Source organism: Pan troglodytes, chromosome 9, assembly GCF_028858775.2.
Source record: "Pan troglodytes isolate AG18354 chromosome 9, NHGRI_mPanTro3-v2.0_pri, whole genome shotgun sequence".
In the NCBI taxonomy this organism is placed as follows: domain Eukaryota; kingdom Metazoa; phylum Chordata; class Mammalia; order Primates; family Hominidae; genus Pan; species Pan troglodytes.
In genome coordinates this window covers 57,645,729-57,717,817 of record NC_072407.2, presented here as the reverse complement: position 1 = coordinate 57,717,817, position 72,089 = coordinate 57,645,729, and the positions used below count along the sequence as shown (strand labels likewise).

The following is a 72,089-nucleotide window of genomic DNA, read 5'->3' as shown; positions in this document are numbered from 1 at the left end:
AACCTAAATAAATAAACAGAGGCACTTTTCATGTTGCCAGATAGAATGATTCAATGCATTCAGATGTCAATTATTTTTCAAATTAATTATATATTTATATATTGTCAGTCAAAAGCCTCATAGGTTTCTGCAATGTTGTAAAATTATTCAAATATTAATGTTAAAATGTTGCTTAATAAAAATATTCAGTGACAGGCCTATTATCAAATATAAAAATCTATTTACATGAACTAAAATAGTGGGGTACTGGCTTAGGAATAATAAGTTAATCAAAAGAGATACTTTAGACATAGATATATAAATATTTAGACATTAAGTATGACAAGCAGATCATACTAGATTAGAGAAGTTTGGACTTTTTAGCACATGTGTTTTAAAAATTGGTTTTAGGGCAAGAGAAAACCATTTGAAAAATAGTTTTAAATCTTTATACATATGTACACATACAAAAACACACATTATCTTTTTCCTAAAATCTCCCCACACACATAAATATATGTACAGTCCAAATTTTCAATATTAAAAAATTAAGTGAACTAGAAGAAAATATTTATGAATTGTTAAGTAATCTTGAATTACAAAAACTCTAATAAAATAAGATTGACAAATATCATTGATATAAAAAGTATAACCCTTTGAAACTATAAAAACTAGAAAAAAAATTTGTGTTTAATTTCCAAATTTTTCTCAATAGAAAGATTTTGAACATGCCAATGAAATTAAAGTATATGAAAATTAAATTTATAAAAGGAGTATCAATGGTAAATCAATTAACAAAATGAATGTAAATTCTTAATTTAAAGTGATACCAGTTTGCTTACATAATGCAGCTCACAAATATTAGTAAAATCTATGTTCAGTAAGGCTGTTGCAAGGAGCAACAAAAAGAACTTTTATAAAATTTTTCAAAATTTAAGACCGTTAAAAAAGACTGATCTGAATACAAACTTGTATTTATAAGTAGAAAGGTTCAATATTACAAAGATGTCATTTCTTCCCAGATTTATTGATAGCATCAATGCAATTTCAAGAAAAATCCCAACAGCTATTTTTTAACATGACAAGCTGTATATAATATGAACCAGATGTATATGGAGAAACAAAGGACCAAGAAACCTAAATCACTTAATGTTTTAAAAAAGACAAATGTTATGAGTTGCCCTCTCAGACTCAAACAGTTATTATACTGTTATAGCAATAAACAAGGTTAGAAATAAATGAATTAGTTGACCAGGATAAACTAGAACTAGACTCAGACATATATGAAAACTTGTTATGTGAAAGGATTGACAAATAAATGATGCTTAGACAGCAAAGTATCTACATTAAGAGAATAATAAAACTGAACATGTACTTCACAGTGTACACAAAAAATATTCTGTGAATTAAAATTGAAAATTAAAAATTGCACAATTTTACAATCTTTAGAAAACAATATAAAATGGTATTTTCCTGGCCATATGACAGAGAAGAACTTCTTAAGTAAGATATAGAAGTGCTAACTATACATATAAAGACCGAGAAATTTTACTACATTAAGAAGTTTCTATTCTCAAAATATGCTATAAAGGTATAGTAATCAAAACAGCAAGTTTCCATAGACCAGTGGAACAAAGCAGAGAGCCCAGAAATAAATCAGCCATATAGTCAATTGGTTTTTGATAAAGGTGCCAAGAACACAAAATAGAAAAAAGACAGTGCCTTTAATAACTGGCATTGGGACACCTAGTTAGCCACACGCAGAAGAATGAAATTAGACCCTTATCTCATATCATGTACAAAAGTCAAGTCAAAATGTAATAAAGACAATAAAGACTTAACTGTAAGACCAGAAACTATAAAACTATTAGAAGAAAATAGGGGGGAATCTCCATGACACTGCTGAGGACAATGATTTTTTGGATATGAACCTAAAAGCACAGGCAACCAAAAGCAATGAATAGATAAATGGGATTACATTGAACTGAAAACCTTCTGTAAAGAAAGGGAACAATCAACAGTGTGAAAAGACAACCTACAGAATAGAAGAAAAATATTTGCAAACCATATATCCGAAAAAAGCTTAATATCCAAAATATATAAGGATCTCAAACAAATCAGTAGAAAGAAAAATAACACAAATAAAAAATAGGCAAAGGATCTTGTATTTGTTGTCATGCTGCTGATAAAGACATACCTGAGACTGGGCAATTTAAAAAAGAAAAGGGTTTAATGGACTTACAGTTCCACATGGCTGTGGAGGCATCATGATCATGGTGGAAGACAGGGAGGAGCAAGTCATGTCTTACATGAATGGCAGCATGCAAAGAGAGAGCTTGTGCAGGGGAACTCCTATGTATAAGGCCATCAGGTCTCGTGAGACTTATTCACTCTCATGAGAACACCACAGGAGAGACTTGCCACCATGATTCAATTACCTCCCACTGGGTCCTTCCCACAATACATGGTAATTCAAGATGAGATTTGAATGGAGACACATCTAAACCATATCATTCCACCCAAGGCCCATCCCAAATCTCATGTCCTCACATTTCAAAATCAATCATGCCTTCCCAAAAGTCTCCCAAAGTCTTAACTCATTTCAGCATCAACTCAAAGTTCACAGTCCAAATTTCATCTGAGACAAGGCAAGTCCCTTCCACCCATGAGCCTGTAAAATCAAAAGCAAATTAGTTACTTCTGAGATACAGTGGGGGTACAGGCCTTGGGTAAATACATCCATTCCAAACAGAAGAAATTGGCCAAAACAAAGGGGCTACAAGCCCCATGCAAGTCCGAAATCCAGAAAAGCAGTGAACTCTTAAGTCTCCAAAATGATCACCTTTGAATCCTTGTTTCATATCTACATCATGCTGATGCAAGAGGTGGGTTCCCATGGTCTTGGGCAGCTCTGCCCCTGTGGCTTTGCAGGGTACAGCCTCCCTCCTGGCTGTCTTTACTAGCTGGTGTTGAGAGTCTGCAGGTTTTCCAGGCACATGGTGCAAGCTGTCAGTGGATCTACCATTCTGGGGTCTGGAGGACAGTGGCCCTCTTTCTCACATTTCCGCAGCTCCCCCAAGTGGCGACTCTGAGTCAAGGCTCCAACCCCATACTTTCCTTCTACCCTGCTCTAACAGAGGTAGTCCATGAGCCGCCCTGCCCTGCAACAAACTTCTGCCTGGACATTTAGGCATTTCCGTACATTCTCTGAAATCTAGGCAGAGGTTCCCAAACCCAATTTCTTGACTTCTGCGCACCTGCAGGCTCAAAACCATGGGGAAGCTGCCAAGGCTTGGGGCTTGCACCCTCTGAAAACATGGCCCAAGCTGTACCTTGGCCCCTTTTAGTCATGGCTGGAGCAGTTGAGACACAGGGCACCAAGTCCCTAGATTGCACACAGCAGAAGGACCCTGCGCCAGACCCATGAAACCTTTTTTTTTTTTTTTTTTTTTTTTTTTTTTTTTTTTTTTTATTTCTAGGCCTCCAGGCTTATGTTAGGAGCGGCTGCTGCAAAGGTCTCTGAGATGTCCAGGAGACATTTTCCACATTGGCTTGGGGATTAACATTCTGCTTCTCATTATTTATGCAAATTTCAGCAGCCGGTTTAAATTTCTCCTCAGAAAATGGGATTTTCTTTTCTGTCACATTGTAAGTCTGAAAATTTTCCAAACCTTTATGCTCTGTTTCCCTTATAAAACTAATGCCTTTAACAGCATCCAAGTCACCCCTTGAATGTTTTGCTGCTTAAAAATTTCCTCTGCCAGATACCCTAAATCATTTCTCCCAAGTTCAAAGTTCAGCAAATCTCTAGGGCAGGGGCAAAATGCCACCAGTGTCTTTGCTAAAACATAACAAGAGTCCCCTTTGCTCCAGTTCCCAACAAATTCCTCATCTCCATCTGAGACCACCACAGCCTGGATTTCACTGTCTATACCACCATTATCAGCATTTTGGTCTAAGCCATCCAACAAATCTCTAGGGAGTTTCAACCTTTCCCATGTTTTTCTGTCTTCTGAGCCCTCCAAACTGTTCCAACCTCTGCCAGTTACTCAGTTCCAAAGTCACTTCCACATTTTTGGGTATCTATTCAGCAGGGCCCCACTCCTGGTACCAATTTACTCTATTAGTCTGTTTTTACACTGCTGATAAAGATATACCCAAGACTGGGTAATTTACAAAAGAAAGAGGTTTAATGGACTTACAGTTCCATATAGCTGTGGAAGCATCACAATCATGGTGGAAGGCAAGGAGGAACAAGTCACATCTTACATAAATGGCAGCAAACAAGGTTTCTGAGAGCTTGTGCAGGGAAATTCCTCTTTATAAAACCATCAGATCTGATGAGACTTATTCACTATCCTGAGAACAGCAGGAGAAAGACTTGTCCCCATGATTCAATTAACTTCCACCAGGTCCATCCCACATCATGTGTGAATTCAAGATGAGACTTGAGTAGGGACATAGCCAAACCATATCAGATCTGAGTAAGCATTTCTCTAAACAAGACATAAAAATGACCAATATGTATATTTAAAAATCTCAAAATCATTAATCGTCAGAGGAATGTAAATTAAAACCACAATTAAATATTATCTCACACCTGTTAGACTGGCTATTATCAAAAAGACAAAAGACAATAAGTGTTGGTGAGGATGTGGAGAACAGGGAACCCTTGCACACTGTTGCTAGTAATGCAGATTAGTACAGCTATTATGGAAAACAGTATGAAGGGTTCTCAAAAATTAAAACTATCATATGACCCAGCAATCCCATTACTAGGTATATATTTTTTAGAAAGAAAATCAGTATGTCAGGTACAGTGGCTCACACCTGTAATCCCAGCACTTTGGGAGGGCATGGCAGGTGGATCACTTGAGGTCAGGTGTTCAGGATGAACCTGGCAACTTGGCAAAACCCCATCTTCAATAAAAATACAAAAAAAAAAAATTAGCTGGGCATACTGGTGCATGCCTGTAATCCCAGCTACTTTGGAGGCTATAGCAGGATAATTGCTTGAACCCAGGAGGCGGAGGCTGCAGTGAGCTGAGATCATGCCATTGCACTCCAGCCTGGGTGACAAGAGTATAAGTTTTAAAAAAAAAAAAAAAACAAGAAAAAACATCAGTATGTCAAAGAGATATCTGCACAACTACATTCGTTGCAGCATTATTCACAATAGCCAAGATACAGAATCAACTTAAGTGTCCATCAGTGCATAAATGGATAAAGAAAATGTGGTGTATATATACTCAATGAATACTCTTTAGCCTTTAAAAGGAAGGAAATCCTGTCATTTGTGACAATGTGGATGAACCTGGAGGACGTTGTGTTAAGCGAAATAATCCAGGCATGGAAAGACAAATACCACACACTCTCACTTATATATGAAATCCAAAAAAGTTGAACTCATAATGGTAGGAAGTAGAATAATGGTTACCAGGGGGTTTGGGGAGATTTTGGTCAAAGAATACAACATTTCAATTGTATCGGTGGAATAAATTCAAGAGATTTATTGTACAACATGGTGACTATAGTTAGTAACAATGTATTGTATTCTTGGAAATTGCTAAGAGAGCAGATTTTAAGTGTTTTCATCACAAAAAATGCTAACTAGATAAGGTAATGCATATGTTAAATAGCTCAATTTAGCCATCCCCTAATGTATACTTTTTTTTTTTTTTTTTTTGAGACAGAGTCTTGCTCTGTCACCCAGGCTGGGGTGCAGTGGTGCGATCCTGGCTCACTGCAACCTCTGCCTCTTGGGTTCAAGTGATTCTCCAGTTTTAATAAATGAAAGGAATATGAAAATCTAAACAATACCTTTTAGGGAAAAGTACATATGTAGTTAAACTATTTTAACTATGATTAACAAAAAGTTTAGTGTTGAGTTTATCTCTGGGGAGAAGCAAAGGAATGGCATCAGGGTGCTATACACAGGTAGTTTCAATTACATTGACAATATTCTGAATTTCACATACAATTTGGTATGCATACAAATTATAAAATTTTAAAGTAATAAATGTTGTAAAATATTTTTTCACTTAGGTAAATTCTTGTACATTATATCTCTAGACTTGTTCATCCTTCATTTCTGCTTCTGTTACTTTATATCCTCCGGCTAATGTACAACGTGAGGACTATAGATAATAAAATTGTACTCTATCGGTATTCATGCTAAATGAATAGATGTTATTTGCTTTTCCACAAAAAGTGAGTATTTTAGTTGATGCATATATTAATTTGCTTCACAATAGTAACCATTCTATTCTCTACATGTATCCCATAACATCATCTTCTGTATTTCCGACATACATAATAAAATTTATTTCAAAAAATTAACTTTTGCAAAGCATAGACAATGTTCTATATCTCAGTGAAAGCAATTCAATCTTCTTCTTGTTTTCTGATGTCCTTAGGTGGCTGCACCTTGAGAAAAACTTGTTTTTTAACATGAAATTGAAAACCTAACTTTTGCTTATACCACAACAAATCATGTTTAAGTAGTATCTTTACAATCTTGGCTCACTGCAACCTCCACCTCCCGGGTTCAAGCAATTCTTTGCCTCAGCCTCCCAAGTAGCTGGGATTACAGGCACCCACCACCATGCTTAGCTAATTTTTGTATTTTTAGTAGAGTCGGGGTTTTACCATCTTGGCCAGGCTGGTCTTGAACTCCTGACCTCGTGATCCACCTGTGTAGGCCTCTCAAAGTGCTGGGATACAGGCGTGAGCCACCGCACCTAGCCAATAGTGTAATTAAAGACAATATCATCTGTCATCCAAATACCCTGAACTGGAAATGCATAGACATGACCTGAGGAATGGAAGTAATCTTAAAACAAAAATAATAATACAGAAAGCTGCTTTTCGGATAGAATAATAAACAATAAGATTTAAAAACCACCCTCTTGGCCCCAGAAATTTGTTCTAAGTATTAACCAAATTGCTTTCTCATGAATTTGGGTAAAAATATATCTACAGAGGTGACTTGTGTTTTCTCTTTTGAAAATAATACATCAGTTTCTTCTAAGTCCTATTTCAGTATAAACTGCGAAAAATAAAGTTACAAGATGAGCTTGGTTTTATTTTTACTTATACCAAGACAAGTACCTGTGACTTATTCATTCCCCAGAATTTCTCTATAGATTGATTCTAGTCTCAGAGGATAATTTATTCTACTTTTCTGATGGCTTTATGTAGATAGAGAGAAGCAGCCCTACAGAATCTGTTGAATTGACTGCATTATCCAGATAGAATTTACTGCCTATTTGTTGCCTTAGAACTAGTAGCAAACATGTTCAGCATGGGAGATAATCTTATTCTAACTATACTTACGTTTTTACACCAGAGGTTTTTCATAGCATTTTTCATCTCTGAATTTCTCAATGTATATATTAAAGGATTCAACATGGGTGTGATAATTGTATAAAACACAGTCATGAATTTATCAAAGGGAAAGTTGGAAACAGGTCTAACATACATGAAAATACAGGGAACAAAAAAGAGTACAACCATGATGATGTGGGAGATGCAGGTAGACAGGGCTTTATGCCTCCCTTCCTGACTATAAATTTTAAGGGAGGTTAGGATGATTCCATAGGAGATTAACAGAAAGGTAAAGACGACCGTACAAATTGTTCCACCATTGGCAACCACAGTGAGGCCTATAAAGTAGGTGTCAGTGCATGCCAGTTCTAATAATGGGTACATGTCACAGACAAAGCGGTCAATGACATTGGGGCCACAGAATGGTAGATTGTACAGAAAGACAATTTGAACCACAGAGTGCACAAAAACTCCAACCACGGCCACCACCAACAGAAGGATGCAAACCTGTCGATTCATGATGGTCAAATGGTGCAGTGGCTTAGAGATGGCCACATAGCGATCATAGGCCATCACCACCGGAAGGAAGACCTCTGCACCACCAAGTAAGTGTTCTATGAAGAGCTGACCCATGTAAGCTGACAAGGAAATAGTGATTTTATCACATAGTGAGTCTGTCATCAATTTGGGTGACATGGCAGTGGAATATATGGCATCTATAAGTGACAAGCAGGCAAGGAAGAAGTACATTGGGGAGCCCAAGGAGGGGCTGCCAATGGTAGTCACCCCAATGAGGAGGTTCCCCACCATTGTCACAATGTATATGAGTAAAACCATGACAAATAATGCTTTTTGTACATCAGGATCCTGAGTGAGGCCTAGGAGGACAAATTCTGTAACATTGTTACTCGGTCTCATTTACTCTACTTTCAAGCTTATATCAGAATTGAGAGCTTAGGAGAACAGGGGCTGTAATGAAATAGTGAACAGGAATATAAATACATCCATTATGTCACAGAGCACATCTACATCATTATATCTTCAACAGTCATTTATACTCAATAAACATTTAATAAGTCTTTATTGAGTTCCTCATCCAAACAATCCAATAGACCTTCCCTTGAAAATTCTATATCCCTCAGAAGATTTTGTTTTCAGCCAACAGGTAAATGATCTATCTCTAAGTCTTAGTGGGTGTTCTGAACAGTGAAGTAGTTAAAGGTGAAACTATCATTCATACTTTAATAACTTCTTATTTAAAATATGTTACTTTTTTGCACCCCAATCAGCTTTGATGGACAGGGAATGGTTTCCTGATCTCAAGAAACTTACTCTTATAAACTTGTTATAAGTTATAAACTTGAAATAACTAAATTAACATATACTCAGTCCATCACATTTGTAGTAGTTGTAATATGTTTACAATATAAGCTGTGTAGCAACAAAATTAACCTCTTCTGAAATATCTCACACAGTACTATGACATTCCAATGTTAAATTCAGACCTCTGTGTCTCAAAGAATAATCAGTTTTCTTTAATCTCTCATTAAATTTCAAGAGACTGGACTTTCACCAGTATAAATAACCACAAAATCTCTGACTGTTCGAGTTCTAGGGAGCTGTAATTCTCTCCATTATATCCTTGCCTATACCACAATTCCCAACACATTTACTATTCTAATTTTCAGCATAGTTTTAAACTGAACTAAACTAAGTCATCCCTATCACCAGCTAGTACAACAGCAACTAGTGGGGTATTTTGTTTGCTTTTTTGGCAGAACTCATGGGGTGAGCTAGATATTGAGAGAGGAGAAAATATACAGTGAAAAGAGAGGTAAAGAATGGTGAAATGTGGTTTTATTTATAATGTTGTTCAGGTACTAAGAGTGTTCAAAAATACAACCTCAGCATCCAGATTAAAAAAAAAAATACTGAAGGAGAAATTCCAAGTTCATTGTAAGAAGGCATGGGTTTGAGTCATTTTATTTTTACTTTTTATTTATTTATTTATTTAAGATGGAGTCTCACTCTCTCACCCAGGCTGGAGTGCAGTGGCACTATCTCGGCTCACTGCAACCTCCACCTCCTGGGTTCAAGGTATTCTCCTGCCTCAGCCTCCTGAGTAGCTGGGACTGCAGGTGCGAACCACCATACCCAGCTAATTTTTGTATCTTTAGTAGATATGGGGTTTCACCATGTTGGCCAGAATGGTCTCGATCGCCTGACCTCATGATCCACCTGCCTCCACCTCCCAAAGGGCTTGAGTCATTTTCTAAATGTAATTACACTCACACATCTGTCTCAATTTGCTCACTGGAAAAGACAATGGGATTGAACTAGATGAACTCAGAATCCTTTCCAGTCAAACTACCTATGATAGTGCAGCTCTACCTTATACTTATTAAGTATAATATGTGTATATATATATATATTTATATAATTCTCTACTTATTAGTGCAGCCCTACCTTATACTATTCTGCTGACAATTTTTTATTTTTCATGTTTTTATAATTAAGTAATTACCAAGCATACTACACCTACTTGAAAAATGTTAGCCTGTGGGTACACGGGATTTCATAAATACAGTGAGCAAATAATGACTATAAATTTTCTACTCAGTGTGTCCATATTTAAGAACCAAGACTTATTTGGAGAGAGGGTGCAGCACTGTGGTTAATAATGTGGACCCTGGAGCCACACTGCCTCTGCTGCAATCCCAGCTTCACCACTACTGCTTACCATGTGACTTTGGGGCACTTACTAAAACTCTCTGTGCCTCAGTTTTATGATTTTTATAATGGAGATAACAATAGTACTTACCTCTTAGAGTTATTGTTTTATTACAACAAAGCAAAGTGCCAAGAACACTGGCTGGCACCTGGTTACGGCTCAATAAATGATAGCTATTATTAGTGTTCTTCAATGATTCACTGTGAACACAGAATCAGAACAAATCATGCAGATCTTTGTCAACTTGAGAAGATTTATACACATAGTCCAGGAAGAAAATGATAGAATACCTTTAATTCAGGAAAGCCTTTTGGGGGCACACAATAAAATTATATGTCTTATAAAATAATGATTTAATTATGTGAGTAGTAATTTTACCTGTGATGGAATGTAGCTTGATGAGAAACAAGCAAAATTACAGTAAAAAAAATTAATTGGACCCACCATTTGGGAGAGTTCATGGAATGAAAAGAAGGCTAAAATCAGAAAACAGAGAAATTGTAGTTAACAAATGACTATCCACAAGCAACAAGAAGATTAATGGGATAGTTAAGTGAGGCTAGTATTTTAAAAAATCTTCTTCAAAAAGATTCTTTTAGTGTGGAAATACTGGAAGTGCAACCTCCGGTGGGTCCCTGGGGTGACTCAGGAGGCTTCTGGGGTAGAGATAGCAAAAACAGACCACATCTAAAAAAAAAAAAAAAGAAAAGAAAAGAAAAAGAAAGAAGAAAGAAAAAAACAAAGAAACAAAGAAAGAGAAAACTCAAAAGAATACAAAACACATTGTTTCTCAAAGTCCCTAGATCTGATGGTTAAGAACAAACCAATTACAGAAAACAATGGGACAAGTAGAGATAAATTCCCAGACTTTCTGATTATTCGCTGCTGAGGAAAACTGCAGAATTACTAAACTTCAAATGTAGACAGGATGATTCCATTTACATAGATCTGGCAGTGTAAGAGGACATGTGCAGAGACAGAGCTGTCTCTAGAAGCCAGCTGTGATGCACATTTCAATTCACGTTACCACTTCCAGCTGATAGCAAAGTTCTGTGACTGTTGAAGCTATAGACTGATAAAGACAGACCTGCTGAAGAACACAAGGGAATAATGTAGTCTATAGCCAATTCTGTTATTTATTCACACCTTACTTGCTGCAAGGTTTAGTGCCTTTTCCCTCTTCCATCATCAAAACTACATTTCAACACGATAATTATTTTGGCAATTTAAATGTTTACTTGTAAAAAATAGGGTATGTAAACTATCCTCTATAGTTTAAGTAATTAAAAATGGAATACTTTAGAAACTGAAAGATACCATTACTAGGCTTTCAATGTAAATTGCTAAATGCTAAATGTAAACTGCTAAGTTAACATTTTTCTAGAAAAACAATAATTGAACACAGATTTCTAACAACATTTCCAAAAGATGAAATTCTGTAATAATAAAAAACTCTATAATATTAGATTTTACAGTCACAGTTTTATAAATCTATTTAAATGACAGTAGACTAGATACTTTCCTGAGCATATGTATCTACTAGTATATTTGCTGGTATTATTGTTAGATTCATAAGTAAAAACCTATATTATGCTTCCAGAACATAACAGGCATTGGTTCCTTCACACTCTAACACACTTGACATGATCTACAATTTTAAACTCTCTAATCAATATATTTGAGTAATTGTACACTTTTATTAACATATCATATAAGTTATAACATCACATAAACTAAGATTATGATTATAAATCTATTGGTTTATTACATATGTAATATAAATCATGCTTTTCTTCTTATTTGGCAAGTAGAAAAGGTAAACAAATTAGGCTATATATTATAAAACCAAATATACATTGCATATTCTGAAAAATGTTCATGTTTGCTAGCTTTACTTTCCCAATTAGAATTCCTTCAACAAAATCATATGGTATTTAAGACATTAGCTACATTTCAACATATCAGGAATTTTCAATGAATATCTCTTGTCAGTTATTTCAAATACTCACATTTTGGTCCAGAAAAACAATGCTTCTTTCAATGAACGTTATTGTCGATACCTCATGCATCTATGTGTGATCATAAAATACATGAATATGAATGGCTGATCCATGGATATAGAATTAGTTCTTAGTGGCTACAGTTTCCACAGTTCCATGCAGGCTTCTCATTATCTCAGTTGTTAGAGAAGTATGGCACTATCCAAAGCAGAAGATGAAAATGTAAAGTTGCTTAAATATAATGTACAAAGGTAGTTGAATACTCTCACCTGCTGGAAAATTTCTTCGTAGAAAAACAAAGCTATTATCTTTCCATGACTATGTAAAACTTGACCTAATTAGTGGAAAATAACCTGGACAAGCCCCTTATTTTGTGACACAACTAAACAAACATGTACCAACACTAAAACTTGCTACATGAAAGTTTCCTCAATTATGGCAAAGCAACCGTAAGTACTTTACTGTGATTGAAGACTTATGATGACATTCATGTCCCCAGCTATTACGCTTTGTACCTAACAAAGAAAATGCTGAAATTCATGGAAAAATCAGCGACAGAGCATTCTCACAGGCAGAAGCCAAACTCTTCAGTCTCTCAGTCATTCAAATGTCATTCAAACAGCATACCCCTAAGTCCACATCTTTCCTAACTAAAAACATGTCCCTATATCTCCCCCACCTCATCCAAGTAAACTGAGAACTTTCACAAATTTTTACCAAAAATGGAGGATATGACAAGAAAACATCACACTTAGAGGACTAGATACCAATAAAGATGTACTCTGCCTTGGGAAGAAATTTAACTGTTCAGATATCTCCTGGGTTATTCTATCAGGAAAATAATTATTCTATTTATAAGTAGGCTTTTGATCAAGCCCTGAATCTATGTCAGATATAACCATAATGATCTGTAGGATTCACTCAATCCTTTAATTTTATTCCAATATCAATTCAATAACTGTTTCTACAATAAAGAAATTTGTATTTGCCAACAAAGGTGCAGTGCTTAAGGGCTTCCATTGCGATTTCTGTGACTTAGCTTACCATTGGTTCCATTGAACAACTTCATCTCATCACATGATTAGTTAAATATTGGATCTTCTCCGTCTTAAGAGCTTTAGATAGAGTCCCATAAATACTTATCTGAACCCACTAAGGTATTTATCATGTAACATGCTCCACTAAAATTGGTCATTTTCAACTAACCTAAAAAATGGATTAAATTCATCCACCCCAAATGTATTATGTATCACTTCTAAAATTTGAAAAACATGTCTATAAACATTGTGCTCTCTTACTGGTAAGTGGTAAAGGTTGCACAAACATATCCTTAATTCTAAAGAACAATCAGACATAATCAAAAGTACTGTGGATTAAATTGTGACTCCAAGATGGAGAACTTATATAAAAATAAGCCATAATTCTCTATGTCCCTTCTAGCTGAATTCAAATAACTGCTAACGCTTTCCACTTCTCTGAGTGACACAAAAGTGTTTGTTAGATCAGATGATGCCTACAATAGCCCAGAATCTGAATTTATTTGATCCAATTATAAAAATTACATAAAAATATTAACTAATGTAGAAATTGCCAAAAATATGCCGTAGTCCATAGTAATTCTCTGCAATCCATATACGTATTACCAAACTAGAAAGTTAAATATGGATACAATACATATTTATTTATTTAAAAGGAAAAATGCATGTTTCTTAGTCCATTCTCACATTGCTGTGAGGAAATGTCTGAGACTGGGTAATTTATAAAGAAAAGAAGTTTAATTGACTCAGGTCCGCATGGCTGGGGATGCCTCAAGAAATTTACAATGATGCCTGTTCTCAGGGTGGCAGGAGAGAGAATGAGTGCCAGCAGGGGAAATGCCAGACACTTATAAAACCATCAGAACCCATGAGCACTCACTAACAATTATGAGAACAACATGGGGGAAACCACCCCCCGTGATTCAATTACCTCCCACCTGGTCCCTCCCAGGACACATGGGCATTACCGGGATTACAATTTAAGATGAGATTTGCAAAGGTACATAGCAAAACCATATCAGCATATTATGTAGTCCCAGCTATTTTTAAGATTGAGGTGGGAAAATCCCTTGAGCCCAGGAGTTTGAGTCCAGCTTGGGCAACATAGAAAGACACTATCTCAAAAAAGAAAAATAAAGCTAGAGAGCAAAAACCTGCATTTGGAGTCTCTTTTCTCCAAAAGCACAAAATACTTCTAAAAGCCATAAATGGTAGTCTGAAAAGCTGTGTGAAACTTTTGGTAGATGCTTTACCCTAAGTGACAACATGTAAAATTGAAGGTCTACCAAGGAAAAGAGTCCTTTGTGAACAAGGCTTTCATTTGAGACAGCAAGGGGATACATTCTTGGAGCAGGAATGCACAGACAATGGGGCAGTCTTCAAAGGAACTGAAGTCCAGCTTGTATCATCTAATATCTTGATTGGATTAAGACTATCTAAGAATTTTTTTTTACTTCTCCAATCTCAACTCTCAAGTAGAAATACAGGAAATTCTCTCTTAGAGGAAAAAAGAAAAAAAACCAAAAAAATTCTTGAATTGCTTCCTTAACTTTTCATATGCAAAATCAGGCACTCAAAAAAAGTAACAAAGTATAGGAGACATGAACTGATGGAAAGGCAAGTGCAATAAAAACAAATATAGCTGATCCAGATAATGAAAAGTAAGAATTTTTAAATAAGCTTAGTATGTACAAATATTAAAACACAAGATAGATCATAAAATAAGCCAAGTAAATTGAAAAACTAAAGTGTATAATAACAAATTAAAAACTCAATGGTTGAATTTAACAGCAAATTAGAGACAAAAATTTAGAGAATTAGTGTACTGCAAGAAATATTAGAAGAAAATATGCAGACCAAAACAGAGAGCAATAAAAAGCAAATGCAGAAAATAATATAAAAGAGATATAAAGGGCATGATGCAAAACTCTGACATACTTTTAATTTAATTACAATTCCAGAAAAAGAAGAGAAAGAGAATCAGGTAGGCAAAATATTTGAAGAGATACAGCTCAAAATTCTCTAAAACTACTGAAAGATATTAAGCTATGAATTTATAAGGTATTAAGAATTTAAAGAAGAATGAATTTTAAAAAGAATAGTTTGTTTAAAAAGGATAAACAGAAAAGGGACAGCAGAATAAAAGCAAAATATAGACAAAAAATTTTAAGAACATACTGCATTCAAGAAAATAATAAGACCAGGCAAGTGCCTCATGCCTATAATCCCAGCACTTTGAGAGGCCAAGGCAGGTGGATAACTTGAGGCCAAGAGTTTGATAAGAGACTGGCCAACATGGTGAAATCCCATCTCTACTCAAAATACAAAAATTAGCCAAGTGTGGTAGCAGGCTCCTGCAATTTCAACTACTCAGGAGGCTGAGGCATGATAATTGCTTAAACTTGGGTGGTGGAGGTTGCAGTGAGGTGAGATCGCACCGTTGCCCTATAGCCTGGGTGACAGAACATTATCCTGTCCCCCCAAACCCCCAAAATAAGAAAGTAAGAAAGAAAAAAAGAAATAAAAGAATAAGACTGACAATTTCTTAAAGAAGCAGTGAAAATGAAAGACAAAGGAAATACATCTTCACAGTGCTAAATGAATGTAAATGTCAACATAGAATCTATTTAAAATCTCACAGAAGTGAATGTAAAATGCAGAATTTTCTGACTAATTAAAAAAAGAATATATAGAAATTCTAGAACCAGCCACAAACTATAGAAGCAGAGCTCTAAAGAATAATCTTCCAACATGGCACATGTATACCTATGTAACAAACCTGCACGTTGTGCACACATACCCTAGAACTTAAGGTATTAAAAAAAGAAAAAAGAAAAAAATGATTTGAAAGAAGGAAAAAGCTCTGAAATGGAAAAAAGGAAATGCAGGAAAGAAGGAAGACTAATTAAAAGAAGAAATATAGGATTAAATAAAATGAATATTAATTATATGTAACATTACTAAATACAAAACCAAGAGAAAGTGGTGGGTTTAATCCAATACATAATTAATTTTATTTTTTAAATGAGCAAATTTCTCATATTCAGGACCAATATGTCTCAGTTTGTTAATTGGAAAACAGTGGGATTGAACTAGATGAACTCAGAATCCTCCCAAATTACCTAGGATACTATTAGTGCAGCCCTACATTATTCTATTCTTCTGATATTTTTTCATTTTTCATATTTTTATTATTAAATAACAATTTTCAAGCTTATGACAGTTACATGAAAAATGCTAGCCTTTACATGTGACATTTGACAAAAACAGTGAGCAAATAATGATTGTATGTTTCTCATGCACTGTGTACCTATTCAAGATTCAAGACTTCTTTGGAGAGAGAACAGAGCACTGTGGTAAATACTGTGGACCCTGGAGCCACACTGCCTCTGCTGCAATCCCAGCTTCACCAATTACTGTGTGACTTTGGGCCACTTACTGAAGCTCTTGGTGCCTCACTTTCATCATTTATAGAATGAGGATACCAAGAGTCCTTACCTCTTATAGTTATTATTTTATTACAGCACAGTAAAGTGTCTAGAACACTGACTGGCTGGCCTGATAAAGGCTCAATAACTGATAGATATTATTAGTGAACTTGAATGCTTTACTGTGAACATTGGATCAGAACAAATTATTCAGATCTTTGTCAACTTGATAAGATTTATAGACGTAGTCCAGGATGAAATTAGTAAGACAATTGACCTCATGAACCCTCTGAGGGGCATACATACAACAAAATTGTATGTCTTAGGAATTATTGATTTAATTATATATGAGTTATAATTTAACTGTGATGTATCCTGATAAGAAGTAAGCAGATTTACAGGAAAAATTGGATCTATCATCACAGATACGTCTAAATACTGAAGATGAAAGAAAAGAAGAATCCAATAAAAAAAGAGAAATTATAGTTAATAAATGAATATCCACAAGTAATAAGATTAATGTGATAATTAAGTGAGGCTAGTATTCTTTTAAAATTCTTCAAAAAGATTTCTTTTAATGAGGAAACACTGGAAGCACAGCCTCCTTTGGGTCCCTGGGGTGACTCAGGAGGATTTTTGAGGTAGCCTAACAAATAGATACAGACAAAATCTTAGTAAAAATATATAAATAAAAGAAATTTCAAAAAGAAAAAAAATCGCTACTCTATGTCTATGTCTATAGATCGGATGGTTAAGGACAAATTTAAAGAAAGGGGAACAATAGACCAGTGGAGATACAAACCCGACTTTCTGATTATTCATTGCTGAAGAAATGTACAGAATGACTAAACCTTAAATGTAGACTGAAGGAGTGGGTTGCCCCTCCACACCTGTGGGTGTTTCTCATTAGGTGGGACTAGAGACTTGGAAAAGAAAGAGACACAGAGACAAAGTATAGAGAAAGAAAAAGGGGCCCAGGAGACCCGCGTTCAGCATACAGAGGATACACGCTGGCACCGGCCTCCGAGTTCCCTTAGTATTTATTGATCATTATCGGGCGTGGCAGGATAATAGGATAATAGTGGAGAGAAGGTCACAAGGTAAACAGGTAAACAAATGTCTCTGCATCATAAACAAGGTAAAGAAAAAAATGCTGCGCTTTTGATGTGCATATACATAAACAACTTAATGCCTTAAAGAGCAGTATTGCTGCCAGCATGTCCCACCTCCAGCCCTAAGGCGGTTTTCTCCTATCTCAGTAGATGGAATATACAATCGGGTTTTACACCCAGACATTCCATTGCCCAGGGACGGGCAGGAGACAGATGCCTTCCTCTTGTCTCAAGAGCAAAGAGGCTTTCCTTCCTCCTTTACTAATCCTCCTCAGCACAGACCCTTTATGGGTGTTGGGCTGGGGGACGGTCAGGTCTTTCCCTTCCCATGAGGACATATTTCAGACTATCCATGGGGAGAAACCTTGGACAATACCTGGCTTTCCTAGGCAGAAGTCCCTGTGGTCTTCCGCAGTGTTTTGTGTTCCTGGGTACTTGAGATTAGGGAGTGGTGCTGACTCTTAAGGAGCAGGCTGCCTTCAAGCATTTGTTTAACAAAGCACATCTTGCACAGCCCTTAATCCATTTAACCCTGAGTTGACACAGCACATGTTTCAGGGAGCACAGGGTTGGGGGTAAGATTACAGATTAAAATGGAGTCTCTTATGTCTACTTTCTATACAGACATATTAACAATCTGATCTCTCTTCCTTTTCCCCACAGTAGACAAGATGATTCCATTTACATAGATCTGGCAGTGGAAGAGCGCACATGTAGGCAGAGTTTGAGCTGTCTCTAGAAGCCAGCTGTGATGGACAGTCTATGTGTCATTCACACTACCTCTTCCAGCTAATTCCGGAGTTCTGTCATTCTTGAAGCTGTAGACTGATAGAAACACACCTGCTGAAGAACACGAGAGTATAATGTAGTCTACATTCAATTCTCTTTTTTTCCACACCTTACTTGCTGCAAGTATTAGTTCCTTTTCTCTATTAATCATCAGTGATAAATTTCATCATGCTAAATCTTCTGTTGGGCAGTTTAACAGTTTACTTGAAAAAAAATAGGATATGTAAACTATTCCCTATTGTTTAAGTAATCAAAGATTTAATACTTAAAAAATGAAAGATAGTAATAAGAGATTATTAACTGAAACCACTAGTTAACACTTTTCTAATGAAAAAAATTAACTTAGTTTCTTCACAACATATTTTCAAAAGATAAAATTCCATAAACATAAAAACAACCCTGCAAAGTACTTAACAATTACAGTTGTATAAATGTCTCTTAATGACAGTACACAAGGTACTTTCTGGAGCATGGGTTTATTTACATGCATATACTAATATATTTGCAGAGATAATTTTTCGATTTACACATAAAAATTCATATTATGCTTCCAGAACCTAATAGTCATTGATTCCTTTACACACTGAAGCACTTGTCAGGATATGCAATTTTAAGTTATATAATCAAATATATCTAAAAGTTATTCTATATATTCATTAACATAGTATGTAAAATACTATATCCTATAAATTAAGATGATAAATCTAGTCATTTATTTATTACAAATGTAACATGGAATATTTTTCTTTACTTAATGGCAAAATGGAAAATAAATGCCTATCAGACTGTATTCTAAAATGAAACATAGTTGTATACTCTGATTAATGTTTATGTTTTGCTAGCTTAATTTTCTCAGTTAGACTTCCTCCAATGAAAATATAATAGTTAAAACATTAGCCATATTTAAACATATCACAGGAATCTTTAATGAACATATCTGTCAGTGGTTTCAAGAATTCACATCGTGAGCTTTGTTGTTGGTCCAAAAAATCAATGCTCCTTTTACTGAGGGTTACTGTAGATACTTCCTGCATCTATGTGTGATCACAAAACACATGAAAATGGATTTCTTAACGTGGATCCAAAAATAGTTTTCAGTTTCTTCAGTTTCTGTATTTTCTTTTATTATTATTATTATTATTATTATTATTATTATTATACTTTAAGTTTTAGGGTACATGTGCACAACGTGCAGGTTTGTTATATATGTATATATGTGCCATGTTGGTGTGCTACACCCATTAACTCGTTATTTAGCATTAGCTATATCTCCTAATGCTATCCCTCCACCCTCCCCCCACCTACAACAGTCCCCCGTGTGTGATGTTCCCCTTCCTGTGTCCATGTGTTCTCATTGTTCAATTCCCACCTATGAGTGAGAACATGTGGTGTTTGGTTTTTTGTCCTTGTGATAGTTTGCTGACAATGGTGGTTTCCATCTTCATCCATGTCCCTACAAAGGACATGAACTCATCCTTTTTTATGGCTGCATAGTATTCCATGGTGTATATGTGCCACATTTTCTTAATCCAGTCTATCATTGTTGGATATTTGGGTTGGTTCCAAGTCTTTGCTATTGTGAATAGTGCCACAGTAAACATGCGTGTGCATGTGTCTTTATAGCAGCATGATTTATAATCCTTTGGGTATATACCCAGTAATGTGATGGCTGGGTCAAATGGTATTTCTAGTTCTAGATCCCTGAGGAATCACCACACCAACTTACTTCAAACTACACTACAAGGCTACAGTAACCAAAACAGCATGGTACTAGTACCAAAACAGAGATATAGAACAATGGAACAGAACGGAGCCCTCAGAAATAATGCCACATATCTACAACTATCTGATCTTTGACAAATCTGACAAAAACAAGAAATGGGGAAAGGATTCCCTATTTAATAAATGGTGCTGAGAAAACTGGCTAGCCATGTGTAGAAAGCTGAAACTGGATCCCTTCCTTACACCTTATACAAAAATTTATTCAAGATGGATTAAAGACTTAAACGTTAGACCTAAAACCATAAAAACCCTAGAAGAAAACCTAGGCATTACCATTTGGGACATAGGCATGGGCAAGGACTTCATGTCTAAAACACCAAAAGCAATGGCAACAAAAGACAAAATTGACAAATGGGATCTAATTAAACTCAAGAGCTTCTGCACAGCAAAAGAAACTACCATCAGAGTGAACAGGCAACCTACAGAATGGGAGAAAATGTTTGCAACCTACTCACCTGACAAAGGGCTAATATCCAGAATCTACAATGAACTCAAACAAATTTACAAGAAAAAAACAAACAACCCCATCAAAAAGTGGGCAAAGGACATGAACAGACACTTCTCAAAAGAAGACATTTATGTAGCCAAAAAACACATGAAAAAATGCTCACCATCACTGGCCATCAGAGAAATGCAAATCAAAACCACAAGGAGATACCATCTCACACCAGTTAGAATGGCAATCATTAAAAAGTCAGGAAACAACAGGTGCTGGAGAGGATGTGGAGAAATAGGAACACTTTTACACTGTTGGTGGGACTGTAAACTAGTTCAACCATTGTGGAAGTCAGTGTGGTGATTCCACAGGGATCTAGAACTAGAAATACCATTTGACCCAGCCATACCATTACTGGGTATATACCCAAAGGATTATAAATCATGCTGCTATAAAGACCCATGCACACGTATGTTTGTTGTGGCACTATTCACAATAGCCAAGACTTGGAAGCAACCCAAATGTCCAACAATGATAGACTGGATTAAGAAAATGTGGCACATATACACCATGGAATACTATGCAGCCATAAAAAATGATGAGTTCATGTCCTTTGTAGGGACATGGATGAAATTGGAAATCATCATTCTCAGTAAACTATCGCAAGAACAAAAAACCAAACACTGCATATTCTCATTCATAGGCGGGAATTGAACAATGAGATTACATGGACACTGGAAGGGGAACATCACACTCTGGGGACTGTTATGGGGTGGTGGGAGTGGGGAGCAATAGCTTTAGGAGATATACCTAATGCTAAATGACGAGTTAATGGGTGCAGCACACCAGCATGGCACATGTATACATATGTAACTAACCTGCACATTGTGCACATGTACCCTAAAACTTAAAGTATAATAATAATAATAATAATAATAAATTAATTAATTAAAAAAAGGAAACATAGAATTCAAAATCCTCCAGTCACGGCCACCACCAACAGAAGGATGCAAACCAGTCGATTCATGATGATCAAATAGTGCAGTGGCTTAGAGATGGCCACATAGGGATCATAGGCCATCCCCACCAAAAGAAAGACCTCAACACCACCAAATAGGTGGTCTGCAAATAGCTGGCCCATGCAAGCCGGAAAGGAAACAGTCTTTTTTATCGCAGAGTAAGTCTATCATCAATTTAGGAGAAAATGAAGTGGAATATACTGCATCCATAAATGGCAGGCAGGCGAGGAAGAATTACATTGGGGAGCTCAAGGAGGGAGGGCAAAAATGGTCACCACAGTGAGCAGGTTGCCCACCATAGTCACAATGTATGTGAATAAAAACATTACAAATAATGCTTTTTGCACATCAGGATCCTGAGTGAGGGCCAGGAGGACAAATTCTGCAACATTGTTACTAGATCCCATTTACTCTTCTCTAAGGCTTGTATCAGAGTTGAGAGCTCAGAAGAGCAGCACCTGTAACGAAACAGTGAACAGGAGCATGAATACATCCATGATGTCACAGAGCACATCTTCATCTGTATGTCTTCAACAGTGGTTTATGCGCAATAAACATTTAGTAAGTCTCTACTGAGTTGCTCATCTCCTCAAAGATTATAGGTTGAGCTTACAGGTAACAGCTTCTGTCTCTAAGTTTTAGTGAATATGCTATACAGAAGAAGAGTCAAATGCCCAACAGCCATTCATACTTTCATAACTCCCTATTTAAAACCTGTTTCTTGGCATGACAGATAGCTATGGTGAATAGGCAACAGATTCTTGGTCTCAAGAAACCTACTTTATGGTGGTGGTAATAAACTCTAAATAAGAAAATTGGCATAGATTCAGTCCTTTGAGTTTGTAGTTGTTGTGGTATCTTTACTTTATGATCGGTGTAGCATCAAAAATAACATCCTCTGAAATATCTCACTCAGTACTATCGAATTCCACTATTAGACATTTGGTCCTTCATGTCTCAAAGGATGTTCAGTCTTTATGAATATCTCATTAAATGTCAAGAGACTGGACATTAACCTGTATAAATAGTAACATACTATTTATCACATTATTCCCTGTAGCAATTACTTCGTCTGACAATCTTTTCACCTTTTAAGGAGCTATAAGTCTCTAGATTATATCCTTGCCTATTTCATAATTTTTTATCACACTTACAACAATATCCTGATTTTCAGCAACTAATTTTGAACTTGAGTGAACTAACTCATGATTATCTTCAACTGCCACATTATTAGTGAGTATTTTTTTCTGAATTCTTGGGTTGAACTAGATAGATTAGATACCAAGAGTACTCAAAAATAGAAACTTAGTGTCCAGATTCCAAAAAAAGCATACTCAAAGAGAAGTTCCAAGTTCACTCTAAGGTGGCATGAATTTCAGTCATTTTCTGAATGCATTTAAAAATGTGTCTCAATTTTCTTACTGGAAAACAGTGTGATTAAATTAGATAAATTGAGAATCCTTTCTAGTCAACCACCTATGAAACTATTAGTACACCTCTCCCTTATTCTATTCTGCAGATTTTTTTCATTTTTTATATATTTATAATTAAATAGCAATTTCCAAGCTCATGACTATTACATGAATAATGGTAGTCAGTCCTAGAGGTTTCATGGTTACAGTGAATAAATAATGACTACAAATTTCTCACTCAATCTGTGCCTATTTAAGATCAAAAGACAAAATTGACAAATGGGATCTAATTAAACTCAAGAGCTTCTGCACAGCAAAAAAAAAACTACCATCAGAGTGAACAGGCAACCTACAAAATGGGAGAAAATTTTTGCAACCTACTCACCTGACAAAGGGCTAATATCCAGAATCTACAATGAACTCAAACAAATTTACAAGAAGAAAACAAACAACCCCATCAAAAAGTGAGTGAAAGACATGAACAGACACTTCTCAAAAGAAGACATTTATGCAGCCAAAAAACACATGAAAAAATGCTCATCATCACTGGCCATCAGAGAAATGCAAATCAAAACCACAATGAGATACCATCTCACACCAGTTAGAATGGCAATCATTAAAAAGTCAGGAAACAACAGGTGCTGGAGAGGATGTGGAGAAATAGGAATACTTTTACACTGTTGGTGGGACTGTAAACTAGTTCAACCATTGTGGAAGTCAGTGTGGTGATTCCTCAGGGATCTAGAACTGGAAATACCATTTGACCCAGCCATCCCATTACTGGGTATATACCCAAAGGACTATAAATCATGCTGCTATAAAGACACATGCACACATATGTTTATTGCAGCATTATTCACAATAGCAAAGACTTGGAAGCAACCCAAATGTCCAACAATGATAGACTGGATTAAGAAAATGTGGCACATATACACCATGGAATACTATGCAGCCATAAAAAATGATGAGTTCATGTCTTTTGTAGGGACATGGATGAAATTGGAAACCATCATTCTCAGTAAACTATCACAAGAACAAAAAACCAAACACTGCATATTCTCACTCATAGGTGGGAATTGAACAATGAGATTACATGGACACTGGAAGGGGAATATCACACTCTGGGGACTGCTGTGGGGTGGGGGGAGGGGGGAGGGATAGCATTGGGAGATATACCTAATGCTAGATGAGGAGTTAGTGGGTGCAGTGCACCAGCATGGCACATGTATACATATGTGACTAACCTGCACAATGTGCACATGTACCCTAAAACTTAAAGTATAATAATAATAAAAAAAGATTCAAAGCATTCTTAGAAAGCGTAGCATGTGGTGAATAATGTGGACATTGGAGCCACTCTGCCTCAGCTAAGATCCCAGCTTCACCACTTACTATGTGACTTTGGGCCACTTACCAAACCACTCTATGCCTCACTTTGATTTAAGACATCTTAGGGTTGTTTTATTACAGAAAAGTAAAGTACCTAGAACACTGACTGGTACCTCGTAAAGGCTCAGTAAAGGGTAGCTGTTACTCATGTTCCTGAATGATTCACTGTGAACATTGGATCAGAACTCATCATCTGGATATCAGTCAATTTGAAAAGATTTATAGACATAGTCCAGGGGAAAAGCAAGAAGACAGCTGTATTTCAGGAAAGGCTTTTGGGGAACACAATATAATTGTATGTCTTAGGATTTATCTATTTAATTATGTATGAGTAGTGATTTTATCTGTGATGGAATGTATCTTGACAAGATCAGGCAGAATTATAGTGGAAAAATTGGACCCCTCATCAGAGAGAGAGTACTATATGGTAGAAAATAAAGAAAAATAAGTCAAATCAGAAAACAAAGTAATTATAATAAATAAGCTAATATCCACAGGTAATAAAAAGATTAAGTTTAATGTGATAATTAAGGCAAGTAATTTCCTAAAAATCTTCTTCATAAAGATATTTTAGTGAGGAAATACTGGAAGCACAACCTCCTGTGGGTCCTGGGGTGACTTGGGAGGCTTCTTGGGGTAGCCAAACAAACACAGACCAAATCCTAATAAACAACAAGAAAAAAAAAAAAAAAAAGAGGAAAGAAAGAAAAGAAAAAAGAAAACTCAGAAGAAAAAAACACATTGATTTCTCAAAGTCTCTAGATCTGATGGTAAAGAGCAAACTTAAATTACAGAGAACAATGGGACAAGTAGAGATACTAACCCAAACTTTCTGATAATTCACTGGTAGGAAAACTGTAGCATTACTACACCTCGAATGTAGATAGGATGATTCCATTTATACACATCTGGGAGTGGAGGAGGATGTGTGCAGAGAGTTTGAGTTTCCTCTAAACACCAACTTTGCTGAACATTCCACATGTCTCCTTCACATTACCACTTCCAGCTGATTCCAGAGTTCTGTCATATTGAAGCTATAGACTGATAGAGACACACCTACTGAAGAACACAGGGGAATAATGTAGTCTGTAGCCAATTCTATTATTTTTTAACACCTTACTTGCTGCAAGGTTTAGTGCCTTTTCCCCCTTTCATTATCAAAATTAGAATTCAACAGGATAATTCTATTTGGCAATTTAATTGTGTACTTGTAAAAAAATTGGGTATGTAAACTCTCCCTTATATTTTACATACTTTAAAATATAATATGTTAAATACTGAAAGATAGCATTACTAGGCTTTCAATGTAGACTTCTAAATAGCCATTTTTTAAGGAAAAAATTAATATACTTTCCTGAGACCGTGCCATTTTCAAAAGATAAAATTCCATAAAACAAAAAATTCTATAATATTATATTTCACAGTCACAATTTTATAAATCTATTTAAATGACAGTAAACTAGGTACCTTCCTGGGCATATATATCTACTAGTATGTTTACTGGTATAATTTTTAGATTCATAAGTAAAAATTCATATTATGCTTCTAAAACATAAAAGGCATTTGTTCCTTTGCACTCTAACACACTTGACATTATGTGGAATTTTAAATTCTCCAACCAAATATGTATAAAATAATTGTATACCTTTATCAGTATATCCTGTAAAATATAACATCTCATAAACTAAGATTATACAACTACTGGTTTATTTATTATACATGTAATATGGAACATGTTTCTCTTCTAATTTAGCAAATGGAAAAAACCAATTAATTAGACTGTATATTAAAACCAAATATACATTGCATATTCTGATAAATTTTCATGTTTGCTAGCTTAATTTTCCCAATTAGAATTTATCTAATAAAACCAGTGGTTTTTAACACACTAACTATATTTCAACATATCACAGGAAATTTCAATGAATATCTCTTGTGAACGATTTCTTACACTCACATCTTGGTCCAGAAAAGCAATGCTTCTTTCAACAAGGATTATTGTAGACACCCCCTGCATCTATGTGTTCTCATAAAACACAGGAATATACGTGGCTAATCCTTGGATATAAAATTCATTCCTAGGAGCTACAGTTTCCATAGTTCCACACAGGCTTCTCATTATCTCAGTCTTTAGAGAAGTATAGCACTTCTTTTTGGAGAAGTTTAGCACCTAAACAGATGACCAAAATATAAAGATGTTTTCACATACTGTGAACATTTACTGTGCAAATGCAATCAAACATTCTCAACTGCTGGAAAATTTCTTCATAGAAAAACAGAGAGACTATCTCTGCATGACATGGTAAAGTTGACCTAATTAGTGGAAATTAAGCTGCACAATAACATTCATGTGTCCAGTTATTAAGCTTTGTGCCTAACAAGGATAATGCTGAGATGTAACTCCATGGAAAAAACGACGACAGAGCTCAGAGCTTTCTCACAGGCAGAAGCCAAACTTTTCAGTCTTTCAGTCATTCAACTAACATATCCCTAAGCCCATTTCTTTCCTTAGTAAAAGCACGTCTCTATATCTCCCCAATCTCATCCCAGGAAATTGAGATCTTTCCCATATTTTTTTCAAACAATGGGGGATAAGACAAGAAAACATCACACCTAAAGGACTAGAGACCAACTGAAGACATACTCTACCTTGGGCAGAAATTTAACTTTTTTGAATCTGCTGGGTTGTTCTATCAGGAAAATAATTCTTCCATTTATGTCTGTAGACAGTCTGTAAGTTTCACATCACAGTTTTTAGCAAGAGAGAGTAAGGTCATTATAGATTAGTTAATTAGAATATTTGGAACAAATTCAAATGAAGTAACCTCTCTGTAAACTTATTTCTTAGAAAATCCCTAGAGGAAAAAGACTTGACTCTTGCTAAGGAAAGGTAGCTAAATACCAAATAATGTGAAAAGCCTGTAATATAAAAAGAAAATTCTAAACCAAATTGAATAATAAAATATGAGTTTCATGTTACAAAATGTTTAGGTAAGACAAGTAATATTTCAGCCCGAATGAAAGGAAAACCAGCCCCAGTTTCTCTTCTCTAAAAATATTCCTGGTAAGGAAGGCCTTACCCTTCCTGTTAGAAAGTCTGTCCCCAAGAAGCCCTGAGGCTCAGAGGCAGAGATCCTAAGAATGGAAGTTGATATTCTGATTCTTGGAAAAATAGGTAATCATAGTGCTGAAGTTGTAGGTTAGAGTACACACTTATTATCAAGAACTGTATTTAGGTCAGATATAACCATAATGATCTGTAGTCCATTGATATGGTTTGGCTGTGTCCCCACCCAAATTTCAACCAGAATTGTATCTTCCTCATTTTTCTCTTGCCACCACTGTGTAAGAAGTGCAGTTAACCTCCCACCATTATTCTGAGGCCTCCCCAGCCATGTGGAACTGAAAGTCCAATTAAACCTCTTTTTCTACCTAGTCTTAGGTATGTCTTTATCAGCAGTGTGAAAACGGAGTAATACATCCATTAACTCATTTTTTAAATTGTATTCAGTATCAATTCAATAACTTTCTACAATAAAGAAATTTTGATTTTCCAACAAGGGAGCAGTGTTTAAGGGCTTCCATTGTTATTTTTGTGACTTGGCTTACCATTGGCTCCAAGGAACACTTTCTTCTCATTATACATTTAGTTAAATATTGGATCTTTATGTCATAAGAGCCTTAGATAAAGAGTCCCATAAATACCTCTCTGAATGAGCTAAGGTCTCTATCATGTAACGGGCTCCATTAAAAGTTGGTCATTTTCAACTTACCTAATAAATGGATTAAATTCATCTACCCTAAATGTAATATGCACGACTGCTAAAATTTGAAGAATATGCCTAAAAGCACTGTGCTGTTTTACTGGTAAGTGCTAAAAGATGCACAAACATATCTTTAATTCTGAAGAACTATCAGATATAATCAAAGTTTCTGTGGCTTAAATTATGACTCCAAGATGAAAAACTAATATAAAAATAGGACCTAATTCTCTGTTTCTTCCAGCTGAATTCAAATAACTACTAATACCAACACCCAGTGTGCAAGTGGATCCTTCCTCAGCCAAGCTTTCATATGAGCTGGTAGCCCCAAAAGCACCTTGATTACAGCTTTGTGAGAGACTTTGAAGCATGTAAACCTACTAAACCATCCTTAGTTTCCTGACCTACAGAAATTGAGAATGAGTACATATTGTTTGAATCACTAAGTTTTGAAATAATTTGCTATGAATAAATTAATAACTCATAAATATATCTAGAATATGCTTCAAATATTAGGAAACATGCCAGTAAATACTTAGTCAACCTACGGATCCAGGAAAAAGGTACAATGGAAATAAGCCAATATTTAGAACTCAACAATAATAAAAACATATCAAAAGGTGTGAAGTGTGATCAAAACAGTACTTAAAGAAACATGTATAGTGATAAATGCTTACATTTAAAATAAATGTTTAAAAGCAGTCATCTGAGCCTTCACCTTAAGAAGCTAGAATAAGAAGAGTAAAAAAAGCCAAGGTAGGTAAACAAAAGGACATAAATTTCAGATCAAAAACCAATAAAATGTAAAACATAAAATAGAGAAAATTAAAATGGCCCAAAATTGGTACTTTTATAATGAAACTGATAAACTGTTAACAAGAATGTTCAAGAGAAAACAAAGATAAATTCAAATTGCCAGTATCATAAATTATAAAACAAATAATCATTCCACAGAGCCTTTAGACTTTAAAAGGTTAGAAAAGTATGGTTGTGAAATACATTATTTCAATAAAGTTGACAGCTAAGATGCATTAGGCAAAATGCAGGGAAAGGACAACCTTCCTGAAATGGTACAAAGAAAAACTAAAACACTCCTATATCTTTCAAATTAATGAGCTACCCTTTCTTGTAGGTAACATGATAGTGTTTCAGAAAACCCTAAAGAATCTACAGACATAACTATGGTTAGAATAAGAAACTTAGCAAGTTTACAGGACCCAACTGTCAAATAAAAAATTCAGTTTTTTTATATGTACCAGCAAAAATGACAATTGGAATTTTTAACAATTAAAAACCTGTGAAGAAATCCAAAAATACAAACAGAAATAGATGCAGAAGATCCCTTCACTAACAAAAACTACAAAACTTCAAAAATAAACATTTAAAATTCCTAACAGACATATTCTATTCAGGAATTAGAAAAGCCAATATTGTGAAGATGTTGTTAGTACAAGATGATTTATGGATCCAACTTAAAATGAATAAAACTCCGATATGCTCTTTTTGAGATGTGGACAATCATTCTGCATGCTGCTCTGCAAAGCGACTTTGCCAATTCCCCATGAAGGTTTATGTTCTATTTCTGTAAAACCTCAAATCTGGGGTGCTATGTGACCACTACTGATGAATAGAATATGATGCAAGTGACATTTTGCCAGTTCTTTTAACTGGCTGGACTCACCTACTTTCTACCACTGGGATCTCTGAGTACCATGTAAAAAGCTTTACTGTTCTCTGGAGTGATCTTGTGGTCCTTCATCTAAAAGGATAGGAAGAGGGATCCAGTGCATCACTTACTGTCATCCCTCCCAATAGGCTATAAATGTGAATTAAGTCATCCTACATCTCACATAAAACTCAGTTATCAGCTGAATAGAACAGTGACTTCAGTCCTTGCCACACAAAAGATAAGAAATACCCAGCCAACAAGGGCCTGAATTCCTGACTCACAAAATTTTGGATAAAATAAAATGATGGTTGTTTGAAATCACAAAACTGTGGAGCCCTGCACCATACATGAAGAAATCACCAGAATAAAAAGAGGCAACTCAAGGTGTGGTGCTTCCACAACAACAGTTCAAAGTGTATGGAATTGGCTTTAGTACCCCAAAATAGGGGCCTCCAGGATATTGTAAGTAAAGGCTGAAAAGACAGACATAACTGTTCTGGAGGCTGTGAAAAAAGTGAGTCACTATCTAGTGCTGAAAAAATTTAGTAATTCTGTCACTTCTAGTAAGGTAGAGAATAAAAAATGTGCTTAAGTGAATAGGTGGATTTAGCTAAATTTCCAAATAAAATATTGTAAGTTACAGCTGTTTCTTATAGCATTGTATCTTACAGTATGTCATATACTTTTTTAAAATATAATAGAGATTAACGGTTACATTGTCAGACAGAATTCACAAGAAACCTAAAAGAGCCAGAACTTTCTGATTTCAAAGATAAAAATGGCTTCCCTTTCCAGTCTCTGCAAAGAGCTAAGTACTCTAAAAGTAAGAAAGGCCATCCAAATAAAAGTCATTTCAAAGTTGTGGAGTTTAAGACACTATGAAAAATTTCTGGTGTGTCTCATAAGTACTTTAAGCTAGACAAACATAATTATAATATTCTTAAGAGTATTATCTGACTGCACATAGAGTTTCAGCTCAAGTCTGAGAAAGGCGAGTTTCAAAGATATTTGTGAATATGGTGCTTCTATATTGCACAAAGTCTTTAAATAAATTACACTGAAAAACCACCATAGTCTTCGCTTTTGAACAGGAGCATATATTTTAATGACCTGTTCCTCCCTTTTCCCATTCTCTGCTGGGCATTTGGGAGAAATACTGTGTCTCAGTAGATGTGTAATAGAGAAAAACCATAACTTAAAACATGCACAATAGGACCTGAACCCAAGCCGCCCCATCCACTCTCAGTCTGGATATAGAGGTTGAGATCTTGAAATTCAAACAGATGTCATAATGGGATGATTTCTCAGTTGAGCTCGGAGCACCTAAATCCTGTCTTCCATTGTGGGATCCTTGAATTACCCTTAGAAGTCTGAAAATTTCACTGGGAAGAGCTTGTCTACATACATCCTTATCTACATGAGGAGGGACACTCTTATTCTAACTATAGTTAGCTTTTTACACAACAGGTGTTTTATAGCATTTCTCATCTCTGAATTTCTCAACGTGTATAAAAAAGGATTCAGCATGGGCATGATAACTGTATAAAACACAGTAACGAATTTATCAATAGGGAAGTTTGAGACAGGTCTAACATACATGAAAATACAGGGAACAAAAAAGAGGACAACCATGGTGATGTGCGAGCTGCAGGTAGACAGGGCTTTACGCCTCCCTTCCTGACTATAAGTTTTAAGGGAGTTTAGGCTGACTCCATAGGAGATTAGTAGAAGGGTGAAGATGACCATACACATTGCTCCACCATTGAAAACTACAGCGAGGCCTATAAAGTAGGTGTCAGTGCACGCCAGTTCCAATAATGGGTACATGTCACAGAAAAAGTGGTCAATGACATTGGGGCCACAGAAAGGGAGACTGTGCAGAACAACAATTTGAAACACAGAATGAAGGAAACCTCCAGTCATGGCCACCACCAACAGAAGGATGGAAACCTGTCGATTCATGATGGTTAAATAGTGCAGTGGCTTACAGATGGCCACGTAGCGATCATAGGCCATCACCACCAGAAGGAAGATCTCAGTTCCACCAAACAAGTGGTCTGTAAATAGCTGGCCCATGCAAGCTGGGAAGGAAATAGTCTTTTTGTCACAGAGTAAGTCTACAATCAATATGGGAGAAATGGTGGTGGATAATACAGCATCTATTAATGACAGGCAAGCAAGGAAGAAGTACATTGGGGAGCCCAAGGAAGGGCTGACAATAATAGTCACCACAACGAGTAGGTTGCCCACCACTGTCACAATGTATGTGAGTAAAAACATGACAAATAATGTGTTTTGTACATCAGGATCCTGTGAAAAGCCCAGGAGGACAAATTCTGTAACACTGTTATTAGGTCTCATTTACTCTTCTATCAGGCTTGTATCAGAGATGAGAGCTCAGGAGAACAGGACCTGTAATGAAATCATGAGCAGGAATATGATTACATCCATTGCACATCTTCACTGTTGTATCCTGAATAGCGATTTACACACGATAAATATTTAGTAAGTCTCTACTGAGTTCCTCACCCAAAAAGCCCATCTTCCCCTGACAAATCTATTTCACCTCAAAGATTTTAGTTTTAGCCACAGGTAAAGGCTTCTACCTCTAAGTTTTAGTGAATATTCCCTACAGAAGAAGTGTTAAAGTCCCAACAGCCATCCATACATTTTATAACTTCTTTTTTTTTCTTAATGTTATTTTATTTTTATTTGACAAATAATTGTATATATTTGTGAGGCACAATGTAATGTTATGATACATGTATACATTGTAGAATGATTAAATCAGACTAACATATCCATCACCTCACATACTTATCAGTTCTTTCTTGTGAGAACATTTAAAATCTACCTTCTGAGCAATTTTGAAATATACAATACATTACTATTAACTGTGGTCACTATGCTGTGCAGTTCTTGCAGCTTCCATTTATTGAGTCAAGAATGTTTCTTACTTTGTATTCTCAGCATGCTATGAGTTATATTCTCCCAAGAACAAGACCAGAATCTTAGAACACTTTAATTTCTTCTTTTTTTTGACACTTCTCCTGTTGATAGCACCTGTAATTTAAATTCTAAATTGTTACTGGAATTTAAAAAATTACAATGCATACTTACTGGTACTTTATCATACATCTTACTGTTTCTTTGCTCACCATTACATCTTTGCTTGGTCTTCCTCTTGTATGCATTTTTTTTATTATACTTTAAATTTTAGAGTACATGTGCACATTGTGCAGGTTAGTTACATATGTATACATGTGCCATGCTGGTGCGCTGCACCCACTAACTCGTCATCTAGCATTAGGTATATCTCCCAATGCTATCCCTCCCCCCTCTTCCCACCCCACAACAGTCCCCAGAGTGTGATATTCCCCTTCCTGTGTCCATGTGATCTCATTGTTCAATTCCCACCTATGAGTGAGAATATGCGGTGTTTGGTGTTTTGTTCTTGCGATAGTTTACTGAGAATGATGATTTCCAATTTCATCCATGTCCCTACAAAGGACATGAACTCATCATTTTTTATGGCTGCATAGTATTCCATGGTGTATATGTGCCACATTTTCTTAATCCAGTATATCATTGTTGGACATTTGGGTTGGTTCCAAGTCTTGGCTATTGTGAATAATGCCGCCATAAACATATGTGTGCATGTGTCTTTATAGCAGCATGATTTATAGTCATTTGGGTATATACCCAGTAATGGGATGGCTGGGTCAAATGGTATTTCTAGTTCTAGATCCCTGAGGAATCGCCACACTGACTTCCACAATGGTTGAACTAGTTTACAGTCCCACCAACAGTGTAAAAGTATTCCTATTACTCCACATCCTCTCCAGCACCTGTTGTTTCCTGACTTTTTAATGATTGCCATTGTAACTGGTGTGAGATGGTATCTCATTGTGGTTTTGATTTGCATTTCTCTGATGGCCAGTGACGATGAGCATTTTTTCATGTGTTTTTTGGCTGCATAAATGTCTTCTTTTGAGAAGTGTCTGTTCATGTCCTTCGCCCACATTTTGATGGGGTTGTTTGTTTTCTTCTTGTAAATTTGTTTGAGTTCATTGTAGATTCTGGATATTAGCCCTTTGTCAGATGAGTAGGTTGCAAACATTTTCTCCCATTTTGTAGGTTGCCTGTTCACTCTGATGGTAGTTTCTTTTGCTGTGCAGAAGCTCTTGAATTTAATTAGATCCCATTTGTCAATTTTGTCTTTTGTTGCCATTGCTTTTGGTGTTTTAGACATGAAGTCCTTGCCCATGCCTGTCCTGAATGGTAATGCTTAGGTTTTCTTCTAGGGTTTTTATGGTTTTAGGTCTAACGTTTAAGTCTTTAATCCATCTTGAATTGATTTTTGTATAAGGTGTAAGGAAGGAATCAAGTTTCAGCTTTCTACATATGGCTAGCCAGTTTTCCCAGCACCATTTATTAAACAGGGAATCCTTTCCCCATTGCTTGTTTTTCTCAGGTTTGTCAAAGATCAGATAGTTGTAAGTATGCGGCATTATTTCTGAGGGCTCTGTTCTGTTCCATTGATCTATATCTCTGTTTTGGTACCAGTACCATGCTGTTTTGGTTACTGTAGCCTTGTAGTATAGTTTGAAGTCAGGTAGTGTGATGCCTCCAGCTTTGTTTTTTTGGCTTAAGATTGACTTGGCGATGCGGGCTCTTTTTTGGTTCCATATGAACTTTAAAGTAGTTTTTTCCAATTCTGTGAAGAAAGTCATTGGTAGCTTGATGGGGATGGCATTGAATCTGTAAATTACCTTGGGCAGTATGGCCATTTTCACGATATTGATTCTTCCTACCAATGAGCATGGAATGTTCTTCCATTTGTTTGTATCCTCTTTTATTTCCTTGAGCAGTGGTTTGTAGTTCCCCTTGAAGAGGTCCTTCACATCCCTTGTAAGTTGTATTCCTAGGTATTTTATTCTCTTTGAAGCAATTGTGAATGGGAGTTCACTCATGATTTGGCTCTCTGTTTGTCTGTTGTTGGTGTATAAGAATGCTTGTGATTTTTGTACATTGATTTTGTATCTTGAGACTTTGCTGAAGTTGCTTATCAGCTTAAGGAGATTTTGGGCTGAGACAATGGGGTTCTCTAGATATACAATCATGTCATCTGCAAACAGGGACAATTTGACTTCCTCTTTTCCTAATTAAATACCCTTTATTTCCTTCTCCTGCCTAATTGCCCTGGCCAGAACTTCCAACACTACGTTGAATAGGAGTGGTGAGAGAGGGCATCCCTGTCTTGTGCCAGTTTTCAAAGGGAATGCTTCCAGGTTTTGCCCATTCAGTATGATATTGGCTGTGGGTTTGTTATAGATAGCTCTTATAATTTTGAGATACATCCCATCAATACCTAATTTATTGAGAGTTTTTAGCATGAAGGGTTGTTGAATTTTGTCAAAGGCCTTTTCTGCATCTATTGAGATAATCATGTGGTTTTTGTCTTTTGCTCTGTTTATATGCTGGATTACATTTATTGATTTGTGTATATTGAACGAGCCTTGCATCGCAGGGATGAAGCCCACTTGATCGTGGTGGATAAGGTTTTTGATGTGCTGCTCGATTTGTTTTGCCAGTATTTTATTGAGGATTTTTGCATCAATGTTCATCAAGGATATCGGTCTAAAATTCTCTTTTTTGGTTGTGTCTCTGCCAGGCTTTGGTATCAGAATGATGCTGGCCTCATAAAATGAGTTAGGGAGGATTCCCTCTTTTTCTATTGATTGGAATAATTTCAGAAGGAATGGTACCAGTTCCTCTTTGTACCTCTGGTAGAATTCGGCTGTGAATCCATCTGGTCCTGGACTCTTTTTGGTTGGTAAGCTATTGATTATTGCCACAATTTCAGCTCCTGTTATTGGTCTATTCAGAGTTTCAACTTCTTCCTGGTTTAGTCTTGGGAAAGTGCATGTGTCAAGGAATTTATCCATTTCTTCTAGATTTTCTAGTTTATTTGCGTAGAGGTGTTTGTAGTATTCTCTGATGGTAGTTTGTGTTTCTGTGGGATTGGTGGTCATATCCCCTTTATCATTTTTTATTGCATCTATTTGATTCTTCTCTCTCTTTTTTTCTTTATTAGTCTTGCTAGCGGTCTATCAATTTTGTTGATCCTTTCAAAAAACCAACTCCTGGATTCATTAATTTTTTGAAGGTTTTTTGTGTCTCTATTTCCTTCAGTTCTGCTCTGATGTTAGTTATTTCTTGCCTTCTGCTAGCTTTTGAATGTGTTTGCTCTTGCTTTTCTAGTTCTTTTAATTGTGATGTTAGGGTGTCAATTTTGGATCTTTTCTGCTTTCTCTTGTGGGCATTTAGTGCTATAAATTTCCCTCTACACACTGCTTTGAATGTGTCCCAGAGATTCTGGTATGTTGTGCCTTCATTCTCGTTGGTTTCAAAGAACATCTTTATTTCTGCCTTCATTTCGTTATGTACCCAGTAGTCATTCAGGTGCAGGTTGTTCAGTTTCCATGTAGTTGAGTGGTTTTGAGTGAGATTCTTAATCCTGAGTTGTAGTTTGATTGCACTGTGGTCTGAGAGACACTTTGTTATAACTTCTGTTCTTTTACGTTTGCTGAGGAGAGCTTTACTTCCCAGTATGTGGTCAATTTTGGAATACGTGTGGTGTGGTGCTGAAAAAAATGTATATTCTGTTGATTTGGGGTGGAGAGTTCTGTAGACTTCTATTAGGTCTGCTTGGTGCAGAGCTGAGTTCAATTCCTGAGTATCCTTGTTGACTTTCTGTCTCATTGATCTGTCTAATGTTGACAGTGGGGTGTTAAAGTCTCCCATTATTAATGTTTGGGAGTCTAAGTCTCTTTGTAGGTCACTCAGGACTTGCTTTATGAATCTTAGTGCTCCTGTATTGGGTGCATATATATTTAGGATAGTTAGCTCTTCTTGATGAATTGATCCCTTTACCATTATGTAATGGCCTTCTTTGTCTCTTTTGATCTTTGTTGGTTTAAAGTCTGTTTTATCAGAGACTAGGATTACAACCCCTGCCTTTTTTTGTATTCCATTGGCTTGGTAGATCTTCCTCCATCCTTTTATTTTGAGCCTATGTGTGTCTCTGCACGTGAGATGGGTTTCCTGAATACAGCACACTGATGGGTCTTGACTCTTTATCCAATTTGCCAGTCTGTGTCTTTTAATTGGAGCATTTAGTCTATTTACATTTAAAGTTAATAGTGTTATGTGTGAATTTGATCCTGTCGTTATGATGTTAGCTGGTGATTTGGCTCGTTAGTTGATGCAGTTTCTTCCTAGTCTCGATGGTCTTTACATTTTGGCATGATTTTGCAGTGGCTGGTACCGGTTGTTCCTTTCCATGTTTAGTGCTTCCTTCAGGAGCTCTTGTAAGGCAGGCCTGGTGGTGACAAAATCTCTGAGCATTTGCTTGTCTGTAAAGTATTTTATTTCTCCTTCCCTTATGAAGCTTAGTTTGGCTGGATATGAAATTCTGGGTTGAAAATTCTTTTCTTTAAGAATGTTGAATATTGGCCCCCACTCTCTTCTGGCTTGTAGGGTTTCTGCTGAGAGATCCGCTGTTAGTCTGATGGGCTTCCCTTTGAGGGTAACCCGACCTTTCTCTCCGGCGCCCTTAACATTTTTTCCTTCATTTCCACTTTGGTGAATCTGACAATTATGTGTCTTGGAGTTGCTCTTCTTGAGGAGTATCTTTGTGGCATTCTCTGTATTTCCTGAATCTGAACATTGGCCTGCCTTGCTAGATTGGGGAAATTCTCCTGGAAAATATCCTGCAGAGTGTTTTCCAACTTGGTTCCAGTCTCCCCATCACTTTCAGGTACACCAATCAGACATAGATTTGGTCTTTTCACATAGTCCCATATTTCTTGGAGGCTTTGCTCGTTTCTTTTTATTCTTTTTTCTCTAAACTTCCCTTCTCGCTTCATTTCATTCATTTCATCTTCCATCGCTGATACCGTTTCTTCCAGTTGATCGCATCGGCTCCTGAGTCTTCTGCATTCCTCACGTAGTTCTCGAGCCTTGGTTTTCAGCTCCATCAGCTCCTTTAAGCACTTCTCTGTATTGGTTATTCTAGTTATACATTCTTCTAATTTTTTTTCAAAGTTTTCAACTTCTTTGCCTTTGGTTTGAATGTCCTCCCGTAGCTCAGAGTAATTTGATCATCTGACGCCTTCTTCTCTCAGCTCGTCAAGGTCATTCTCCATCCAGCTTTGTTCCATTGCTGGTGAGGAACTGCGTTCCTTTGGAGGAGGAGAGGCGCTCTGCTTTTTAGAGTTTCCAGTTTTTCTGTTCTGTTTTTTCCCCATCTTTGTGGTTTTATCTATTTTTGGTCTTTGATGATGGTGATGTACAGATGGGTTTTTGGTGTGGATGTACTTTCTGTTTGTTAGTTTTCCTTCTAAAAGACAGGACCCTCAGCTGCAGGTCTGTTGGAGTACCCTGCAGTGTGAGGTGTCAGTGTGCCCCTGCTGGGGGGTGCCTCCCAGTTAGGCTGCTTGGGTGTCAGGGGTCAGGGACCCACTTGAGGAGGCAGTCTGCCCGTTCTCAGATCTCCAGCTGTGTACTGGGAGAACCACTGCTCTCTTCAAAGCTGTCAGACAGGGACATTTAAGTCTGCAGAGGTTACTGCTGTCTTTTTGTTTGTCTGTGCCCTGCCCCCAGAGGTGGAGCCTACAGAGGCAGGCAGGCCTCCTTGAGCTGTGGTGGACTCCACCCAGTTCGAGCTTCCAGGCTGCTTTGTTTACCTAAGCAAGCCTGGGCAATGGCGGGCGCCCCTCCCCCAGCCTCGCTGCTGCCTTGCAGTTTGATCTCAGACTGCTGTGCTAGCAATCAGTGATACTCCCTGGGCGTAGGACCCTCGGAGCCTGGTGCGGGATGTAATCTCGTGGTGCGCCATTTTTTAAGCCCATCAGAAAAGCACTGTATTCGGGTGGGAGTGACCAGATTTTCCAGGTGCCGTCCATCACCCCTTTCTTTGACTCAGAAAGGGAACTCCCTGACCCTTTGTGCTTCCCAAGTGAGGCAATGCCTCGCCCTGCTTCGGCTCGCGCAAGATGCGCGCACCCACTGACCTGCGCCCACTGTGTGGCACTCACTAGTGAGATGAACCTGGTACCTCAGATGGAAATGCAGAAATCACTCGTCTTCTGTGTCGCTCACGCTAGGAGCTGTAGACCGGAGCTGTTCCTATTCGGCCATCTTGGCTCCTCCCTATAACTTCTTATTTAAAACATTTTTCTTGGCACAGAAATCAGCTTTGATGAATACGCAACAGGTTCTTGGTCTCAGGAAACTTACCTTCTGGTAGTGGCAATAAACTCTAAATAAATAATTTGACTTAGATTTAGTCCTTTGTGTTTGTATTTGTGGTATCTTTATCATATGATCTGTGTAGCACCAAGAATAACATCTTCTGAAATATCTCAATCTGTACTTCTACTGCCTTCTACTGTTAGACTTCATTCCTTCATGCCTTGAAGGATGTTCAGTCTTCACTCGTCTTTCATTAGAAAGGACTCTGAACTGTAAAAATTGCTGTCATATTATTAATTACATTGTTCCCTATAGGAATTACTTGGTCTGACTCTCTGTCTATCTTATAAGGAGCTGGGATTCATCCTTGCCTATACCACAATTTTTACAACACTTACATAAAATATTCTAATTTTCAGCAATTAATTTGAACTCAAGTGAACTAACTCATGACTGTCACCAAAAACCAAATATGCCACGAGTATTTTTTCTGAATTCTTGGGTTGAGCAAGGTAGTGAGAGAGGAGAAAATAGACACTGTAGAAAGAGGTACAGAACAGTGGGACATGGTTTTATTCACAGCACTATTTGGATACAGAGAGTACTCAAAAATAGAATCTTAGTTAGCAGATTCCAAAATGAAGCATACTCTAGGACAAATTCCAAGTTCAGTGTAAGAAGACATGGATTTGAGTAATTTTCTGAATACATTTACAAGTCTGTCTCAGTTTGCTCACTGGAAAACAATGAGATTAAATTTGAGAAATTCAGAATCCTTTCTAGTCAACTGTCTACAGAAATATTAGTGTACCTCCCCTTTACAGTATTCTGCTGACAATTTTTTAAATTTTTAAAAAAATTATAATTAAATAAAAATTGCAAATCTCATGACTCTTACATGAAAAATGGTAGTCAGTGGGACATGGGGTTTCATGACTACAGTGAGTAAATAGTGACTGTAAGTTTCTCACCAAGTATGTACCTATCTAGGTAAGATCTAAGACATCCTTAGAGAGAAACTGTAGCACGTGGTGGATGATGTGGGCACTGGAGCCACACTGCTTCAGCTACAACTTCAGCTTCACTATTTTTATGAGATTTTTGGCCATTTACAATTCTTGGCCATTTACTAAAGCTCTCTGTCCCTTACTTTCATCAATTTAAAAATGGGGATCCCTGTCCTTACCTCGTAGAGTTGTTGTTTTATTAAAACAAATAAAGTGCCTAGAATAATGGCTGGCACCTGGGAAGGGCTCAATAAATGATAGCTATTATTAGTGATCCTGAATACTTCACCATGAACATAGGATCAGAACAAATCATGCAGATCTTTATCAACTTGAAAAGATTTATAGACATAGTCCAGTAGAAAAAGGATAAGATACCTATAATTCAAGAAAAGCTTTGAGGGGCACACAATAAAATTGTATGCCTTAGAAAATAATGATTTAGTTATATGAGTAGTAATTTTACCTGTGATGGAATTTATCTTGATGAGAAGCAACCAGATGAATAGTGAAAAAGTTGGAAGCACCATCAGAGAGACCTCAGAAAATGAAAAGAAGGCTAAACTCAGAAAACGGAGAAACTGTATTTAATAAATGAGTATTCACACACTATAAGAAGATTAATTAGATAAGTGAGGCCAGTATTCTTTTAAAATCTGCTTCAGAAAGATCCCTTTTAGCGAGGAAATACTGAAAGTGTTACCTCCTGTGGGTTCCTGGGGTGACTCAGGAAGTTTTTTGGGATAGACAAACACAGACAGGATCCCAGTTAAAAAAAGAAAACATTCAAAAAATAATTATTCCTGAAAGTCTCTAGATCTGACAGTTATGGACAAACTTAAATTACAGAGAACAATGGGACGAGTAGAGATACAAACCTAAACTTTCTTATTATTCACTGCTGAGGAAAACTGCAGAATTACTAAGTCTCAAATGTAGACAGCATGATTCCATTTATAGAAATCTTGCAGTGGAAGAGGATGTGTGCAGAGAGAATTTGAGTTGTCTCTAGAAGACAGCTGTGATGAACATTCCACATGACTCATTCATATTACCACTTCCAGCTGATTCTAGATTTCTGGCATTGCTGAAGTTATAGACTGATAGAAACAAACCTGCTGAAAAGACAAGTGAATATTGTAGTCCATAGCCAATTCTGGTATTTTCTCACACCTTACTTTCTGCAAGGTTTAGTGACTTTTCCCTATTTCATCATCTGAACTAGATTTCAACAGGATAATTGTTTTGGCAATTTAAATGTTTACTTGTAAAAAATAGGGTCTGTAAACTATCCTCTAGAATTTAAGTAATTAAAAATGGAATACTTTAGAAACTGAAAGATAGCATTACTAGGTTTTCAATGTAAACTGCTAAGTTAACATTTTTCTAGAAAAAAAAGATTTAACATAGTTTCCTAAGAACATGACATTTTCAAAAGATAGAATGCCATAAAAACAAAAAAAAACCCTCTATAGTATTTATTTCACAGTCACAGTTTAATGAATCTATTTAAATGACAGTGGACTAGGTACTTTCCTGAGCATATATATTTATGAATATGTTTGCTAGGATTATTTTTGGATTCATAAGTAAAAATCCACATAACAGGCATTGGTTCCTTCACACTCTAACACACTTGAAATGATCTGCAATTTTAAACTCTCTAATGAAATATAGCTGAAAGTGATTGTACACATTTACTAATAAATCATATAAAATATAACATCCCATAAATGAAGATTATAAATCCATTGGTTTATTGTACATGTAATATGGAACATGTTTTTATTATTTGGCAAAGAGAAAAGGAAAATATAAGCTATATATTAAAACCAACTATAAATTGTATATTCCAAAAAATTTTCATGTTTGCTAGCTTAACTTTCCCAATTAGAATACCTTCAACAAAATCATATGGTATTTAAGACATTAGCCACATTTCAACACATCAAATGAATTTTCAATGAATATCTCTTGTCAGTAGTTTCAAATACTCACATCGTGGTCCAGAAAAGCAACGCTTCTTTCACTAAATGTTAATGTAGCTACCTCAGGCATGTATATGTGATCCTAAAACACATGGATATGGATGGCTGATCCATGGATAGAAATAGTGCCTAGAGACTACAGTTTCCACAGTTACACACAGGCTTCTCATTATCTTAGTCATTAGAGCCGCTTGGCACCATCCAAAGCAGATGATAGAAATATGAAGAAGCTGAAACAATGTAGAAAAGTAGTTAAATATTCTTACCTGCTGGAAAAATTCTTCATAGAAAAACAAAGACACTGTCTTTTCATAACTATGCAAAAATTGACCTAATTAGTGGAAATTAACCTGGAAAATCCCCTAATTTGTAACACAAGTAAAACAAAAATTTACCAACATTAAAATGTGTTACGTGAAACTTATCTCAATTATGGCAAAGCAACCATAAGTACTTTACCGTGATTGAGTATTTATGATAACATTCATCTGCCCAGGTATTACACTTTGTACCTAACAAGGACAATGCTGAAATTTAACTTCATGGAAATAATCAATGATAGAGCTTTCTTACAGGCAAAATCCAAACTCTTCAGTCTTTCAGTCATTCAAGTATCATTCAAATAGCATACCCCTAAGTCCACATCTTTTCTAATCAAAAATGTCCCTATATCTCCCCCACCTCATCCTAGTAAATTTATAACTTCCACAAATTTTTATAAGAAATGGAGGATATGACAAGAAAATATCACACCTAGAGGACTTGATACCAACTGAAGACATACTCTACCTTGGGCAGAAATTTAACTCTTCAGATATCTCTTGGGTTATTCCATCAGGAAAATAATTATGTGTAGACACAATCTATGACTTTTACATCATCACTGTTTTAAATAAAAGAGACAGTTAGGTTATTATAGGTTAGTTAATTCAAATATTTGGAATAAATTCACATGAAGTAATATCTCTGAAAACTTTTATTCCCCTCAGAAAATCCCTAGAGGAAAAAGACTTGTGTCTCATCAAGGAAGAGTAGCTAAATGCCAAGTAAAGTGAAAAGCCTTTCATGTGCAAAGAAAAATTCTAAAGTAAATTGAATAATAAATTATCAGTGTCATATTATGAAATACTGAAGTAAGGCAAGTAATACTTCAGCCAGAATAAAGGGAGAAGCAGTCCCAAGTTCTCTTCCCTAAGCATTTTCACAGCAAGGAGGGCCTTACCCTTCCTGTTAGAAAGCCCAACCCAACGAGCCCTGAGCCTCAGAGGCACAGAGACTAAGAAGAAAAGTTGACATTCTGATTCTTTGAAAGGTAGGTAATCACAGTTCTGCAGTTTTAAGTTAAAATACAGACTTTTGTTCAAGGCCTGAATCAATGTCAGATATAATTATAATAATCTGTAGTCCATTAATTCAATCCTTTAATTTTATTCTAGTATCAATTCAGTAACTGTTTCTTCAATAAAGAATTTTTTTTTGGCAATAGGGAGCAGTACTTAAGAGCTTCCACTGCTATATTCATTACTTGGCTTACCATTGGCTTCATTGAACACCTTCATCTCAGCATACGTTTAGTTAAATATCAGATCTTCTGGGTCATAAGAGCCTTAGAGAAAGAGTCCCATAAATACTTATCTGAACCAGCTAAGGTCTTTATCATGTAACGAGCTCCACTAAAAGTTTGTCATTTTCAACTTATGTAATAAATGGATTAAATTAATTCACACCAAATGTAATACGTGTCACTTCAAAAATTAGAAGAGCATGTCCATAATCACAGTGCTCTCTTATTGGTAAGTGGTAAAAGATGCACAAACATATCTTTAATTATGAAGAGCTATCAGATATGATCAGAGATACTGTGGATTAAATTATGACTCCAAGATGGAGAAATAATATAAAAATAAGCCATAATTCTCTATGCCCCTTCTAGCTGAATTCAAATACCTACTAGTGCTTTCCACTTTTCTAAATGACACAAAAATATTTGTTAGATCAGATGATGCCTACAACAGCCCAGAATCTGAATTAATTAGCTCCAATAATAAAAAATACATCAAAAATATCAACTAACATAGAAATTGCCAAAAATATCCCATAGTCAATAGTAATTCTCTGCAGTCCCTATCTATTACCAAATTAGAATGTTAAATATAGATACAATGTAGATTTCTTTATAAAAGGAGAAATGCATATGTATTAGTCCATTCTCACATTGCTATAAGGAAATACTCGAGACTGGTAATTTATAAAGAAAAGAAGTTCAATTGAATCACAGTTCTTCATGGCCGGGGGGCCTCAGGTAACTTACATTCATGCCTCTTCACAGGGCAGGAGGAGAGAGAATGAGTGCCAGCAGAGGAAATGCCAGACACTTATAAAACCATCAGAACTCATGAGAACTTGCTCAAGATCATCAGAGCAGCATGTGGAAACTGCCCCCATGATTCAATTACCTCCCACCTGGTCCCTCCCAGGACACATAGGGATTATGGGGATTACAATTGAAAATGAGTTTTGGGTGGGGACATAGCCAAACCAATCAGCATGTTATGTAGTCCCAGCTATTTTTAAGACTGAGGTGGGAGAATCCCTGGACCCCAGGAGTTTGAGTCCAGCTTGGTCAAAATAGCAAGACCTTGTCTCAAAAAAGAGAAAGAAAGCTAGAGAGCAAAGAACCTCACATTTGGAGTCTCTTTTCTCTAAAACTATGAAATAATTCTAAAAGCCATAAATGATAGCCTAAAAAGCTGGGGGAAAATTTCTGTAGATGCATTACCCTAAGTGAAAACATGTAAAAATTGAAGGTCTACCAAAGAAAAAAGTCCTTTGTAAACAACAAGGCTTTCATTTGAGACCGCAAGGGGATTTACTCTTGGAGTAGGAATGCACAGACATAGGTGCAGTCCTCAAAGGCACTGAAGTCCAGCTTGCATTATCTAATTTCTTGATTGATTTAAGACGATCTGGGATTATTTTACTTCTCCAATTCCAACTCTCAAGTAGAAACATAGGAAATTCCCTGTTAAAAAAGATCCAAAAAAATTCTTGAATTGCCTTTTTTACATTCCATATGCAAAATTGGAAATCAAAAAAAGCAACAAAGTATAGAACACATGACCTGATTGAGGGGAAGTGCAATAAAAACAAACATAGATGATCCAAATAATAAAAAATAAGCATTTTTAGATAAACTTAGTATGTACAAATATTAAAACACAAGAGAGATAATAAAATAAACCAAATAAATTGAAAACTAAAATATACAATGATGAATAAAAAACTCAATGATTGAATTTAACAGCAAATTAGAGACAAAAAATTAGAGAATTAGTAAATTGCAAGAAATACTAGGAGAAAATATGCAGACCAAATCAGAGAACAAAAAAAGCCAATGAAGAAAATAGAATAAAAGAGATATAAAGGATGCAGTGCAAAACTCCGCCATATTTTAAATTACGATTTTAGAAAAAGAAGAGAAAAAGAATAGCTGAAAATTCTCTAAAACTACTGAAAACATTGTTATGACTGTATAAGATGTTAAAAGTTTCATGAAAATGAATTTTAAAAAATAATTTGTTTAAAAAGGATAAACAGAAAAGGGACAGCAGAATAAAAGCAAAATACAGACAAAAATTTTAAGAACATACTGAATTCAAGGAAATAATAATAAAGCCAGGTGCAGTACCTCATGCCTGTAAACCTAGTATATTGGGAGGCCGAGGCAGGTGGGTCATTTGAGGTCAGGAGTTTGAGACCAGCGTGACCAACATGGAGAAATCCCGTCTCTACTAAAAATACAAAATTAATTGAGTGTGGTGGCTGGTGCCTGTAATCCCAGCTACTTGGGAGGCTGATACATGAGAATTGCTTGAACCTGGAGGCGGAGGTTGCAGTGAGCCAAGATGGCACCATTGCATTCCAGCCTGGAGGACAGATTCCATACCCTCTCTCAAAGAAAAAAGAAAAAAAAAAGAAAGAAAATAAAATAATATGATAACAGACAATTTCTTAAAAGAAGCAGTGAAAACCCCTCATGTTCTCACTCATAGGTGGCAATTGAACAATGAGAACACATGGACACAGGGTGCGGAACATCGCGCACCGGGGCCTGCCGGATGGTGGGGGGAGGGATAACACTAGGAGATACACCTAATGTAAATGACGAGTTAACGGGTGCAGCAAACCAACATGGCACATGTATACATATGTAACAAACCTGCACGTTGTGCACATGTACCCTAGAACTTAAAGTAAAATAATAAAAATAAAAGAAAACTAGAAGACTAAGGAAATACAACTTCACAGTGCTAAATGAATATTAATGTCAACATAGAATCCATTCAAAATCTCACAGAAGTCAATGTAAAATGCAGAGTTTTCTGATTTAAAAACGTACTTAAGAGATTCTAGAACCAGCCAAAAATCATAGAATAAGAGCTCTAAAAAAACTGATTTCAGGGAAGAAGAAAAAAGCTTTGAAATAGAAAAAAAGAAAATGCAAGAAAAAAGGAAAACTAATTGAAACAAGAAATACAGGAATAAATAAAATGAATATTAATCATATGTAACATTAATAAATACAAAACCAAGGGAATTAAATATATGTTGGATTCAAATCCAAATGCAATATATAATTGGTATTGAATAAAACACAACATATTCTATTATGAAATATTATTGCATTATATATACAAACACAAACGGCAAAATATACACATTTTTATTTATGTTGGATTTAAATCTAGCATAGAATTAATTTTTTAATCAGCAAATTTCTCCTATTTAAGAAATAGAACACAATGTTAAGACTCTTATAAGAGAAACATCTTAAATAACAGGATTAAAAGATAAAAATAAAATAATAGAATAAACTCATAAACTGACCAAAAGAACACTGTTTCTATGCTAATAGCAGACAACACTGGACTTCAAGGAAAGAAATATTGCCAGAAATAGACTTTGGTAGTGGCAAAAGATTAGTAACATGAAGATAAAATTTTAAATTTTTGTGTACCTAAAAACACCACTTTTTAATTTATTTTTTAATAATAGATTGAACTAAAAGAAGAAATAGGCAAATCAGCAATAATACAGGAAAATAATTAATAAATTTGACCCATTGACATAAGAGTCCACCACATCCAACAGCTGCAAAATACACATTCTTTTTAAGTGCATATGAAACATTTCCAAAACCAATCATATGCTGGTTCATAAAGCAATTATCAATGGATTTCAAAATATTATAATAATAAAATATGTGACTGAACATCAAGAAAATCAGCTAGAAAATAAAAACCTAAATTAGCCAGACATTTTCTGTATATCTCAAAATTAAACAATCCAGTTCCAAATTATCCATTAGTAAAAATAAATCACAGAAGTTAGAAAATACTTTGAACCTAATGATAATGAAAACACAACATAGCAAAGCTTGTAAGACTCAGCTAAAATATTACTTGTATTTGCTAGAAAATAATAAAGACTGAAAATCAGAGCACTAAATATCTATTTAAGAAATCATTCCACTTAGCATAATGTCCTCTAGGTACGTTTGTGTTATTGCATATGACATAAAAACCTCACAGTGTACCCCACAAATACATACAATGACTGTTTGTCAATTAAAAACAAACAAACAAACAAAAAACAGAGAGGTTATTAAGACCTCCAGGTTAATTCATGTTGTCAAAAATGACAGAATGTTCTTTTGAAGGGTTGAATAATATTCTATTATGAAATATTATTGCATTATATATACAAACACAAAGGGCAAATAATACAAATTTTTATTTATGTTGGATGTAAAAGTACTGGTGATGTAAGGTACAGCATGAGGTCTGTAGTTAATAATACCATATTTTATGTACGTATATGTGTGTGTGTGTAGATAAGATAAATGATAGGTATGTAGGTAGATAGATAATATATATTAATTTATAAATATATATATATATATATATATATATATATATATATATATATATATGATGGAATACTACTCAGCCATAAAATGGAATGAATTAACAGCATTTGATGTGGCCTGGGTGCGACTGGAGACTATTATTCTAGGTGAAGTAACTCAGGAATGGAAAACCAAACATTCTATGTTCTCACTGATATGTGAGAACTAAGCTATCAGGATGCAAAGGCATGAGAATAGTACAATGGACTTTGAGGACTTGGGGCAAAGAGAGGGAGGAGGGCAAGGAATAAAACACAACCAATATAGTTGTGTGGATAGTGTACAAAAATCTTACAAATCACCACTAAAGAAACTACTCACATAACCAAATACCACCTGTACCACCTATACCCCAATAACTTATGAAAAAATAAAAAATGAAATTATCCAGAAATTTCTGCATATTTGAAAATTAAATAAATTACTTTTTAACAAGCTTTTAGTAAAATAAATTATAACGGAAATTAGAAATTTTTTTGAGCCTAATGTTTATAAAAATACAACCTACCAAAGCTCCTAAAAGTCAGCCAAAATCTTAGTTCTTAATTAGAAAATAATAAAGACTGTAAAACTAACACATTAAATGTTCATTCAAGAACTCATTTCACGTAGCAAAATGTGCTCCAGGTTCATCAATATTATTGCAAGTGATCTCAAAACATCACATGGTAACCTATGCATACATAATATTATTCATTAATTAAAAGTGAAATAAAATAATGAAGTTATTAAAGTCCTCCAGGTCCATAGACATGGTCAAAAATGGCAGGATCTTCCTCTTTTTTAAGGTTAAATAATGTTGGGTTATATATATATTTATTGCATAATACTGTATTACACATAGGACACAAATTGTGAGCTATACAGAATGAATACACTCTAGTAATCTAAGGTACAGAATGGACTATAATTAATAATATCATATTAGGCATATAGATACATATATATCATTCCACACTGGATATGTATTGTCTTTACCAATTCATCTTTGATGAACTTTTGTTTTCATATTTTGACTACTATGAATGATGTTCCACTATACATGGAAGTGCAGGCATTCAAGATATTAATTTCATTTCCTTTACATATATTACAAGAAGTCATATTGCTAGATGATATTTTTAATTATAATTCTATGAGGAACCTCCATATAGTTCCCTATAATGGCCACAGCAATTTACATTTCCAACAATACTGCACAAGAGTTCTTTTTTCTACTGAAACATAAATGCCACATGATTCACTTATGAGTGCAATCTAAAAAAAGTCAAACTCGTGAAAGACAGAGACTAGAATGGTGGTTTCCAGGGACTGGGTCTGAAGAAAATGAGGTGCTGGCCAAAGGTTACAAAGTTTCAGTTATGCAGTATGAATAAATTCTGAAGAGCTCAGGTACAGCATGTTGATCATAATTAGTAATACATATTGGATACATGAAATTTGCTAAGAGAATATACCTTAAATTCTCTTATCATAAATAAAGGTAACTGTGAGATAATGGATATATTAACTAGCTACATAGTGGTAATCACTTCACAATGTATACATATATCAAACATCATATTGTACACTTTAAGTGCATAAAATATTTGTGAAGTATACCACAGTAACACTAAAATCAACAAAACAAACTACGCTTGAAAGAAAACAACAAAAGACTTTACCAATCTGCTTGCTATGGCAAAAGCAGGTGAAACTGGACAAATGCTGCACAGTACTCTCCCTGGAAGGTGGTACTGAAGCAATGAAGTAAAGGAAAAGCATCCCGGTGAGCAGTATTTTGAGGATTATGTTAGGTTTTCCATTTCATGTGGAAAGAGAAATGGCCTGAGTTATGGGTCCACAAAGATTCAGAAACGTGGCTAACGGATTTGATAAGATATTGAGGAAATTGAAATTTAAAACTGGAAAAAAGATTACAAAGTAGTTGGAGTGGTATGGATATCCCAGACTGAGCACAAATGCAACAGTTAATTTCCACTTAAATGCCTGTCAAAGAAAATCTGCTGCAGAGGAGGCTTGCAGAAATCTGGTCAGCAACATGAACTATATTTTGGATGTCAGTCAGGCTTTTTTTTTTTTTTTCTAATCACCTTTGTAATCACTGTGGCAGAGATGAATACTTTACAAGGGCTCAAAGAATAAAATCTGCCCTTCACCATGGCTCCTCTAGCTACTGTCAGTGCTCAAGGTCCAAAATGCCATCAGCAATGTCCATCATTGACTCCCTAATGTGGCACAAATAGCTAGGGAAACCAGCCAACATCCCTCTGCCAGCTTACTTCATTGCAAATCTCAATGTGGTGAAGACAGCACCTGGACATTATATTATATATTCTGGTTATATGATTGTCCCAGTACTTTAGTCTTATTTATTATTCATGGGAAAGGATCCATTGCCATGCTATCATAATCATTGTCATTTCTGACCAGGGGATAGCTTTTCTAATGAATAAAGTACAGCAAATCACTCACCACCATAGAATTCAGCGGTATCAGCAAATTTCCCATCACCTGGAAGCTGTTGTCTAGATAGAACATTGGAATGGCCTCCTAAAGGGTGAGTCATGGTGACACCTGAACATACCACCCTAAACACTTGGAATGCTTTCTTCTATATGTTTGACATACAGTGAGTGCTCAGTAATTTTCGTCAACATAAACCTTGTGCCACATATATTGATGACAGATTATCTTCACACTGATAAACATTCCCCATGCAGCCTAATCAATGTCCTTCTCCATTTCAATATACACAAGATCCAATTCTACATGTTCCTATGATTATTGTCATTTACATTATCTAGATTTGTAATTTTTAACAAAATTAATTATTTTCTTCTAGAAAAGGATCATATTTCCTGCTTGTGCTATAAGTTTACCTGAACCTAAATATTAACCTGGATGCAAAGAGAGACTGCTCTGAGAAAGGGCATGAGACCTTTATTGAGGTGGATTTCTGCAATGTTTAAGACACTGAAGGGGCTATCATCTGAATGCTGTCTACTAACAGAACACCCAACAACTGGAAAAATAAATTCTTCTTTCTTAAATGAAGGGCAAGGCAGAGCCTCTTCATATAGACCATAATATAGCCCTTATGCCACTTGAATTTATATATTCTTATACATTATCAGAAGAGCTCCTTTAGGATTCTCTTACTTGAGGGGAGCTAGAAGACAAAGGTTCCATGACAAACTATGTCTCTTGCAACTGCAGCTGATCTCAGAGATGCAACTGCTATTTACCAACTTCTTCCTTATCAATTTTTTCCCGTTTCACCTTCCGCTAGCATCTCTGCAGATCTCATAACTTATTGAATGGGATAGTCCAGACTTTCATCCTCAAAATATCTCATCCCTGTTCATTATACCCATTCAGGAAAGGACTCCTGCACTTTCTCATTTATTATCACTATTGGAAAAGGAAATGTCAAGATGTGCTCAAGTAAGTCAACTAGAAAGAAAAAAGTATTATTTCTTGCAACCATTGTGTTATAACATCTCCATTCCACATCACAATCAGGTCAATTACCTCTGCCACAGTTGTGAGAAGAGCGCTCTCTAAATCAATACAGATAGCCATCCTTCTTGTGATAGGAGAGCCAGATTTAATCCAATATTGTGACTCATGGGACAAAATAAACAAAGAAAAGTGTTCTTTAAAAACATAATTGGTCCATTTTATCAACTCACCTTGAATATTTTCACAATATTGCGAAGTGCAATTATGCTAACCAATCAATATTGTTATATTTCAAAAAAGTTTGAATTCAGTGTTCTATCATTTGAATCAAAAACATGCTAACTGAAACAGCTGCATTTTAAATGTGTTTATGGAATGGTTTTAATTTACAAGTACTTTCATGTACTTATCTTTATATTTCAAGCAGCACCATATTATTTTAATTGTTATAAAATTGTAACCTGTCTTATTCAGAATGATTCATTAGTCCTTCAAAATTTTAATTACAAATCTTATATCTTTGGGCTTCCAGATCAACTTTTAGGATTAAAAGAATATCCAGAATAGTTTGCTTTTGTGGACAGAAATGCAACATATGATTTCCGTTTTCCCCAAAGATATATTCTTAGCATAATGCCATAATTTGGTGAAACGAAACTTAGACATGAACATAACTGAAATAAATTAATTCATTACTATGATAATATTGTAGTAGTTTCTTCCTCATAATAAGCAATGTGGAAAAGTGTGGAGACTACAGTAAATATTAGTATTCAAATGTGATTGATCAGTCTAGTCAACAAACAGAGCATCGACTAATCATGCAAGATTCTGGGAACAGCATAGTTCGTGACCATCAGAGACATTTCACAGACCTTAGCAATTATACCACTAGATCTCCAACATACAGTGGTAAGAAATAAATGACAAGGGCTCTGGAAGTCTCATAATGGGAAGTTACTCATGCAATGCCATTAGACCCAAGAACCTTAATGCACAGTCATTTTTAGAATTTTATATATATATATCTATGAACATATGCAGACTGGAGACTCTAGCAGAAAGCTACTCCTGCCACCCTGTGATGATTATTGGGATCTGGGGTTCAATAATTCCTGACAGAGTGTCCAGAGGAAGCCCATTGGAAAGGCAACTACTGATAAGTTATTGGGATTTCAGAGAGACACAACCTAATGTCATTAAGGGCATAGTGTAACAAAATATCTTAATAAAATGGAAATAGTATGTATAGAAACATATTTAGGAGGCAGCTCATATTCATAAGCATAACTTTCAGAACAAAAGGAACCTTTCACAGAGGTTTCCACTCCTATTGCTCAGTGGTATGAATGCAATTATACATTTCCAGTTTCAAAGATATGTGTGAGTATGGTGCTTATATATTCTACAAAGTCTTCAAGTAAATCACACTGAAGAAAGCACCATCGCCTTCCCTTGTGAACAGAAGCACCTATTTTAATTGCCTAGACCTCTCTTTCCCCATTGCATGCTGGGCATGTGGAAGAAATTCCCTGTCTCAATAGATCTGTAAATACAGAAAAACCATAATTTAAAAAGTGCACAATAGAAACTCTACCCATGGAACCCATCCACGCTCATTCTAGATATAGAATTTGAGATCTTGAACATTCAAACAGATGCCATGATGAGATAACATCTCTATGAGAAGGGAGATTCTAAATCCTGCCTTCCCAACCTAGTATACCTGAATTGTCCTTAGATGTCTAACAGTATCACAGCAAATATGTCATTTACTTATACCTCTACTAAAAGAAAAGGAACACCCGTATCCATTTTGTTTTTTTTGAGATGGTGTCTCACTCTGTCACCCAGGCTAGAGTGCCATGGCACGATCTCGGCTCACTGCAACCTCCACCTCCTGGGTTCAAGTGACTCTACTCTCTAGCCTCATGAGTAGCTGGGACTACAGGCACGTGCCACCACGCCCAGCTAATTTTTGTATTTTTTAGTAGAAATGGTGTTTCACCATATTGGAGAGGGTGGTCTCAAACTCCTGCCCTCATGATCCACCTGCTTCGGCCTCTCAAAGTACTAGGATTACAGGTGTGAGCCACTGCACCCAGCCACAACACTCTTATTCTTACTATAGTTAAGTTTTTACACCAGAGTTTTTTCACAGCAATTCTCACCTCTAAATTTCTCAGTGTGTATATTAATGGATTCAACATGGGTGTGATAATTGTATAAAACACAGTCATGAATTTATCAATAGGAAAGTTTGAATCAGGTCTAACATAGATGAAAATACAGGGATCAAAAAAGGGGACACAACAGTAATGTTGGAGCTGCAGGTAGACAGGGCTTTATGCCCGCCTTCCTGACTATAACTTTTAAGGGAGTTTAGGATGACTCCATAGGAGATTAGTAGAAGGATGAAGATGACCATACAGACTGCTCCACCACTGGCAATCACAGTGAGGCCTATAAAGTAAGTGTCAGTGCACACCAGTTCCAATAATGGGTACATGTCGCAAAGTGGTCAATGACATTGGGGCCACAGAAAGGGAGACTGTACACAACAACAATTTGAAACATAGAATGCAAAAACCTCCAGTCACAGCCACCATGAACAGGAGGATGCAAACCTGCCAGTTCATGATGGTCAAATAGTGCAGTAGCTTATAGATGTCCACATAGTGATCACAGGCCATACCCACCAAAAGAAAGACCTCAATACCACCAAATGGGTAGTTTATAAATAGCTGGCCCATGCAAGCCAGGAAAGAAACAGTCTTTTTTATCACAGAGTAAGTCTATCATCAACTTAGGGGAAAAGGAAATGGAATATACAGCATCAATAAATGACAGGCAGGCAAGGAAGAAGGACACTGGGGAGTTCAAGGAGGGGATGGCAATGATGGTCACCACAATGAGCAGGTTGCCCATCATAGTCACATTGTATGTGAGTAAAAACATTACAAATAATGCTTTTTGCACATCAGGATCCTGAGAGAGGCCTGGGAGGACAAATTCTGTAACATTATTACTTGTTCCCATTTACTCTTCTCTAAGGCTCGTAATAGAGTTGAGAGCTCAGGAGGGCAGAACCTTTAATGAAATAGTGAACAGGAACATGAATGCATCCATAATGTCACAGAACACACTTTCATCATTGTATCCTCAGTAGTTATTTACACACATAATCAACATTGTGTAAGTCTCTATTGAGTTCCTCATCTCCTCAAAGATTTAATTTTAGCCTGCAGGTGACAGCTTCAGACTCTAAGTTTTAGTGAATATTCTGTACAGAAGAAGAGTTAAAAGCCCAACAGCCATTCATATCTTTCATACCTCTTTATTTAAAATGTATTTCTTGGCATGACTGTTAGCTATGGTGAATAGGCAACAGAGTTTTGGTCTCAAGAAACTTACTTTATGGTGGTGTTAATAAACTCTAAATAAGTAAATTGGCATAGATTCAGTCCTTTGTGTTTGTAGTTTTGTGGTATTTTTACTTTATGATTGGTGTAGCATCAAAAACAACATCCTCTAAAATATATCACTCAGGACTATGGAATTCCACTATGAGACAATGGGCCTTCATGCCTTGAATGATGTTCAGTTTTTATGAATATCTCATTAAACATCAAGAGAATGGACATTAACCTGTATAAATAGTAAAATATTATTTATCACATTATTCCCTGTAGCAATTACTTAGTCTGACTGTCTTTTCACCTTATAAGGAGCTATAAGTCTCTAAATCATATCCTTGCCTGTTTCATAATTTTTTATCACACTTACAACAATATCCTGATTTTCAGCATCTAATTTTGAACTTGAGTGAACTAGATCATGATTATCATCAACTGCCTCTTTAGCAGTGAGTATTTTTTTTCTGAATTCTTGGGGTAAACAAGATAGTGAGAGAGGAGAAAACAGACACTGTACAAAGAGGCACAGAACAGGGGACATGGTTTTATTTATAACACTATTTAAATACTTAGAGCACTCAAAAATAGAACCTTATTGTCCAGATTCCCAAAAAAAGCATACTAGAAGACAAATTCCAAATTCAATATAAGACGGATGAATTTCAGTCATTTTCTGAATGCATTTAAAAATCTGTTAGTGTTTTCTTACTGAAAAATGGTATGATTAATTTAGATAAACTGAGAATCCTTTATAGTCAATCATCTATTAAACTATTAGTGCACCTCTCCCCTATTCTATTCTGCTGACTTTTTTCATTTTTCATATATTTATGATTAAATAGCAATTTCCAAGCTCATGACTGTTACATGAATAATGGTAGTCAGTGCTAGATGTGTCATGATTAGTGTGGGTAAATAATGACTACAAATTTTTCACTCAATATGTGTCTATTTAAGATTCAAGGCATCCATGGAGAAAAAGCGTAGCATGTGGTGAATAATGTGGACATTGGAGCCACACACCTCTGCTATAACCCCAGCTTCACCACTTACTGTGTGACTTTGGGACACTTACCAAACTTCTTTATGCCTCACTATGATTTAAGACCTCTTAGGTTTGTTTTATTACAACAAAGTAAACTGCCTAGAACACTCGCTGGCACCTCGTAAAGGCTCATAAATGGTATCTATTACTCGTATTCCTGACTGCTTCACTGTGAAGACTGGATCAGAACTCATCATCGGGATATCTGTCAATTTGAAAAGATTTATAGACATAGTCCAGGGAAAAAACCAAAAGACACCTATAATTCAGGAAAGGCTTTTGGGGAACACAACATAATTGTTATGTCTTAGGAACTATCTATTTAATTATGCATGAGTAGTGAGTTTATCTTAATGAAACATATCTTGACAAGATCAGGCAGAATTATAGTAGAAAAGTAGGACCCCTCATCAGAGGTAGAGCTGTATGGTAAAAATGAAAGAAAAAGGGGTTAAATATGAAAACAGATAGTGTGATGCCTCCAGCTTTGTTCTTTTGGCTTAGGATTGACTTGGCGATGCAGGCTCTTTTTTGGTTCCATATGAACTTTAAAGTAGTTTTTCCAATTCTGTGAAGAAAGTCATTGGTAGCTTGATGGGGATGGCATTGAATCTGTAAATTACCTTGGGCAGTATGGCCATTTTCACGATATTGATTCTTCCTACCCATAAGCATGGAATGTTCTTCCGTTTGTTTGTATCCTCTTTTATTTCCTTGAGCAGTGGTTTGTAGTTCTCCTTGAAGAGGTCCTTCACATCCCTTGTAAGTTGTATTCCTAGGTATATTATTCTCTTTGAAGCAATTGTGAATGGGAGTTCACTCATGATTTGGCTCTCTGTTTGTCTGTTGTCGGTGTATAAGAATGCTTGTGATTTTTGTACATTGATTTTGTATCCTGAGACTTTGCTGAAGTTGCTCATCAGCTTAAGGAGATTTTGGGCTGAGACAATGGGGTTTTCTAGATATACAATCATGTCATCTGCAAACAGGGACAATTTGACTTCCTCTTTTCCTAATTGAATACCCTTTGTTTCCTTCTCCTGCCTAATTGCCCTGGCCAGAACTTCCAATGCTAAGTTGAATAGGAGTGGTGAGAGAGGGCATCCCTGTCTTGTGTCCGTTTTCAAAGGGAATGCTTCCAGTTTTTGTCCATTCAGTATGATATTGGCTGTGGTTTGTCATAGATAACTCTTATTATTTTGAGATATGTCCCATCAATACCTAATTTAGTGAGAGTTTTTAGCATGAAGTGTTGTTGAATTTTGTCAAAGGTCTTTTCTGCATCTATTGAGATAATCATGTGGTTTTTGTCTTTGGTTCTGTTTATATGCTGGAGGCATCACACTACCTGACTTCAAACTATACTACAAGGCTACAGTAACCAAAACAGCATGGTACTGGTACCAGAACAGAGATATATATATCAATGGAACAGAACAGAGCCCTCAGAAATAACACCGCATATCTACAACTATCTGATCTTTGACAAACCTGAAAAAAACAAGCAATGGGGAAAGGATTCCCTATTTAATAAATGGTGCTGGGAAAACAGGCTAGCCATATGTAGAAAGCTGAAACTGGATCCCTTCCTTACGCCTTATACAAAAATCAATTCAAGATGGATTAAAGACTTGAACGTTAGACCTAAAAGCATAAAAACCCTAGAAGAAAACCTAGGCATTACCATTCGGGACATAGGCATGGGCAAGGACTTCATGTCTAAAACACCAAAAGCAATGGCAACAAAAGACAAAATTGACAAATGGGATCTAATTAAACTCAAGAGCTTCTGCACAGCAAAAGAAACTACCATCAGAGTGAACAGGCAACCTACAAAATGGTAGAAAATTTTCACAACCTACTCATCTGACAAAGGGCTAACATCCAGAATCTACAATGAACTCAAACAAATTTACAAGAAAAAAACAAACAACCTCATCAAAAAGTGGGTGAAGCACATGAACAGACACTTCTCAAAAGAAGACATTTATGCAGCCAAAAAACACATGAAAAAATGTTCACCATCACTGACCATCAGACAAATGCAAATCAAAACCACAATGAGATACCATCTCACACCAGTTAGAATGGCAATCATTAAAAAGTCAGGAAACAACAGGTGCTGGAGAGGATGTAGAGAAATAGGAACAATTTTACACTGTTGGTGGGACTGTAAACTAGTTTAACCCTTGTGGAAGTCAGTGTGGCAATTCCTCAGGGATCTAGAACTGGAAATACCATTTGACCCAGCCATCCCATTACTGGGTATATACCGAAAGGACTATAAATCATGCTGCTATAAAGACACATGCACACGTATATTTATTGCGGCATTTTTCACAATAGCAAAGACTTGGAACCAACCCAAATGTCCAACAATGATAGACTGGATTAAGAAAATGTGGCACATATACACCATGGAATACTATGCAGCCATAAAAAATGATGAGTTCATGTCCTTTGTAGGGATGTGGAGGAAATTGGAAATCATCATTCTCAGTAAACTACCACAAGAACAAAAAACCAAACACCACATATTCTCACTCATAGGTGGGAATTGAACAATGAGAACACATGGACACAGGAAGGGGAACATCACACTCTGGGGACTGTTGTGGGGTGGGGGGAGGAGGAGGGATAGCATTGGGAGATATACCTAATGCTAGATGATGAATTAGTTGGTGCAGCGCACCAGCATGGCACATGTATACATATGTACTAACCTGCACATTTTGCACATGTACTCTAAAACTTAAATATAATAATAATAAGAAGAAAACAGAATAATTATAATAAATAAGTTAATATGAACAGGAGATAACATTAATAATAACGTGATAATTGAGGCAAATATTCTTCAAAAAATTTTCTTCAGAAAGATTTTTTTCATAAGGAAATAATGGAAGCACAGCCTCCTGTGGGTCCCTGGGGAGAGTCAAGAGGCTTCTTGGGGTAGCCAAAAAACACAGCCCAGATCCTAGTAAACAAACAAAAAAAGAAAAATGAAAGAACGAAAAAAAAAGAAAAGAAGAAAGGAAAAAAAAAAGAAAGAGAAGAAAAAAGAAAACTCAGAAGAAAAGCAAAACACATAGATTTCTCAAAGTCTCTAGATCTGATGGTAAAGGACAAACTTAAATGACAGACAACAATGGGAAAAGTAGAGATACAAACCCAAACTTTCTGATAATTCACTGGTAGGAAAACTGAAGAATTACTACACCTCAAATGTAGATAAAATGATTCCATTTACATAGATCTGGCAGTGGAGGAGGATGTGTGCAGAGAGAGTTTGAGCTTCCTCTAAACACCAACTGCGCTGAACATTCCACATGTCTCCTTCACATTACCACTTCCAGCTGATTCCACAGTTCTATCATATTGAAGCTATAGACCGATAGAGACACACCTGCTAAGAAACACAGGTGTATAATGTAGTTATAGCCATTCTATTATTTTTTAACACCTTACTTCCTGCAAGGCTTAGGGCCTTTTCTCCATTTCATTGCCAAAACTAGATTTCAAAATGATAATTCTATTTTGCAATTTAATGTTTAATTGTAAAAAATAGAGCATGTAAACTACACTTTATATTTAAAAAAATTTAAAACATAATACTTTAAATAATTTAAAATATGGTACTTTAAATACTGAAACATAGCATTATTAGGCTTTCAATGTAGACTTCTAAGTTAACATTTTTCTGGAAAAAAAGACAATATACTTTCCTGAGAACATGACATTTTCAAAAGAGAAAATTCCATAATAACAAAAAATCATATATTTCACAGTCACAGTTTTATAAAACTATTTATTTTTTATTTTTTTATTATACCTTAAGTTTTAGGGCACATGTGCACAACGTGCAGGTTTGTTACATATGTATACATGTGCCATGTTGGTGTGCTGCACCCAGTAACTCGTCATTTAACATTAGATATATCTCCTAATGCTATCCCTCCAGACTCCCCCCCACCCCACAACAGGCCCCGGTGTGTGATGCTCCCCTTCCTGTGTCCATGTGTTCCCATTGTTCAATTCCCACCTATGAGTGAGAACATGCAGTGTTTGGTTTTTTGTCCTTGTGATAGTTTGCTGAGAATTATTGTTTCCAGCTTCATCCATGTCCCTACAAAGGATATGAACTCATCATTTTTTATGGCTGCAGAGTATTCCATGGTGTATATGTGCCACATGTTCTTAATCCAGTCTATCATTGTTGGACATTTGGGTTGGTTCCAAGTCTTTGCTATTGTGAATAGTGCCACAATAAACATACAAGTGCATGTGTCTTTATAACAGCATGTTTTATAATCCTTTGGGTATATATCCAGTAATGTGATGGCTAGGTCAAATGGTATTTCTAGTTCTAGATCCCTGAGGAATCACCACACTGACTTCCACAGTGGTTGAACTAGTTTACAGTCCCACCAACAGTGTAAAAGTGTTCCTATTTCTCCACATCCTCTCCAGCACCTGTTGTTTCCTGACTTTTTAATGATTGCCATTCTAACTGGTGTGAGATGGTATCTCATTGTGGTTTTGATTTGCATTTCTCTGATGGCCAGTGATGATGAGCATTTTTTCATGTGTCTTTTGGCTGCATAAATGTCTTCTTTTGAGAAGTGTCTGTTCATATACTTTGCCCACTTTTTGATTGGGTTGTGTTTTTTTCTTGTAAATTTGTTTGAGTTCACTGTAGATTCTGGATATTAGCCCTTTGTCAAATGACAGTAGACTAGGTACCTTCCAGGGCACACGTATCTACTAGCATGTTTGCTGGGATAATCTTTAGATTCATAAGTAAAAACCTATATAATGCTTCTAAAACATAACATGCATTTGTTCCTTTGCACTCTAAGACACTTGACATGAACCAGAATTTTAAATTCTCTAATCATATATATCTAAAAGTAATTGTACATCTTTATTAATACATCATGTAAAACAACTTCAGACTGGTTTATTTATTATACATGTAATATGGAACATATGTCTCTTCTTATTTGGAAAATGGAAAAATACAACCAATTAGGCTGTATTTTAAAACCAAGTATACATTGTATAGTCTGGTAAATTTTCATATCTGCTAGCTTAATTTTTCCAATTAGAATTTATCTAATAAAGCCATGGGTTTTTAAGACACTAGCTATATTTCAACATATTACAAGAATTTTCAATGCATATCTCTTGTCAATGGTTTCAAACACTCACTTCTTGGTCCAGAAAAACAATGTTTCCTTCACTGAGGATTGCTGTAGATACCTCATGCATCTATGTGTTATCATAAAACACAAGAATATACATGGCTGATCCATGTATGTAGAATTAATTCCTAGTGGCTACAGTTTCCATAGTTTCACCCTGGCTTCTCATTATCTCAGTCTTTAGAGAAATATGGCACCAAAGCAGATGACCAAAATATAAAAATGCCTTAACATAATGTTAGTATTTACTGTAAAAAGGTAATCTAACATTCTCACCTGCTGGAAAATTTTTTCAGATAAAAACAAGCAGACTACCTCTGCATGACTATTTAAAAGTTGACCTAATTAGTGAAAATTAACCTGGACAAGACCCTTATTATGTGACACAAGTATCAACACTAAAATTTTTTACTTGAAAGTTTTCTAAATTTTGCTAAACCATAAGTCCTTTTCTGTGATTGAGGATTTATGATAATATTTATGTGCCCAGCTATTAAGCTTTGTACCTAACAAGGACAATGCTGAGATTTAACGTCATGGAGAATTCCGTGACAGAGCTTGCCGACAGGCAGAAGCCAAACTCTTCAGTCTTTCAGTCATTCAACTGGCATATCCCTAAGGCCACTTCTTTCCTAAGTAAAAGCATGTCTCTATATCTCCCCAATCTCATCCCAGGAAATTGAGCCCTTTCACTCATTTTTACAAGCAATGGTGGATATGAGAAGAAAACATTGCACCTAGCAGACCAGATACCAACTGAAGACATACTCTACCTTGGGCAGAAATTTATCTTTTATGATATGTACTGGGTTGTTCTATCAGGAATATAATTCTTCCATTTGATGTCTGTAGACACAGTCTATGACTTTCACATCAACAAATTTTAGAAAGAGACAATAAGATCATTATAGATTAGTTAATTAGAATATTTGGAACAAATTCAAATGAAGTAACCTCTCTGTAACCTTTTTCCTTAGAAAATCCCTAGAGGAAAAAGACTTGGCTCTTGCTAAGGAAAAGTAGCTAAGTGACAAATAATGTGAAATGCCTGTAATATGAAAAGAAAAATTCTAAAGTAAATTGAATAATAAATTATGAGTTTTATGTTATAAAATGTATAGGTAAGAAAAGTAATATTTCAGCCAGAATGAAAGAGAACTAGCCCCAGATTATCTTCTTTAAAAGTATTCCTGGTAAGGAGGGCCTTATCCTTCCTGTTAGAAAGTCAGTGTCCAAGAAGCCCTGAGGCTCAGAGGCAGAGAACCTAGAATGTAAGTTGATATTTTGATTATGGAAAAAATAGATAATCGTAGTGCTGCAGTTTTAGGTTAGAGTACTGGCTTTTGATCAAGACCTATATCTATGTCAGATATAATGATAATGATCTGTAGTCCGTTGATATGTTTTGGCTGTGTCCCCAACCAAATTTCAACCAGAATTGTATCTTCCTCATTTTTCTCTTTCCACCACCATGTAAGAAGTGCATTTTCACCTCCCACCATGGTTCTGAGGCCTCCCCAGCCATGTGGAACTGAAAGTCCAATTAAACCTCTTTTTCTACCCAGTCTTGGGTATGTCTTTATCAGCAGTGCGAAAACGGACTAAAACATCCATTAATTTAATTTTTTAATTTTATTCATATATCAATTCAATAACTTTCTACAATAAAGAAATTTTGATTTTCAACAAATGAGTAGTGTTTAAGGGCTTCCATTGTTATTTCTGTGACTTTGCGCACAATTGGCTCCATTGAACACCTTCATCTCATCATACATTTAGTTAAATATTGGATCTTTGTGTCATAACAGACTCAGATAAAGAGTCTCATAAATATTTCTGTGAAGTAGCAAAGGTTTTTATCATGTAATGGGCTCCATTAAAAGTTGGTCATTTTCAACTTACCTAATAAATGGATTAAATTCATCCACCACAAATGTAATATGTATTACTGCTAAAATTTGAAGAGCATGTCTATAAACACTGTGCTGTTTTACTGGTAAGTGCTAAAAAATGCACACATATATCTTTAATTCTGAAGAACTATCAGATATGGTCAAAGGTATTTTGGTTTAAATTATGACTCCAAGATAAAGAACTAATATAAAAACAGGACGTAATTCTCTATGTCCCTTCCAGCTGAATTCAAATAACTACTAATACCAACACCCAGTGTGGCAGTGGATCCTTCCTCAGCCAAGCCTTCATATGAGCCAGTAGCCCCAAAGGCACCTCGATTACAACTCTGTAAGAGGCTTTGAAGCTTTGAAACCTGCTAAACCATCCTTAGTTTCCTGGCCTACAGAAATTATGAATGAGTACATATTGTTTGAATCACTAAGTTTTAAAATAATTTGCTATGAATTAAGTTTTAAAATAATTTGCTATGAATGAATAAATAATTCATAAATATGTCTGAGATATGCTTCAAATATTGGGAAACCTGCCAACAAATATTTAGTCAACCTATGAATCCAGGAGAAAGGTATACTGGAAATAACCAAGTATTTAGAACTAAGCAATAACAAAAATATATCAAAATGTGTGAAGTATGATCAAAAGAGTGCTTAAAGAAACACGTATAGCTATAAATGCTCTCATTGAAAATAAATTTTTAAAAGCAGCCATCTGAGCCTTCACCTCAAGAAGCTAGAATAAGAAGCCAAGGTAGCTAAACAAAAGGACATAAATATAAGATCAAAACCAATAAAATTGAAAACATAAAATAGAGAAAATAAAAATAGCCAAAAATGGTACTTTTATTATGACATTGATAAACTGTTAACAAGACTGATCAAGAGAAAACAAAGAGAAATTCAAATTACCAGGATCAGAAATAATAAAACAAATAATCAACCCATAGATATTTTAGACTTTAAAAGTTTAGAAAAGTATTGTTATGAAATACATTATTTTGATTAATTTGACAGCTTAGATTAATTAGGCAAAATGTAGGGAAAGGACAACCTTCCTAAACTGATACAAAGAGAAACTGAAACACTGCTATATCTTTCAAAGTAATGAGCTATCCTTACGTGTAGATAACATGATAATGGTTCAGAAAACCCTAAAGAATCTATAGACATAATTATGTAGGAATAGGAATTAAATTTAGGAAGTTTACAGGACCCAACTGTCAAATAAAAAATTTGATTTTCTTTATATACTAGCAACAATGACAATTGGAATTCTTTAATAAATAAAAACCTGTGAGGAAACATGAAAGCATAAATACTTAGGAATAAAGGAGGAAGATCCTTACACTAATAAAAACTACAAAACTCTTCAAGAATGAACATTTAAAATACTTAATGGACATATTGTATTCAGGAAATAGAAAAACCAATATTGTGAAGTTGTTGCTAGTACAAGATGATTTATGGGTCCAACATAAAATGAATAAAACTCCAATGTGCTCTTTATGAGATGTGGACAATTGTTCTGCATGCTGCTCTGCAAAGTGACTCTGCCACTTCCCCACCAAGGATTATCTTCTGTTTCTGTCAAACCTCAAATCTGGAGTGGTATGTGACCAATCTTGATGAACAGAATATGATGCAAGTGACATTGTGCCAGTTATGGACATAACCCTTATCTGGCCAGACCCATCTACTTTCTACCACTGGGACTTCTGAGCACCATTCTCTGAGCTTGCTTTCACAACTTTCACCTGTCATCACTTCCTCATATAAAAAGCTTGACTATTTTCTGGAGTGATCTTTTGATCCAAAGAGATAGGAAGAGGGACCCAGTGAGTCTCTTACTGTCATCCCTTCCACTATGCTATAAATGTGAATTAAGTCATCCTGCATCTTACATAAAACTCAGGTATCAGCTTAATAAGACAGTGACTTCAGTCCTTGCCACACACAAAAAAGAAGAAATATCCAGCCAACAACTGCCTGAATTCTTAGCTCACAAAATTTTGAGATCAAATTAAATGGTGTTTTTTTTTTTTTTTTTTTTTTTTTTTTTTTTTTTTTTTGGAGATGGAGTCTCACTCTGTTGCCCAGGCTGGAGTGCAGTGGCACAATCTCAGCTCACTGCAAGCTCCACCTCCTGGATTCACATCATTCTCCTGCCTCAGCCTCCCGAGTAGCTGGGACTACAGGCACCCGCCATGACACGCGGCTAATTATTTTGTATTTTCTTTTTAGTAGAGACGGGGTTTCACTGTGTTAGCCAGGATGGTCTCGATCTCCTGACCTCATGATCCACCTTCCTCAGCCTCCCAAAGTGAAATGGTGGTTGTTTTAACTCACAAAACTGTGGAGCCCTGCACCATTCATGAAGACAAGACCAGCATAAAAAGTGGCACTCAAGGTGTGGTGTTTCCATAACAACACTTTAAAGTGTATGACATTGGCTTTAGGGCTCAAAAATAGGGGCCTCCAGGATATTGTCAGTAAAGGCTGAAAAGACAGACGTAACTGTTCCGGAAGGTGTGAGAAAAGTGAGTCGCTATGTACTGCTGAAAAAATTTAGTGATTCTGTCACCTACACTAACGGAGAAAATAAAAAATGTACTTAAGAGAATAGGCAGATTTGGGTAAAATTTCCAAATAGAATATTGAAAGTTACAACTGTTTCTTGTAGCATTGTATCTTATAATAAGTCATGGATATATTTTATAATTACTTAAAAGATTAACTTTTACCTTTTCAGACAGAATTTACAAGAAGCATAAAATAGCCAGAACTTCCTGGTTTCAAAGAAAAAACTGGTTTTGCTTTCCAGTCTCTGCAAAGCGATAAGTACTCTAAAAGTAAGAAAGGTCATGAAAATAAATGTTATTTCAAAGTTGTGGATAAGCCACTTTGAAAGACTTCAGAAAAATTTAATAGTATGTCTCATAAGCAATTTAAACTAAACCAATATAATTCTAAGATTGTTAAGAGTATTATCTTACTGAACTAACATAGAGTTTCAGCCCAAGTCTGAGAAGGGGAAGTTTCAAATATATTTGTGAGTATGGTGCTTGTATATTCTACAAAGTCTTTAAATAAATTACACTAAAGGCAGCACCATAGCCTTCCCTTCTGAACAGGAGCAACTATTTTGCTTACATATTCCTTCGAATCTCCATTCTTTGCTGGGCATGTGGAGGAAATCACACTGGGAAGACCTTGTCTACACACCTCCCTATCTACATGAGGAGGGACACTCTTATTCTAAGTACAGATAGCTTTTTTACACAAAAGATTTTCTATAGAGTTTCTCATCTCTGAATTTCTCAACGTGTATATTAAAGGATTCAACATGGGTGTGATAACTGTATAAAACACAGTCATGAATTTATCAATAGGAAAGGTTGAAACAGGTCTAACATATATGAAAATACAGGGAAGAAAAAAGAGGACAACCACGGTTATGTGGGGGCTGCAGGTAGACAGGGCTTTACACCTCCCTTCCTGACTATAAGTTTTAAGAGAGTTTAGGATGATTCCGTAGGATATTAGTAGAATGGTGAAGATGACCGTACACATTGCTCCACCATTGACAACAACAGTGAGGCCTATAAAGTAGGTATCAGTGAACGCCAGTTCCAATAATGGGTACATGTCACAGACAAAGTGGTCAATTGAAGGGATAGGTTGCCCCTCCACACCTGTGGGTGTTTCTTGTTAGGTGGAACAAGAGACTTGGAAAAGAAAAAGACACAGAGACAAAGTATAGAGAAAGAAATAAGGGGACCCATGGGACAAGCATTCAGCATACGGAGGATCCCACCAGGCTCTGAGTTCCCCTAGTATTTACTGATGATTCTTGGGTGTTTCTCAGAGAGGGGGATGTGTCAGGGTCATAGGATAATAGTGGAGAAGAGGTCAGCAGATAAACACGTGAACAAAGGTCTCTGCATCATAGACAAAGTAAAGAATTAAGTGCTGTGCTTTAGATATGCATACACATAAACATTTCAATGCCTTACAGAGCAGTATTGTTGCCCACATGTCCCACCTCCAGCCCTAAGGCAGTTTTCCCGTATCTCAGTAGATGGAACATACAATCGGGTTTTATACCGAGACATTCCATTGCCCAGGGACGGGCAGGAGACAGATGCCTTCCTCTTGTCTCAACTGCAAAGAAGCATTCCTTCATCTTATACTAATCCTCAGCACAGACCCTTTACGGGTGTTGGGCTGGGGTATGGTCAGGTCTTTCCCTTCCCACGAGGCCATATTTCAGACTATCACATGGGGAGAAACCTTGGACAATTCCTGGCTTTCCTAGGCAGAAGTCCCTGCGGCCTTCCACAGTGTTTGTGTCCCTGGGTACTTGAGATTAGGGAGTGTTGATGACTCTTAAGGAGAATGCTGCTTTCAAGCATCTGTTTAACAAAGCACATCTTGCACTGCCCTTAATCCATTTAACCCTGAGTTGACACAGCCCATGTTTCAGAGAGCACGGGGTTGGGGGTAAGGTTATAGATTAACAGCATCTCAAGGCAGAAGGATTTTTCTTAATACAGAACAAAATGGAGTCTCCTATGTCTACTTCTTTCTACACAGACACAGTAACAATCTGATCTCTCTTTCTTTTCCCCACAGTCAATGACATTGGGGCCAGAGAAAGGGAGATTGTACACAACAACAGTTTGAAACATAGAATGTACAAAACCTCCTGTCACAGCCAACACCAACAGAAGGATGCAAACCTGTCAATTCATGATGGTCAAATAGTGCAGTGGCTTACAGATGTCCACATAGTGATCACAGGCCATCATCATCAGAATGAAGATCTCAGTACCACCAAACAAGTGTTCTATAAATAGCTGGCCCATGCAAGCTCGGAAGGAAATAGTCTTTTTATCAATGAGTAACTCTACAATCAGTTTGGGAGAAACGGTAGTGGAATATGCAGCATCTATAAATGACAGACAGGCAAGTCAGAAATACACTGGGGAGCCCAAGGAAGGGCTGGCAATAATAGTCACCACAATGAGCAGGTTCCCCACTGTTGACACCAATTATGTGAGTAAAACATGACAAATAATGCATTTGCACATCAGGATCCTGAGAGAAGCCCAAGAGGACAAATTCTGTATTATTTTTTTCTGTCTCATTTACTCTTCTTTCAGGCTTGTATCAGAGATGAGAGCTTAGGAGAACAGAACCTGTAATGAAATCATGAGCAGGAATATGATTACATCCATTGTGTCACAGAGGACATCTTCATTGTTGTAGCCTCAATAGTGATTTACATGCAAAAAAAAAAAAAAAATTAGTAAGTCTCTATTGAGTTCTTCACCCAAAGAGCCTATCTTCCCTTGACAATTCTATTTCTCCTCAAAGGTTTTTAGTTTCAGCACAGGTAAATGCCTCTACCTCTAGGTTTTAATGAATATTCTATACACAAGAAGAGTTAAAATGCCAACAGCCATTCATACATTTCATAACTTCTTATTTAAAACATTTTTCTTGGTACGGAAGTCAGCTATGCTGAATAGGCAACAAGTTCTTGTTCTCAAGAAAATAACTCTCTGGTGGTGGTAATAAACTCTTTTTTTGGTCTCAATTTTTTTTCCTTTCTTTTTATTATACTTTAAATTTTAGGGTTCATGTGCACAATGTACAGGTTTGTTACATATGTATACATGTGCCATGTTGGTGTGCTGCACCAATTAACTGGTCATTTAACATTAGGTATATCTCCTAATGCTATCCCTACCCCCTACCCCCACCCCACAACAGGCCTCTTAATAAATAAGCTGACATAGATTAAGTCCTTTGTTTTTGTATTTCTGATATCTTTATTATATGATCTGTATAGCACCAAGAATAACACCTTCTGAAATATCTCACTCATCACTCTGGCATCCTACTGTTAGACCTTCAATCCTTCATGCCTTAAAGGATATTTAGTCTTCATAAGTCTTTCATTAAATGTGACTCTGAACTGTGACTCTGAACACAGGACTCTGAACTGTATGAATAGCTATGATATTATTTATCACATTGTTCCTTGTAGCAATTACTTGATCTGACTCCTTGTCCAACTTATAAGGAGCTGTGATTCTCTCCATTTTTCCTTGCTGATACCCCAGTTTTTATTACACTTACATTCAATATCTGAATTTTCAGCAATTTATTTTGAACTCAGGTAAACTAACTCATGGCTATCACCAACTACCAAATAAGCAGTGAGCATTTTTTTCTGAATTATTGGGATGAGCTTTGTAGTGAGACAGGAGAAAATAGACACTGTAGAAAGATGTACAGAGCAGTGGGACTAGGTTTTATTCATTACACCATATAGATAGCAAGAGTATTCAAAAATAGAATCTTAGTTACCAGATTCCAAAAAGAAGAATACTCCAAGAGAAATTCCAAGTTCAGTGTAAGAAGGCATGGATTTGAGTCATTTTCTGAATGCATTTACAAGTCTGTCTCAGTCTGCTCACTTTAAAATATTGGAATTAAATTTGAGAAATTCAGAATCCTTTCTAGTCAACTATCTACAGAACTATTAGCGCATCTCTCCTTTATGGTATTCTGCTGACAATTTTTTTCTTTTTTTATAATTTATAATTAAACAAAAATTTCCAAGCTCATGATTCTTACATGAAAAATGGTAGTCAGTGGGACATGGGGTTTCATGATTACAGTGAGTAGTGACTATAAGTTTCTCACCCAGTATGTACCTATTTAAGATCCAAGACATCCTTGGAGAGAAAGCGTAGCATGTGAATAATGTGGGCACTAGAGCCACACTGCTTCAGCCACCTCTGCTTCACCATTTTATTGAAACTTTGGGCCATTTACTAAAGCTCTCTGTCCCTTACTTTCATCATTTTTAGAATGGAGTTCCCAATAGTCCTAACCCCTTGAGTTGTTGTTTTATAAAAACAAAGTAAAGTGCCTAGAATACTGGCTGGCACCTGGGAAGGGCTCAATAAACAATACCTATAATTAGTGTTTTTGAATGCTACACTGTGAACATATAATCAGAGCAAATCATGTAGATCTTTGTCAGCTTGAAAAGATTTATAGGCATAGTCCAGGAAAAAAAAAGATAAAGTACATATAATTCAGGAAAACTCTTTGGGGGCACACAATAAAATTGTATGTTTTAGAAAATGATTAAATTATGTGAGCAGTAATTTTACCTGTGATGAAATGTGTCTTGATGAGAACCGAGCAGAATTATAGGAAAAAAGGCGGAACTACCATTGGAAAGAGCTCAGGAAATGAAAAGAAGGCTAAAATCAAAAGCAGACAAACTGTAGTTAATAAATGAGTTTTCACAAGCATTAAGAAGATTAATGGGATAGTTGAAGCTTGTATTCTTTCAAAATCTTTTTCAGAAAGATTCATTTTAGTGAGGAAATACTGAAAGTGCAACCTCCTGTGGGTCCCTGCTGTGACTCAGGAGGCTTTTGGAGGTTGCCTTAAAAAACACAGAAAATCTTGGTTTAAAAACAAGGAAAGAAAATAAAATTCAAAAGAAAAAAAAATTGTTTGTCAAAGTCTCTAGATCTGACAGTTAAGGACAATTTAATTGTGAGAGAACAGTGGGACAAGTAGAGATAAAAACCCAGACTTTCTGAATATTCGCTGCTGAGGAAAACTGCAGAATTACTAAACTTCAAATGTAGACAGGATGATTCCATTTACATAGATCTGGCAGTGGAAGAGGATGTGTGCAGAGAGAGTTTGAACTGTCTCTAGAAGCCAGCTGTGATGAACATTCCACATGTCTCATTCACATTACCTCTTCCAGCTGATTCCAGAATTCTGTCATTATTGAGGCTATAGACTGATAGAGACGCACCTACTGAAGAACACAAGAAAATAATGTAGTCTATAGCCAATTCTGTTACTTTTTTCACACCTTACTTGCTGCAAGGTTTAGTGCTTTCTCATTCTTGCATCATCAGAACTAGATTTCAACAGGATAATTCTTTTGGCAACTTAAATGTTTACTTGTAAAAAATATGATAGGTAAACTATCCTCTATAGTTTAAGTAATTAAAATATTATATATTAAAAATTGAAAGATGGCATTACTAGGCCTTTAATGTAAACTACTAAGTTATCATTTTTAGAGAAAAACCATGATTTAACATAGTTGTCTAAGAACATGAAATTTTCAAAAGATAAAATTCCGTAATAACAAAAAACTTCCATAATATCATATTTTACACAGTTTTATAAATCTATTTAAATTACAGTAGACTAGGTACTTTCCTCAGCATATTTATCTATGGGTATGTTTGCTGGGATAATTTTTAGATTCTTAAGTAAAAACCCATATTACGCTTCCAGAACGTAACAGACACTTGTTCCTTCATACTCTAACACACTTGACATGATCTGCAATTTTAAACTCTCTAATCAAATATATCTGAAAGTAATTGTACACTTTTACTAATGTATCATATAAAAATAACTTTCCATAAACTAAGCTTATGATTATAAATCTATTGGTTTACTATACATGTAATATGGGACATGTTTTTCTTCTTATTTGGCAAACGGAAAAAGAAAAAAATAGGCTATATATTAAAACCAAATATACCTTCCATATTCTGAAAAATTTTCATGCTTGCTAGCTTATCTTTCCCAGTTAGAATTCCTTCAAGAAAATCATATAGATTTAAGACATTAGCTACATTTCAACATATCACAGGAATTTTCAATGAATATCTGTTTTCAGTGGCTTCAAATACTCACATCGTGGTCCAGAAAAGCAATGCTTCTCTCACTGAACGTTATTGTAGATACCTCACGCATCTATGTGTGATCATAAAACACATGAAATGGATGGCTGATCCACTCATGTGGAATTAGTTCCTAGTGGCTACAGTTTCCACAGTTCCACATAGACTTCTCATTATCTCAGTTGTTAGAGAAGTATGGCACTATCCAAAG

General features: G+C 35.9%; 2 protein-coding genes and 2 pseudogenes across 2 annotated transcripts; all 4 read right to left on the bottom strand.

Moving 5' to 3' along the window:
* Positions 1-7,236: 7,236 nt before the first annotated feature.
* LOC746859 (olfactory receptor 4A16-like) lies at positions 7,237-8,223 on the bottom strand. Its single transcript, XM_001155085.4, has one exon. The coding sequence runs from the start codon at positions 8,221-8,223 to the stop codon at positions 7,237-7,239; it is 987 nt and encodes a 328-aa protein (XP_001155085.4).
* Positions 8,224-31,283: 23,060 nt separating this feature from the next.
* On the bottom strand, positions 31,284-32,231 carry LOC746837 (olfactory receptor 4A8). Its single transcript, XM_001155034.3, has one exon. It carries the CDS (start codon positions 32,229-32,231, stop codon positions 31,284-31,286), a length of 948 nt encoding a protein of 315 aa, XP_001155034.3.
* Positions 32,232-46,165: 13,934 nt separating this feature from the next.
* Positions 46,166-54,595, bottom strand: LOC104004346 (olfactory receptor 4A5-like; annotated as a pseudogene).
* An 11,769-nt stretch (positions 54,596-66,364) lies between these two features.
* On the bottom strand, positions 66,365-67,999 carry LOC100613788 (olfactory receptor 4A5-like; annotated as a pseudogene).
* Between the last annotated feature and the right edge of the window lie 4,090 nt (positions 68,000-72,089).

What these genes read in the sequence shown, in the direction of transcription:
- LOC746859 (XM_001155085.4), bottom strand. Translation starts at nt 8,223, where the DNA reads ATGAGACCGAGTAACAATGTTACAGAATTTGTCCTCCTAGGCCTCACT.
- LOC746837 (XM_001155034.3), bottom strand. Translation starts at nt 32,231, where the DNA reads ATGAGACCTAATAACAGTGTTACAGAATTTGTCCTCCTGGGCTTTTCA.